Below are 67766 nucleotides of genomic sequence, written 5' to 3'. Positions count from 1 at the left end.
ATATTTTTTTGCACCATGCATGGCCTATCATCTTAACATTTTTGTTGATTCTGTGTATTATATATCGAAAACTGCTCATTCCTTCGTTCTGATGGGCTGATTTTGAGTTAGTCGTGATAAATAAAAAAAATGTAAAAAGGCATGACATCTCTCTAATTAATGTACAGTATAGTTATTGGTCCACTGAAATTGTCTGGGACCAATTAGTCTTAAATTTTTCATTGGTTTTATTTCGTTAATTTTAAGGTCAATGTGGTTTGAGTGTATTTTTCCATTTTCGTAATGTATGTCAGGTGTTAGATTTTAAGTCATACAAGTGTTGTGTATTTGTTGTAATTTATTACAGTTGATAGTTTATTATAATTACTTTTTATTTTGTTAGTAGTCATAATTGATTTAGTTATAGTTGTCATAATTGATGTAGTTATTGTTAAGGATTATATGAAAATGAAACCTAAATGGTGTGCTTCAATGTCAAATAAGATAGACACAGTAACAAAAGTAACAGAAATCATGCTTTATTGCATTCAGGTTTTAAACTCAAAAAGGAGGGGAAAAAAATTAAGCAAAAAAAACTGCGCATATCGTTCCCTGACAACCGTCCCCTCAGGGTTGTCAGGGTAACTGTGTGGGATGTCGTCCCAGTCTCTGTCCTCCACCACTATGGGAACCCTTATATGATGCCAGCAATGTTGTGGAGGACAGCGCATGCGACAATGATGTCGCAAGCCCTGTCTGGGGTGACTCGGAGGTGGCGCAGGCAGGTGAATCGTGCCTTAAGAACACCAAATGCCATCTCAATTCGGGCCCTTGTCCGGTTATGGCCATAATTGTAGTTGCGTTCTTCTTGGGTCTGGGGTTCTGGGAAGGGGGTGAGGAGGTAGGGCTCGCAGGGATACCCCTTGTCTCCCAGAAGCAGGCCTGGAAATTCACCCGAGAACAAAAACGCAATAGTTAGGGCTGCATAAATAGCAGGGTAAAACGTTGGAAACTATCATGATGAACAAAGAGGTGTGACTATACCTAGTTCCAGTCTCTGGCCAAGTGTGCAGGATCTAAATATCCTGGCATCATGCGCCGACCCTGGCCACATTGCCACTACATTGCTGAACAAGAGGTCGGCATCACAGATCATCTGAAACGGTCAAATAAGATGTGTTAAAGTCATTTAATGTACGTAATTAATGCATATATTTTACATTAACGATGAGTCATTCTTACTTGCACATTGATGCTGTGGAACCACTTTCTGTTCACAAAATCTGCCTCATGGTCACCTGCTTCTTAATTTTGATATGGGAACAGTCTACAGCACCAAGGACATTGGGAAAACCTGCAAAAAAGAATCCAATAAATAGTATAATTACTGTTCGAAAGTTACACATAAATATTCTATCTTGACTTAAATTCATGTTACCGCCAATTTGATAGAAGTCCTCCTTTATGTGGTTCAGTATTTTATGGCCAGGGAAGGTGATGAACGCTGGTGCCAATGATTTAAGGGAAAGGTACACTTTTCGGATTGTCCTGCACACAGTGGCTTTGCTGAGATGCTCAGCATCGCCAACTGTGTACACTACAGGAACGTAGCACTTGCAAAAAATCTCAGCGCAATACATACCATCTGTGGCACCGTCAAGGCTTGGCTCCTTGCGGTGGGGTTAGAGATTCGGGGGCCAAGCAGTGTACAAATGTAGCGTACGCCTGCCCCCGAAAATCTGTAGCGCTCATATAAGTAATCGTCATTGAAAGCAAAGGGGTCGTACCGGTCCCGAAACACCTTTTCCCTTCTCAGTGCCTTACGTAAGATCAGCGCCTCTTCATCCTCCACGTCTAGTAAAAAAGGGCATGCCATGGTGAAGCTAGAGAATAATCATTCCTACACAGGCCTTTATATATTACTATTATCACTAACGTGATTGAAAACACCCTTGCAACATTGTCAGCCTTTTTTAGAATCTAAATACAATCTGTTATATATTATCAAACATCTAACAACAATATGAAATATTAATATGAAAATAGTGTAAACAGAGTGACAATGACATATCACATGAGTCATTGTGAAACCATTATGATTCATGGTCACACTATTTCAGTAATATAATTAAATTGATTATATCTTATATTGTATTTAATTTATTGTATTTGAATGCAGGGTCATTAAAATGAGTCCATATACACACATAGGTGTTGAATTAACTGTGGAAAAAGTCATTGGTTTACGATTGGAGTCATTGGACTAGCAGCTATTTCACAAAAGTTGAAGAACAAGGCACTGGATTAATAAAGCTTGGCTGTTAGCCTGGTCCGGCTAACTTCACAGCTAAATTGCCATGGTAACTAAGGCAGGATTGCTTCAATTTTCTTTCGTGAAACCGGATCATGGATAAACATATACAGGTTTACTGGCTAAGTTAATCTGCCGAGCTAACTCAGCTTTCGTGAAACCGATTCCTGGATAATTTAAGCCAGGATAGCCGATTAAACCCGGTTTAAACCCGGTTTATCCCTAATCCAGGTTTCGTGAAATAGACCCCTGTAAGGGTCCATTTGGTTCCATGTGTATATGTCACAGGGAGATTGGAGAACCAGGGAGATTGAAGACAGAGCGCTCGTTTTTAGGCACGGGGCTTCGGGGCGAGGCGGGGCTTTGATGCAACGCGGACCTGTCTTTTGTTGTCCCCCCCCACGTATCAACCAGGAAGCTACGCTAGGGGAACGCTGAACACGCGTTCACACGCACACGTGATAATAGTCATTGTCGATGACGGAGGCGCGCCGACTCAGCAGAGCTTGAGGCCGAGGAGGCGCGAGTGCCCGCGCTGACCGGCCGATGCTCTGCTAGTCGAATCAGCGCCGTCCGAGTTGTGAACCGATAGGGACAGAATAGTTCTTTTCATGGATCACTGTGTGTGTGTGTGTGTGTGTGTCAGGGAGAAACTAAAACAATGCGTGTGTGTGCGGGCGCGTGCATGCGCGCGCATGTGTGCGCATGCGTGTGTGTGTACACACACACACACACACACACACCCTCCCTCTAGTCTGGCTTGCAGTGCCCTCTAGCGTTGGTTTTACAGAATTGCCTGAAAACAAGCGCTCGTTCAATCTCCCTGGTTCTCCAATCTCCCTGTAACGTATACACTCTCAGAGTTGTTCAGAGTTGTGAACTGTTTATTATTATTTTTTATGTTATTACTCATTTATCACACAACACATGGAAGTAAAAGTAAAAAAATCTTTTGTCATTTGTTTGAAAATGACTACTGTATATATGTCTGCATCACTGGAGACAAAAATAAAATGCTCAAGATTGATTTCTGCCTGAGAGTTGTCTCCTTCACAAAAATGCCTTTTACTCCGTTTCTATTCTCAGAGGGCTGTTTTTGATTAAAAATAGTTTTATTCAACTGCCTATAAATAAAGAACGGAACATGCTAGCAACTCACTTTTCAAAGAAGAGTCTCATCTTTCTTTTGATATATAGTACATCATTTTAGTCATAGCACAAAATATTCTGTGGGTCTTGAAAGAGTAGTACAAATGCTCATAAATTCTGGCACTGGGAGCACACTGCCAGAAAACACTGTGGCACTGAATGAGTTAATAAACAGAAAATAAATGTTCAAGTGGGTTGCCAATTTCAGCCAATCAGGAGAGTAAAAACAATTCACATTTTGTCTTCTCACTTTTGTACAATTACACTTTATTGGCCACTGAACTCCTGTATGAGTTCACTCTCCTGGCCTAATTGGATAATATTGATATCCTGACCTGAGAAAATGCATTTTCTATTTACTAAAGGGTTGGAGAGATGAGGAGACCCATTACTGGACAAACACTATAGCAATGATTGCTATCAGAATATTTATACACACTTCCATAATTTTTTACAAATAACTACATTTATTTCAACAAATAATACCTTTAACGCATTCACGTTTTGGGCAAATTTTTTATAAAATCCTTGTCAGAAAGCAATTGCCCAAAATAGGTATGCAGCAGGTAGTGTTTAAATGCACAGTAGCAGCCTCCTCCTCCTCCTCCTTCCTCTTCCGCCAATTGGTGATTGACATGGATATAAATATACAATACACATCTTTGCAAAATGAGCAATTGCACTTGTCAAGAAAGCTTACCACACATTCCATGTTTTCCAAGTAGGCAGGACAATAGCACCACCCTAGATAACATATTTCCAATTATTGTTTGGCAGCCTAAGTGACAACTGAAATACATTAAAGACAATCAATAGCATGTTCAGTTTACCTCAGAAGAAATGCCATGACTTTAGCCATAGCAGTGGCTAGCTGGAGTAAAAAAAAAGAAGACAAAAAAAGAAAGAAATATATCCAGCTCCAAACAACCCAGAATTGGAAATGTCTAATGATGAAGGCAAACAGCCTGGAGATCTATTTATGAACTTAGCCTCCAATCACCTTCATCTTTATGAAATCGACTAATTGGGAACAACCATGAATCAGAAAGGCGGTATGGTTAAGTACTGGACAGGTGCTCCATTGCATTTGTTCTGTGGAATGTTGATGGAAAATGAAATATTGTATAATATTGGGTATAATAATTCCTTTTTAACAGGTCGTTCATGAAAGTCCTTGTTACATTTGTGTCTTTATTAACCAAACAAAAGAAAAACATTTGAGAGAGAAAAAATATAAACAGAGCAAAGAATAGTTTTGAAAGAAAACGAATTAAAACAGCAAGCAAAAAATAATAATTTGTAAGCAAAGGAAATTATATAAACGGAACAAAAAATATTTTTAATTAAAACAAATTAAAAACGCAATCAAAAAAATATATTTGCAAGCAAAAAAATATAAGATTTGAAAGAAAATAAAAATAATTGAGAACAAAACTTTTAAAATTCAAGAGTAAAAAAATAAGGAAAAACGGTTTAAACTACATACAACAAAATACTTAGTAAAATGTTTGGGTAATAAAATGTGTTAAATATGTTTTTAATGTTTTTTTTCCTCATTTGCGAATGAAAGTTGTTTTTTCTGATTGCAAAATGCCTTCTCTCTCAAAACCTATGTCTTTGGTCTCGATTTTTTTTTTCTCTCTCTTGGATTTGTTTGTGTGAGGGGTTAAAGTTCAGAAGGCGGGTCCTACGCTGATAGATGTAAGACACCTCTCCATTGGTCACTTGGAGTCTGAGTGACAGCTCCCCCTTCCTTATGTAGCTTGTTGAATGCAGGGATGGAGGTGTGTTACGGCCAGCATGGTTTTTTGATTATTATTATTATTAGCAGTTTGCAAAAAAAACAAAAAAACATGAAAGTATAATGCAAGGTCAGCTAAGAGTATTTAAAACCTAAGAAAGATGACTTGTTTCCATTGGGGTCCTTTGTACTCAATTCATAGAGACATTTAATGACAGACAGTATATATGTTACAGTATGATTGGAGAACCAGTACGATTGAAGAAAGCGCACTCGTTTTTACCACCCACCCAGCACTAGAGGGAGCCACAAGCCAGGCTTGTGTGCAAACATATATGGCCACACACACACACACACACACACACACACACACACACACACACACTCACACACACAAGCGCACACACACGCGCACGCGCTCATGCTTTTTTTGGTTTATTGAAAGCAGGACTGTTTAGATACTTTTATTGTGTTCTGGCTTTTGTTTTACTTTCTCCCTGACACACACACACACACACACACACACACACACACACACACACACACACACACACACACACACACACAGTGATCCATGAAATGAACTATTCTGTCCCTATCGGTTTACAACTCAAACGGCGCTGAGTCGTCTAGTAGAGCATCGGCCGGTCAGCGCGGGCACTCGTGTTCAGCGTTCCCCTCATAGATATTATGGTTCCCCTAGCGTAGTGTCCTGGTTGCTATGTGGGGGGGAACAACAAAAGACAGGTCTGCGTCGGCGCATCAAAGCCCCGCCTCTCCGCGTTCTCCTTCTCCTCCTCCGAGGAGGAGAAGGAGAGAAGGAGGACGGTTTATTACGCGAGGAGGAGGAGGAGGAGGCTCCTCTTCCTCGCGAGCCTCGCGTAATAAACCCCCGCCTCGCAGCGCCGCGTCCTCCTTCTCCTCCTCGCGAGCCTCGCTAATAAACCCTGTCTCAAAAAGCCCCGCCTCGCCCCGAAGGAGCCCCGTGCCTAAAAACGAGCGCTCTGTCTTCAATCGTACTGGTTCTCCAAACGTACTGTGACATATACACTACTATGCAAAACATCATAAAAACAAAAACAAAAAAAATATGTACAGTAAACAGTTTGAGTAAACAGATTGATGGAATACTTTATTAACAGTAGGATACAGAGGTACAATTGTACAATGATTGTTATAAGGATAACACAAAAAGGCTTGTTTCCATTGTGGTCCTCTGGGACTGAGGTCAGAGCTCCATTCCAGCTCTGGACGCTACACTATTCGTTACAATATTGAGCATTTTAGGCTATTAGCAATTCAGATGATTCCCTAATGTTAGGTTTCTGTTCTACTTACAGTTTGTGATCTGTATTTAAAATTGTTGTTTTGTTGTTACTGTTATAGTAGGCCAGTGGTTCCCAAACTTGGGATCGGGACCCTCAGAGGGGGTCCCCAGATTAGCTTAATGGGCAACATTGTTTTCTCTCTCAACAGTAAACAAACCAACCTATACAGTATAAGTGTATACAGGGTAACACATTTCTAAAGTGACAATTTAATGACTTTTAAGACCTTTTTAAGGCATTGTGCGCTTGTAGTTCGGCTATTTTCACAATATTTATCTGTGGAACCGAGTCAAACTAAATCTAATGCCTACAATTTCAAGTGCTTGTCAGGGTGGGTGGTCCCCAGTTCAAGTATGATTATTTTGGGGGGTCCCCAGTTCAAATATGATTATTTTAGGGATTCACAGCCTGAAGCACACTATCAGACGAAACGTTTCCAAAGCAGTCTATCTGGAATGGGCCTGGCCAATAGGCCAGTCACTTCAGCCTTGCCTTAATTAGAATAACGAATATAACATAAAATAATGTAGCTTTATTTTATAATTTCAAAGGGTTCCGAGGCTGTGAATCCCTAAAATAATCATATTTGAACTGGGGACCCCCCAAAATAATCATACTTGAAGTGGGGACCACCCACCCTGACCCAGGCATTAGATTTAGTTTGACTCGGTTCCACAGATAAATATTGTGAAAATAGCCGAACTACAAGCGCACAATGCCTTAAAAAGGTCTTAAAAGTCATTAAATTGTCACTTTAGAAATGTGTTACCCTGTATACACTTATACTGTATAGGTTGGTTTGTTTACTGTTGAGAGAGAAAACAATGTTGCCCATTAAGCTAATCTGGGGACCCCCTCTGAGGGTCCCGATCCCAAGTTTGGGAACCACTGGCCTACTATAACAGTAACAACAATACAACAATTTTAAATACAGATCACAAACTGTAAGTAGAACAGAAACCTAACATTAGGGAATCATCTGAATTGCTAATAGCCTAAAATGCTCAATATTGTAACGAATAGTGTAGCGTCCAGAGCTGGAATGGAGCTCTGACCTCAGTCCCAGAGGACCACAATGGAAACAAGCCTTTTTGTGTTATCCTTATAACAATCATTGTACAATTGTACCTCTGTATCCTACTGTTAATAAAGTATTCCATCAATCTGTTTACTCAAACTGTTTACTGTACATATTTTTTGTTTTTTAGTTTTTATGATGTTTTGCATAGTAGTGTATATCTGTCTGTCATTAAATGTCTCTATGAATTGAGTACAAAGGATCCAAGTCATCTTTCTTAGGTTTTAAATACTCTTAGCTGACCTTGCATTATACTTTCATGTTTTTTTGTTTTTTTTGCAAACTGCTAATAATAATAATAATCAAAAAACCATGCTGGCCGTAACACACCTCCATCCCTGCATTCAACAAGCTACATAAGGAAGGGGGAGCTGTCACTCAGACTCCAAGTGACCAATGGAGAGGTGTCTTACATCTATCAGCGTAGGACCCGCCTTCTGAACTTTAACCCCTCACACAAACAAATCCAAGAGAGAGAAAAAAAAATCGAGACCAAAGACATAGGTTTTGAGAGAGAAGGCATTTTGCAATCAGAAAAACAACTTTCATTTGCAAATGAGGAAAAAAAACATTAAAAACATTTTATTTAGCACAACACATTTTATTACCCAAACATTTTACTAAGTATTTTGTTTTATGTAGTTTAAACCGTTTTTCCTTATTTTTTTACTCTTGAATTTTAAAGGTTTTGTTCTCAATTATTTTTTATTTTCTTTCAAATCTTATATTTTTTTCCTTGCAAATATATTTTTTTGATTGCGTTTTTAATTTGTTTTAATTAAAAATATTTTTTGTTCTGTTTATATAATTTCCTTTGCTTACAAATTATTATTTTTTGCTTGCTGTTTTAATTCGTTTTCTTTCAAAACTATTCTTTGCTCTGTTTATATTTTTTCTCTCTCAAATGTTTTTCTTTTGTTTGGTTAATAAAGACACAAATGTAACTCCATATCCTTGCGGTCTTGTTTCCAATGAGAACCTGTGAGCAATTGGGGTTAAAGGAGTAGTTCACCCAAAAATGTACTTATTCTCTATCAATTACACACCCCATAAAGCATTGAATTCATGGAGATTTTTTGTTTTTGTCGCATTTCTAAGCCAATAATTTGATTACAGGCGGAAAGATGCTAATGTATCCGGTAGGAGACTCAAAGTTGACTCTTTGTGTCTCCTACCGGAAAGACCGCTGGTCATCAAATTATTGGCTTAGGAATGCGACAAAAACTAAAAAATCTCCATGAATTCAAGGCTTCATGGGGTGTGTAATTGATAGAAAAAAAGTAATGTTTTGGGTGAACTACTCCTTTAAGAGTCTTGCTCAGGGACACATTTCATATCATCGGCGCATATGCTGGGATAGCCTGGAATCGAACCTGGGGCAACCAGGGCCTCTGGTTCCCTAAGCGGGCTCACTAACCACTCAGCTATGGCCGCCCACTTTAGGGATCGGGAACATCCATGAGCACCACCAGTCTGATGACGGGTCGGGTTCGGGACGGGTGCATCCATGGCCAACTTAATTTTACCCCGTCCCTGTCTGTGATTTTGTTGTGATTTATGTCAATAAATGAAAACCTGAGTTTGTGCGGATCACAACGAAAAGTCTGTGATCGTTTTGAGCGATTTTGATTCGATTTAGCCTACGACCCATAAGAACTTTTCATAAGCACTCTTTTTTATTTTTATTTTTTAAAATATATTTTTATTAGGGAATTCAGTTTAGGGTTCACAGACAGGTGCATAATATATGCATAAACAGTTATATTTATATCCCTCTTTTTCTTTTCTTTTTTACCCAGCATCGTCTCTTTTAACTAAAATAAAAAGAAGAGAAAAAATAAGTATATATGTATAATCATACAGGTAGGCTACTCACAGACTTGAAGTGTAGTAAAAATAGAAATAAAAAGTCAGGGGGCAGAAATAAAACATATGACTCAGGACAGGTGGTGAGGAGTGGCATCTTTCACATTGGTCTACTATGGATGGGACTTGGGACATTTTTGGATAGTCTAGTTTTGGAAAAGTGAACTCTGTGTAGTACCTTAAACTGTATAAGTTTAGCCTTGCGCACGTTGTGCTTGATCTTATTTTGTGTACTGCTTCGTCCCACCACTGGTCTCCAAAGTCTATTAGGTGTGCTCCCAGCTCCTCTTCCCAAGCTGTCAAGGTCATACGTTTGTCGTATATTTTAGAGCACTCTTATCTTCAACACTATATTGACATGTCACATTGCATATGACTAAATCATAGAGCAGTGGTTCTTGGTTCTCAACATGTGGGTCGGGACCCCCAGGGAGGTCCCCACATGATTCTGGGGGGGTCCCCAGGTGACAGTAAAGTGACAATTGAAGGACTTTTAAGACCTTTTTAATGCCTCAAAAAGAAAGAAAAGAAAAATACCATTACTGCATCAAAGTAATCAACAAACTATACTATAAAAACTGGTCAAACATTGGCCAAATTGTCAAATAACATAAGAAGGAGGCAAATATTGTGAAAATCTACAAGCTCACAACGCCTCACATCTGTGTTGTGAGCTTAATTGTAGATCTATTTTCACAATATTTATCTGTGGAACCGAAAATGAAATGCCTTAACTCTTCCAAGTGCTTATCATCAGGGTGGATAGGTCAGTCCCCAGTTCAAATATGATTATTTTGGGGGGTCCCCAGTTCAAATATGATTATTTTATTTTGGGGGGTCCTCACTCCTCAGTTCAAATATGATTATGGGGGGTCACCCACATACGTAATGCCCCACCCACCCACACACCCCCTACTCATTCCGTTCAGTCCATTCAAGCACGCTTATAAATAAAGCACACAAAGCTGTGCGTGCATGTGTTCGGCTTTGTTTTGTGTTTACATATTGGGGGGACTAGGTAAGTGGTGTTGTTGTTTTTATTGTTTTTTTTAACAGAAGAAGGCATATGTGATATGTCATTAAGCCTTAGTATCTTAGTTGTATTTTTTCAAAAGTCTGATCTAGGCTACGGTATTCATCTATTTTTGTTCAGGGAAAGGTGAACGGGTTCGAGCCTCAATCGGAACGAGCCGTGTGCCGTGGTGTGACGTAGCCAACACACACACACACACACACACACACACACACACACGCTGCGCCAGTTGGCCAGGAGGATAGTGTGTGGAAATGACCGCGAGTGACCTCGAAAGCAAATGGTTTATGGTCATGTTGATAGGTTAGACACATTTTCATTTGTCACACTATAGATCTAGATTTAGGTATAGGCTACAGTGTTTAATTTAGATTGGGTTGCAGTCGTTGGAGGAAAAAAAACGCCTTCCTTCAGGGATCAGATTACATACTAGGAGAGCTGGTCGCACACACTTGTCACACGACACACCGAGGAGGTAAAACGGGTTGGCAATAAGGCGAGGCTAACGTTAGCTACACACCCCGCTGCTTTGCAACAGAGACACACGGCTGTTTGGTAGCGGGTCTATAGGGGTCTCTCAGCTGCAGCAGCCATGGATAAAGCCAAGTCGATGATGGACAAGAACGGCGGATCCGCCGCTCCGTTCCATCACGTCAGCAACGGACAGTCACAACAGAGCCAGCGGGCTTCTTCCCTTCACAGCCACACCGTGATGAACGGCGGCTGCACCACCACCAACAACACTGGAACCAGCAGCAATTATAACGCCTTTGAAAATGTCCATGTTTTGCACCAGCAGCACCACAACAACCACCTCCTCCTCCACCACGACGATGCCGAGTGCAACGGCGGCTCCCCGGCCAAGAGATCCAGGCTGCGGAGAAGCCTGTCGACGCCGAAAAGGCACAACAGACCCCGTAAGTGTCACCCCCAATGCTGTTCAAATATAAACGTTAGCATCGGTGGTTGAATGACATAATGGTGTGGTGTGGTGTGTTTTACGGGAGAGGTCATGCGGCTGCAGCCGCCCCCCCCCCCAACCTTGCACAAGCAGGCAGTGTTGTGTAGTCAGTGTTGCAATGTGTGCTGTGCTGTAGTGTGGGATGATGAATGACATTAATTGATCTGTGAGCGTGCAAATGTATCCAATTTGTTAATATGCATTATTATTCATTAATTACATTGATTAGATAAACACAGGGTTTTGCTGTAGCGTGTATGCCATTGACCAGCTGCAGAGCTGAGCTGCTGTCAGATCTGACATATACCGTGTCTCCTTGCACTGTCCAATAAGACAGCTGGGGTCTTCAACGTTTTTCAGACCAAGGACCCCTTAGCTGAGAGAGATGTCGCAGGGATCCCCACAACATATTATATAAAATTGTGTTTCAGATTAAACTTTTCTTTTTTACTTGGTCTGCTCTTTTTTCCCTCTACACGAGGTGTTGTGATTGTAGATCAGCTATTTTTGTCTTATATTCCCCTCAGAATAGGGATTCAAGTAGTTAATGTAAAAAAAAATCATATCAGACAAAGATTTAACTAGTAGTAACATAGTAACTCTTAGGACCCTCTACCTCCAGTGGTCCGGGACCCCCTGTTGAAGACCCCCGCTGTAGTGTGTATGCCATTGACCAGCTGCTGTCAGATCTGACATACTGTATCTCCTTGCACTGTCCAATAAGACAAGTGCTGTGTGGTGTAGAGAGAGTCAGACCCCCTTTTGTTTATATGGAACCTCAGCCTGCACTTGGTCTGCTGTGATTGGTGGATTCCCGGTGGTGAAGAAGCTCCTGATAAGTGGGCTTGGCGTGCACCAGCCAATCAACGCGTGAGCTCTGTCCTCGGGAGGCAGGCAAGGGGTTAAAGGGCCAGGGCTCCGCCCCCAATATGTAGAGGACTTTATTGGATGCTGTGAGAGAGATATTTAGAACTTGGGGGTTTAAAAGAAAGAAGAATGTGTAAAATGGTGTGTGTCACCATATAGATTTTTTAAAGCAGCATTGTTGGAACGTGTCACATAGTTGTTGTTTTTTTAAAAGTAGCTTTTCTTGTAAAGAGTGTAGAGACCATCCTAGGCCTGCTAACTAACCTTCCCTTTGGAGACTTTTTGTTGGAGGTTGTACACCCACCTGTCTGTTGAGATTGCTCATCACCATGAAGTTGATAATTGAGCAGAAGCCTGGTAAGTTTGGCCAATGTCTTGGTCACTGAGAAATTGATGTTACTATAAGTTTCCTAATGTGTTGATTGTCATAAATGGGTAGTATCATGTTGTTGTTTTTTTGGTCTGTTGAAAAAACATTTATTTGTGGGCATGAGATGGCGTAAACAAAGGCTAAAGAACAAAAACTACTAATAACACATTGTGTTGCTGAGATTTTTAAGAAACCACAACAGGCATTAGTTGTTCAGCATTGTGGTGCTGAAGGCTGACACCAGTGTTCTGTTAGATGGCAAGGATTGCGTAATTCTTCCTCTTGTTGTAGTGGCTGTGATTCTGTGGTTATGGTCTGACTCTTTCTAGATGTTGTGGTGAACTTGAAATATCATGCTGTCACCTAGGCCTGTCACAAGTATTACATAATTGCCTACCTAATCGCAATTTATTAGATAGTTTCCATGTTGAATACATTTTCAAACATAAAAAAAGCTGAAATAGCAGATGCACAAGCTCACATTTGAGGCTACAGTATGTGTGGGCTATTTCCACTATCTTTCTTTTCAATACTTTGAAAGTAAGTATAAAGTTATTACATTTGTCATTTCTTTGTAAGTTATTTTTCATTTCCTGCCCTGTGCAACTTGTATTTACTAAGCCTAAAAGCCAAACAGAAAAACTGTATTTTTTATGTTCCAATGTTCAATAGAAAAATGTAATCATTAATCGCAATTATTTGTATGACAATTAATCGTCAAGTAAAATGTCACGATCGTAACAGCCCTAGGTGTTGTGGTGTGAAACCTCATGCTGTCTTTGGTGTTGTTAGTACAGAGAGCTGCCACACGTTCAGCGGTCTGGTTGCTAAGCCGGCTTGTTGGCATTCCTCACATCCATCTCCAATTGTGTTAAAGCCTGATATATACTTCGCTGTTCGCCCTATGACAGTGTTGTGCACCAAAATGGCAAATCTACAAGCTCACAACAACGCATGCGATGGAGCATGAATGATGCATTATAGGAGAGCGAGAGAAAGAGAGAAAATGTATAGGACGGTGAGAGAGAGAAAAGGGAGGGGGTCGGGAGAGAGAGAAATGGTGAGAAAAAGATCAGCCAGACAGGGAAATGAGAGCGAGAGAGAAAACGGGACACAAATTCTGTATTCCCAGAAATTCAACAAATATATTCCAGACAAATACCTGTTGGGGATGTGGTTTTTGTGAGGGAATTGTTATTTGACGTTACTACCTGATAGCTACCTGATTACTCCATATTTTGTGTTGGTGTAAAAACCGATTGATGACTAAATGTAACAGTATTTTCATACATGCAGTTCTTTAGGGAGGGACAGCAGGATCTGACACACTGTGCAAAAGGGACAGTGCAAGATGTTTTATATATTGTAGTCTATCTCTCTCACTCTCTGTTTGAGAGATATTCTGTGTGCAAGGGAACTGACAAGATAGCACTTTGATAAGTACAGTATTGGGCTATTATGACTAAAGCAACTATAACAAAAAACAACAACAACAACAGCAGATCAAAGTCTCAAAAATGGCATCTAATCTTAAGATAACCTACAGTTACCTCACTGCTCAGATATGGTGCGGGAATGGACAAATGACCTATAATTCATGCCCTGTACTGTACAGTCGCTGTTGTGGCGCAATATGGTCACAGAACAGGTTGTTCAATACTGGAATTGGAGTCAGGAGATACCAATCAGTAAACTTGACAGTTGTCCTGTCTAAAAAACATTCCCCTTTATTTACATTTAGCAGATACTCTTATCCAAAATTGACAGTGGGAAAAAGTATTGAGCCAAAATTAATACTCTAAAATCACCACTTTTAAAAGTAACAAAGAAAATATCAAATACAGTAGTTATAGCATGTACTAGTTAACTGTTCTACCAGGTAGTTAATTGCTATTCAACTGGTACCACAGTTCTAAATGATCCTCCCTGATTAGACTGGTAGAATGAAGAACAGTATTCTTGGACCCCAGGACCAAAGTTGAGAATCACTGATCCAACATGTAACTACCAATATTATTGGTGCTGCTGATGACCACAAAACTTGCTCTGTTATTATGTACAAACCCATGATAATGTTCCAGATTGCAAAAGTTCATTATAATTTAACTATAACAGCTGCCAAAGGACAATAGTGTTGAAACTTTGTTTTGGCACATTTCATGGGTGCAATGTAGTTCAAGTAGAGATGTGTTGAAAACAGAAGAATCTGAAGACATGCTGCAGATATCTTCCCATTTATTTTACGTCATTCCTCTTTAATCATCTCAGTTCAAAGCCACAGCAAATTGTTAACATGGACATGCAAAATGATGTTATCATAGTGTGGATTTAGCTTTGTGGACTTTTTTACAGGAATGTGGATGTGAAGATTATTGTGTAATGTGTACAATGTTGTGATTGCTATAATAATTTCCTGTTAGTACTGATACTGACTGACTGATAGAATAGTGACAAAGGAGTTGCTGATATAAGGAATGAAGTGAGTGAATTTACCTAGAATCTCTGAGTGGGAATTTTGCATGAATGTAATGTTTCAACTTATTTTATGGTGTAGAATCTAGATAAGCAGTACTGTGCACATTTAGGGTGAGGGTTAGGCAGTACCATCTTAACATCAAACAACAAAGTAAAAAATACATCGGTAGATACATTTCCTGGCCTAGTGCACTGTATGTGTCACTGTAGCATTAATCTCTCAAGAACAGATTCAGAAAAGTGAAAAGCGCTGGGGGCGCTGTTCTTCCTTTTTTTGACCTGGGATCCCAGATTGCTGTAGCATTGATCTAACGCAGTGTATATCAACCTTTTTTGTGCCAAGGCACACCTGGCATAGCCAAAAAATCCCAGGGCACACCTAGATATACGGTATATATATATATATATAATTATATATATATATACGGTATATCTATATACACACACTAGGGGTGTGCCGACTAATTTCACGAAACGATACGATACGCACTTTTTTTATCATGAAAATATATGGGGGAGAAAAAAAGCAAATGCAAACAAATATTTCTGTTTTTGCATTATTCAGACATGCAAACTTGTAGCTTTTCAGCTTCCACTAGCCGTTTTGAATCCAAATAGGGCAATAGTGTGACATCTGACCCGAAAAAAAACAGCATGTTGTCACCCTTTTCACCTCGGGCTGTTTGCATGCCTGATTATTATTATTGTTTAAAAAAAAAATTTTTTTCCAAAATGATATTTTTTCAAACCTTCTTCAAACGGCGCGGCACACCTCAGCAGTAGCCCCGGCCCAAAATTGGGACGTTTGCCAGGGTTGATATACACTGACTAACGAGTCCCCCTTTTTCCATCAGATTAGAGATGAAGTGTAAATAAAGCTGGTTGTTCTTTATTCACTTAGCCCAGTAATCTGTTTTTTTTTTTATCCTTATTCAAAATAAACCAATCTCGCATAACACGTTCATCTAAATTGGGTGATCTAATGCAGTGGTTCTCAAACTTTTTCATCTCAAAGGCCCCCAGACCATGAAATGACCTGTAACGGTCCATTTGGAATTGGAACCCTCTCAAGGGACCCTTAGGATCCCTGGACCTCACTTTGAGAACCACTGATCTAATGGAAAGAAAGATGTGTGTGTGTGTGTGTGTGTGTGTGTGTGTGTGTGTGTGTGTGTGTGTGTGTGTGTGTGTGTGTGTGTGTGTGTGTGTGTGTGTGTGTGTGTGTGTGTGTGTGTGTGTGTGTGTGTGTGTGTGTGTGTGTGTGTGAGAGAGTGAGTGTGAGTGTGTGTGCGTGCGTGTGTTGGGGGGGGGGGGGGGTTGATGGCCAATTAATGAAGTTCCACCCCATGGTATTGGGGTGTGCCCCCCAAAACCTCCCAGTATTGGGGGGCACACCCCAATACCATGGGGTGGGTGTGGAAAGTGTGTGCCAGCTAAGATGTAATATGAAAGCAAAAATGTTAATGGTGTGGCATACCCCAGTGCTGCCCTGGACGACTCCTCTACCTGAAACCATGTAGAAATTTGCATCTCTTTGCCATTTACTAAGCAGGCTGCTTTTCAGCATCTTAGTACAAATGGCAAAAGTAACGACATTTTGGTCAAGTTTGTTGAAATAAATTAAATGAAAAATATTGTAGAAGATAAAAACAGACAGGAACATTTTTCTTTTTGTTTTGGATTAGCGTTTCATGTGTAGTCAATATTAGATTAACTTGTGCTTTGGTGTATTTTGAATGGTGTATTTTGTTTTGTTCTGAGATAGGAGAACATGTTGCGATAGTGGATGTATTGTACAGTATTCACAATAACATGGTGTTCAGCCATTGTCTCTCATTTTGTGGTTATCTTATCAAACACGCTGTAGAAGTAATATTATATTATTATTATCCTTCTTGTTTTTGCCGTTCTGTCCGCTCAGCTGTTTTACACTCTCTTGTTCTCCCTTTTCTCTCTCTCTCATGTGAGATGAGTATCAAATCATAGCAAATCACTACAGGCTTCTCATAGCCTTTATTATTTTGTGCACAGCTGTAGCTTCATTAAATATTGACTATATTTTGCATTCAAGGAGGCGGAGCTGTCTATTGGGTCTGTTTGGAAGCCCTTTCCATAGGGCTGTCACGATTACAAATTTAAGTTGACAATTAATTATCACTCAAATAATTGTGATTAACGATTTAATTGTGTTTCTATCTTTGAAAATTAATGGAACATTATGAATACAAATTACATTTCTGAAGCGAAAATAAAGATTAGTAGTGGAAATAGCCGATCTATAAGCTCAAAACGTGTCGCATTGCGACGCATTTTGAGCTTATAGATCTGCTATTTCCACTATTTTTGTAATTTTAAAAAAATATACGATTTTTTTACATGGAATTGATTATGACGATTATGCAAAAAATAATTGCGATTATATAAAATAATTGCGATTAGACGATTATGTAATCATTGTGACAGGGCTACCTTTCCACCACTGTGCTCTCTCACTCTCTCTCTCTCTCGCTCACACACACCTGACACCTATTCACATTAACCATATTTCCCCTATCAACGTTACTATCAGATCACTATGACTTTGACCTTTGTAATATCAGTGATCTAGGAATTGAAAGTTAATCTGTTGTTGCATCACTATAAATCACTTTGGCTAAGAGCCTCATTTATATACTCAACTCAATATGTTACCCTACATCAGTGGTTCTCAAACGGTGTGCTGTGACAAGTCCAGGTGTGCCTTGGGATTTTGTGACAGCCACACATTATTACCGCAAAATATATGCTGTACAACAACTATACAACATTTTGAATTGTATCATTAATTTATTTATATATTTCCCCCTATCTATCAGTAGTATTTTGAGCCAATACATTTCACAATACAGAGGGAAATTGTATACGCTAAAAAACAAATATTTCAACCACTTTCAACCTAGCATCCCTATTTCTGGCATGTCAGTCATTATAGGTGAAGATTTAAAATTTCAAAAATAGCGACATGAATGCAGGTGTGCCTTGAGATTTTGACTTGCTCATCGGTGTGCCTTGGGAACAAAAAGTTTGCAAGGCCTACATAAATATAAAACACACGAATACTCAAACCGGCCCCTTAGTGGTGGTTGAGCAGCATGACCCATGGCATTATGCCAAAGACCTTTCACCTACATGGACCCTGTCTGTCCCTCTGTTTCTCTGTCACAGCTATTGGGTCACGTAGCAGCTCCTCTCAAAAGTAGGGAAGTACACCTTTAAACTTGTCCAAAGATGGATGGATGGCTGGTCTTGGTCAAACAAAATGTACATATTTTTTAAGTTTCTAATTTCACTATTGGCAAAATATATATATATATATATATATATATATATATATATATATATATATATATATATATATATATATATATATATATATATATATATATATATATATATATATATATATCAAACAGGCAGCCACAGCGAATGAACACAAATGTGTGTATTTCAGAAAAACAAGTTCCAAACTACAGTATAATATAATTGTTAGGATTACGTTTGTTTAAAAAGAATTGTTAACGCTGAGCGAACTCTCAGCTTTGGGGGTGTGTTTCCTGTCACTTGATCCTAAATATCCATGAATTGAGCTAAAGTACTCTAAGTTCACTGTTCAACATACCCTTTAAACTGCACACAGAACCATAAAAAACTTTGTCTAACTCTGGGTAAGAAAGAAAGTAAAGTTCCCATTAAAACAGAACTGCCCCTTTAAAATACTGTATGTGGAGGTTAGGGCAGGGTCACATGGACAGGTCAGGAAATGTACTTTATATAGGCCAATAGAATGTCCTTGGCACAGCACAGGTTGTGCATGTGCATGTAGGTTTGACTGAGAGAGAGAGTGTGTGGGGGGGTGGGTGTGTGCGCACGTGGGGGGGGGGGTCTGGCTATGTCTGTGGAGGAAAGTGTGACTGTCACTTGAGGCTGAAACATTTATATCGTACTACACTCGTCATCAGGAGTGTAGTAGTGCTGGAAGCACGTGCAGTGTTTCCAGCAGTGTTTCCAGCACAACAAGAAAACTAATGCTGAATCATGTCTAAAATCTGTAATCACAAATATAAACTATAGTTTTTGAAAATAGGGGTTTGTCATAAAGACTTGTTTGGGCTCAAAAGTGAGCAAACTATATGAACTAGCAAACAAACAATTCTTATGCATACTATTAACATTAACATTTAGCAAAATGTGATCCCTACTCTTGCTTTCTGGTATATTGGTGCGGGTCATAATCCTGGGCTAAATTTCCAGCAGGGCTCAACACGTTAGCTCTGGGCTACCTAACCTCTTGTCACCAGGCTTTCCACCACGTAGGAAAGCCTGGTATTCATTCTAAACTGAGCCATGTGATCCGGTTTAGAAAAAAAGGAAAAACAAACTATCATGTTCCGGTGGTGGGTTCCGGTTGGCGTCGCATTGTTTTTGTTCCCCAAATAATGCGAATCAATTAGTTTAGTCTTGCTAGTCGCACTACGAGTTAGAATAAAAGATGAACATACCAAACCATTATTATACCAAAACTAGAAAATGTGCTCCTCAGAGCACAGGTCTCCGCCAGGCGAGGTGGTAAAAGAAAGTACTGTTCCTGATTAATCCTGTCTTACCTATTTATATTACATATTGTGATGTGACGTGAAGCTTGACCAATGTTAGCTGTGAGCGGACGGACACACGGACGGACAGAGGGTAAAACATACTCTACACCATGCCTTCGGCCTGGTGGAGACAATAAACTAAACTATAGTATTATACCAATTTAAACCAATTTTAAACTTCAAATCATTGTAGAGGTGCACGGCAACGGAGGTTCCGGTCGAGGGTTCCGGCTGCCTGATGACGTAAAGTTATTTCCCTCCAGACCGGATCAGAAACCAGAAAATGGTATTGATGCCAGGCTAGGGCTACCTGAGGATGTGTGTTATCATGGGATAAGAGGTTAGAACTGGGTTAGTGTAGTAGGTGAAAGTTTGGGCTAACACAACAAAGGATCAGCAGACAAATAACAAGGTGATGGGTGACTGCTACCAAAGGTCATTAATCCTGATTGATCCCCAACAGTTACACAAAAGGCACCATCATTTATGTAGCCGCCTTGGTTTATCCTGAAGTGCTGTACAAGAGGCTGCATTAGCTAGTCTATGATCAAGCTTGTCAACATGCTCACTGCTCTACGCTCTACCATTTGGACCGCAGCAATGCCACCATGGAACATGGAGATCTGCACCACCTGGGGTGATATGCCTGAAAACAATATCATGATAATCATACGGATAGTTTTACTGTAGCTATCGATGCGTATCACATTATGGAGTATGTCTGCAAAGTCACATAGTGAACAAATACAATTGATGTCCAACGAATTGCATGGTAATGTTATGTGTTTTCTTAAAATAATCAATGTAAGCGTCCGGGTGGTGCAGGGGCAAAGTTCCTGCCCAACACCGTTGGAGACTGGGGTTAGATTGGTGCACTATTTTTTGTTTGTTTGTTACATTTTCTTCCATGGCATGCATATTCATGAGCTTCTCCTCATGATTAGAATCATCTTTATTGTCACATCTTCACGGGTTTACTGGTGCGAAGAAGTGGGTGAAAATCTTTTTTTTTGTGTGCGCTCCATAATTTAGTTTTCTGTGAGAAGAGAGAGGTAGGGTAGAGCAGGAGAGGTAGGACGAAAAGAAAACTCTGCTTTATATTTAATCTCCTTTTTCTCTTCTCTTTATCTACCTCTCTTTTCCTGCCTCTGCCTTTCCTAATTTCTCTTTTTTTTTCTTTCCACCTTCCTCCCTCTCTCTCTCCATCTCTGCCTCTTCCCTCTCTCTCCCTCCAGCCTTCCCTTGGTTTGGGATGGACATCGGTGGTACCCTGGTGAAGCTGGTGTATTTTGAGCCTGTGGACATCACAGCAGAGGAGGAGCAGGAGGAGGTGGAGAACCTCAAATCCATCCGCAAATACCTTACCTCCAACGTGGCTTATGGTACACACACACACACACACACACACACACACACACACACACACACACACACACACACACACACACACACACACACACACACACACACACACACACACACACACACACACACACACACACACACACACACACACGCAACATACTGTCAAGTACACACACCCCATGGACGCAAGCAATTTTATTCCCTTCTTCCACTCTCATCCTTTCTCGCACTCCTTCCCTCCTCTCTCTCCTCCCTCCTCCACTCAACATTATTTTCCTTCTCTCCTGACTGCCTCTCTCCATCCTTACTCTCTTCCTCACTTCCCTCCCTTTACCCATTTCTTCTCTCATCATCTCTCTTTGTCTGTCTTCCCTCCCTATTGCCCTTCCCTCCCTCGCTCCTTTATGCTTTCCTCCTTTCCTTTCCCCTCCCCTCTCCCCTTCCCTCTCCCAGGTAAGACAGGGATCCGCGACGTTCACCTGGAGCTGAGGAACCTGACCATGTGCGGTCGGACGGGGAACCTCCACTTCATCCGGTTCCCCACACAGGCCATGCACCGCTTTATCCAGATGGGACGCGACAAGAACTTCTCCTCCCTCCACACCACGCTCTGCGCCACCGGAGGAGGGGCCTACAAGTTCGAGAACGACTTCATGACGGTGAGGGATGGGTGGATGGGTGTGGGATTGTGTGCGTGGTATAGGGGAGAAGCGATTGATGAAATAATCCCTTCATCGAACAGCAGACAATTATGAAAGTGATTGATTAATACTCTTTAGTATCGTGACAAATTGTACCATTGCAACCAATGGCTTTTGACGGCAGGGTGACTATTGAGACGTCTAAAGACATTTCTTGGAGATGCAGTCGTGAGCAAGGAGAAATAAGGCTTAATACCTTGAAAGCCATGCATGGAATGTCACATGTACTGTCCTGAGAACTGGATTTAAACTGAGCACACCCTGTCTCTGATTGCCTGTCTACCTTCCTTTATTTTTGTCTCTCTTTCTCTGCCTGCAGGCCTGTCTGTCTTAACTCTCAGTCAGTCCCTCTTTCTCTCTGGCAGTTTGCCTGACTCTCTGTCTACCAGAGTTTATTGCAGTTCCTAGAGCACTGTCCGCAGGGGACATTGGCACACTTTATTGAACCATCCAGTTGTTACATCATTTTAAACACATGCTGTGAGTGGGAATAGAGCCAAAACTCAAACCCACGCATCCAGGGATGTCCTGGTAGACAGTGACCCTGAGGCATGTGTGGCATTGTAAGTGTTCAAATCCAACTAAAGACAGGAAAGAGAAGGGAGACTGAGAGGAGCTTACATACCTATGTATATTATATGCATGCGAATTTGTTAAGCGACCATGACGGTCTTCAGAACGTGATTTGAGGCCAGTTTGTGTTATCCGCCTTCCGTATTCTGAACAGTGGAATTGTCCTCCAAGTGTGACACCACAGAAGGTCATTACACATAGCCAGGTTTTTGTTGCATAAATGATGTCAAAGATCAGACTATGTGAATTAATCATTCAGCCAGATTGTATTTCGACATTCGTTTTTGCCTCGTCTGCAACATTTGTACATACATACTAGTACCAATAGTAGTGTGGAAATACCTTCACGTGAATTCTGAACTGGGAACGGATCTGTCTGTCTGTCTGTCTGTCTGTGAATCTGAGTTCACCGACCTTCCACTACCTCTCACTGTGTGTCTGTCTCTTGATACAGCAAACCTGCCTTTCTAGTTACTATGTCATTATGTCAAGTTGTATTAAACCAAAGACACAGAAAATGTCTTAAGTATGATGTCTTTTGCTTGCATTTACAATTTTAATAAGAAACAATATTTCAGTGCAGGAGGTAGCATAGCATGAATATAATACTATAATACTTTTCTTGGGGCCCCCAACACTTACATGAACATCTATGACACCTTTGTAAAACGTGCTTATTGTGACTGTCGGCTCCCATCCTGTAAACAATAACCAGCCGTAATAGCACCACAGACAGCAGACGATTTATCAAACCTAATGTAATTGCCTGCACTGGCCTCAATCGACCACAGCCTGATTTCTTCAGATTTATGGCTTTAACCAGCCACACTACTAACACTGATAATGACCCACACAGCAGTAGGCCTAAACAATATGAAAGATGAGTAGATATGATCTCAGTATAAGTTATATTTACATTTATTATTCATCATCATTGGCACTGCAGCCAAATAAATGGTTGATTGTAATACTCAATCCCACTTGACCATGTCTTTTCACCTGAGAAAAAGTGTAGATGCGATACTTAGGCACTTTTTTAAATATAGTCTACATTACTGTTTCAACAAGAAAACGAATGCTGAATCATTCTAGAATCCTGCTCAACTGTAATCACAAATATAAACTATAGTTTTTGAAAATAAGGGTTTGTCATAAAGACTTGTTAGGGCTCAAAAGTGAGCAAAACTATATGAACTAGCAAACAAACAATTCTTATGCATACTATGGGTACAGTACAGTAAGAGCCAGAATTTTTTTTTTGTCAGATGACTCGCATGCATGCATGTTATTACATCCATATGCTATTGGCTAATTGTAGCCACTGTAAATCTTGTCATCCAAGATGGCTGACCTGGAGCTGTTGAAGCTGGATGAATTGGACTGCCTGATCCACGGACTGCTGTTCATCGACCGCATCGGCTTCAATGGACATCCCGAGTGCTACTACTTTGAGAACCCCTCTGACACCCAGGCCTGTGTGAAGAGGCCCTGCAGTCTGGACAACCCTTTCCCCATGCTGCTGGTCAACATAGGGTCCGGGGTCTCCATACTGGCGGTCTACTCCCAGGACAACTATAAACGAGTCACAGGGACCAGGTAAGGAAAGAGAGAGATGGTGTGTGTGTGTGTGGAGGTTCTTGGCTGAGATAACGAGGGAGTGAAATTGTGACGTGGCACTAATTTATAAGATAAACATGATGGGGTCTAGTACCGATCTGAGACCCTTTACAAAATGTGAGAAATATTCACACACCAAAATAAATATTCACAATATGTGAAAAATATCACAGGGATTTACATCCTTGGCCTACTGGAAATTGGGTGCATATCATCCAATGGTTTGTGAGATTAGCCCCCCCTCCCACACACACTCAAACACACAGACCCTCTTCCAGACATTTACATTTCATTTCTTAATTTTGCTTGCTTAGCATCATCTACAGTAAATACTTGTGATGTCAATGTAAACGTTTACATGAAGAGTACAGCTAACTGTCCTTGAGAGTTAATTTGATTCTGAAATCTTACACTTTTGCACTAAAATGTACTCTTTCAGAGTCCATTTCAGAGTTAAATTAATTCTCAGGATTTCCACGTGTCCCCCTGAATGACTGCGTGAATGTACAATAGTTGTGTATGTTTGTATGTCTTGAGCTGAACCAGGACCAAAGATCGCACAAGTGGGAATGTAAGCTGTGCACTGTTGAAAACAAAACGGCCACATACGGCACCATAATGATGGTATTTGATTTACACATTAAAACAGTTCCTGAGGGACATATAGAAGACAGTTGGAAGTCCATTCCTGAAAAAGCTTGACCACTTAAACCCTAAATAGCAAAAATAGCCTATCTACCTATGTTGTGAGCTTGTAGATGAGCTGTTTTCACAGAATGTTTGTCTATTATGACATGCCCAGAAGAGGATTCATTCAGGAACCTCGGCCAATCAGTTAAGCCGCTCCGCCAATACGTGAAGCCGACGGTTTGGGTTGGCCAATCAGGGAAGCCGATGCATGCAATCTCCAGAACACACTGAGAATCCTCATTCTCAGACCCGCGAGCTGACATACAGCTTTTGGTGTTTTTTTCGGTTCTCGCAAACCGTTGGTCCGTCCGAATTGCCATTAGGCACTGCACACCTTGGGGTCATATGAGACCAAGTTTGAGACCGAATGGTCAGACGCTTTCCGAGTAATACCAAGGACAAATTTCTGTGTGACAGACAAGCAGAGATTAAGTGAATTATAGTATATATAGATAGATGACAGATTTCTGTTTAGACTGTCGGCTTACCAGTCTGTCCGTCAGCCAGTCTCCTTTGCCTGGTTTGTATTGCTTAGTAATACCGGTTAGTTTAGTAAGTAATCATGCCAGTCAGGTAGTCAGTTATTAAACCCAGTTTGAAGTTAATGACCCTTTATTATCTTGGATTACCCCCGTGTCCTCTATCTTATCATTAATATTCTGACAGACAGACAGGAGAGAGAGACAGACACTACTGAAGACAGACGGACAACCAGAAAGACAGGCAGTCAGAGCAACACAGTGCAGACAGGCTGACAAACAGAGCGACAAACAGAGAGACAGTATGTGCTGGCTTGTAAACAGCTGAATTCCAAGGTGGCGTGATCCCTTGTGCGCATGGCCAAAGTGACAAAACCTGTTGGTTATATTTAGAGAGTGTGTGTGTGTGTGTGTGTGTGCGTGTGCATGCGCGCGCGTCGGTATCATTGCAAAACTAGTATTCACTTTTAACCTCTATTGTAAACAGACAACGTGACTGAGGCTATGAGATTCTCACTCAGTACCTGCCTCTTCTTTCAACCTCTCTCTCACTCTTTGCCGATGGGTTCCCAGATTGCTCTTTGAGTGAAACTGGCTTTCAAGTCACTCTACCTTTGGGAGAAGTAAACAAGAGCATAATAATTTTATGCTCGTGTGCGTGCTGTCAGGTCACATCAAGGTGATATTTGCTTAAGGTGTACAAGTAACTTTGGTCCACCAACAGTCCTTGTGGCAATAGTGTTTCAGAGAGAGAGAGAGAGAGAGAGAGAGATGAAACAGTCATTGTTTGTGTTACAGTTATCAAATTAATTAAAATAGTAGCACAATACTGACTTGTACATTGTTTCCCCCATTCAGTCTGGGTGGTGCTACGTTCCTGGGCCTGTGCTGCCTGCTGACTGGCTGCGAAACATTTGAGGAGGCGTTGGAGATGGCCAGCAAGGGGGACTCCACCAACGTTGACAAGCTGGTCAAGGACATCTACGGTGGCGATTACGAACGTTTTGGCCTGCAGGGCTCAGCAGTAGCATCCAGGTTAGCAACAATAACACTCAACAATCCTTGAATGGCTTTTCAGCCGGGGGGACAGAAAAGGAGAGATGAGTTTCCTTCCGCAATGAGGCATGAAACGTCACCTACCCTTAGTAGTAAAGGGTGGAATAGAATTTCATGTGAGGTAATTCATCTGTCTTGAATGCAGTCATTCTCCCTGTAATCGATGTTACAGGGACAACCACACAAATTCAATTTGGTATGCTTTTTTTGGAGTTAACCATATTTCCAAAGCATCAGTATAAAGGTCATTACACACCGGCGATTATGCGAATATACGCAAAATTCGGACTCGTTCTTGTTGTATATAATATGAATCATGTGAGTGTCTTGTAAGCCTGTGTGGGCTGGGCATCTTGTGGTGCTCGACTCTATAATAAAAATATCAATCAATCAATCAATAATATAGTAGCAGATATGTACATGAGGTTTAAAATAGCTGCAGATGTGTGTAGCAATAGAACAGTAAGAGATATAGAACATAGATAGACCTTTGTGCAAATAGAAAAAGAAAAGAAAAGAAAGAGAGAATCCACAGTTAATGTGGCCAAACACACACACACACTCTGACCGCTAATCCGATCGCATGTTGCAGTGTATACCGTAAATATGCAATGGCCTCAGTGCTCTGTCCAAAGGTTTGCCAGTAAAATGAACACAACAACATTGTTGCGATGATAATCACTGTGCCATTCAGTAGAATAACAGGGTGTGTGCATGAACGCAACACACTTATTATTGTCACCTTTGTGCCTCACACAGTGCTTCATTACAATAGTTTCACACTTGTGCTTTACCTAGAGGGGTGCATAGTTAAGCCGCAGGGCTCATGTCCTTTCATTCCGTGTGGGCATTTTCAGTACCCCCTTGTGGTATGTGCGAATTTATTTATTTATTCATTTAATTATCATATTTATAATTTATATGATTTGATCATTTACAATACTTGAATCATTGGCATATGGGAACACGCAAGAACGTTTTGATGTTATATACGTTTTGCTGTATATATATGCACAATTAATACATTAGTTGCATAAATATAGTGATATACAGTATAAGATCAGACACACACATGCATTTAGAAACGGGCATAATACTTTAATGATAGTATAAAAACAAATCATCTTATATCAAAATTAAGTTGGAATGACTCTGGGCACCGCTGGCCTAGTGGTTAAGGCGCATATCGGCTCTCAAGCCCGACAACCTCTGCTGCGTGTCACTCCCTGTATCTCCCTGTTTCCCGTCTCTCTACTGTGTACTATCAATAAAGGCAGAAAAGCCCCAAAAATATATTTAAAAAAAAGAAAGTTGACTCCATTCCATTCAGCACTCCGAAGATGCTGCTTTTAGGAAAAGGCGAGCGATAAATCGTCTCCACCTTTTGTGGACACCTTGGTTCTGACATTGATATTGTGTTTTTTGTTTTACAGCTTTGGTCACATGATGAGTAAGGAGAAAAGAGACAGCATCAGCAAAGAGGACCTGGCCAGAGCGATGCTAGTCACCATCACCAATAACATAGGATCTATAGCACGCATGTGTGCTGTCAATGAGGTAAACACACATATAGGTGCAGACAATTGCTGTCAAATGTAATCACCGCTAATTTAATAGGTTGAATAGGCATAGCTGTTATTGAGGTAAACACATTGACACACAAGCTACAAGGTTTATCGTCACTAATGATGTGGGATCTATAGCACACTCACAGGCCAAATGCTTGGCTTGTCAGCATGACTAATATAGGATTTACTATACTCATGTGCAATCAGTGTGGCCCACACATACTGTACCATAGAGCTTTGCTAGTCAGCATGACTAACAGCATAGACATACAGCAAGCCTGTATGTTTATATTGTTCACATACTGGCTGACACATGAATAAACACACACACACACACACACACACACACACACACACACACACACACACACACACACACACACACACACACACACACACACACACACACACACACACACACACACACACACACACACACACACACACACACATGATTATGGTCTGTCTCATTTCTCTTTTATTTCTATATTTCGACATTCTTACCTATTGTCTAACAATGATTTAAATGAAAGACAACCCACATTATCTCTGTTAGATGTTTAAAAAAACCCAAAACAACCTTTCTTCATTACTTCATTTTATGCATTATCAAATACAAAATCGATATGTTATTAAGAAACTCAGTAATTCAGGAACTTGTAACATTTTCCATTATAATAATCAGTTCATGCAAATCATGAAGAATTTGAGTTGAAAACAAAGAAGCAACTCCTCCTTCGTTCGTTTCAACTCAATTTGTTTTGCTTGTCCTTGATGACGGAAGCCAAACTGGAACCCTGCACGTTGCTGGCTTTGTTAAAAGGTACATAAACAGCCTGGAGGAAGGGGAGGTGTCCTCCTGTCGACCAAGCTTCTTATGCTGTGAGCTTCTTACCTGCATTTTTAGTCATAGTCCCTGCAGTTACTTGATGTTAAGTTGACACTTGTTAAAAAGCTGTGGTGTTAATTTAACTCTGATAGTGTAGAAATGTAACCAAATGGACTCGGTACGGGCCCATTGGTTACAGTTGTGCAGTCTCAGAGTTACAAATGGTCAAAATATCACTGAGGATTTGACTGTGAAGGAGGTTATTTGAAGTAAAGCCGGGATTCTCTCCATTACAGGATTGTCTCTGTCACAGCGGAATTCTGAATTAAATTAGCAATCCGAATGATACTGTGCCCTAGACCACCTTGTCCCCATTTAGATTTGATCCTGTGAAGTCACACACAGATCTGTGCCCATGTGGTACCTTCTTTTCAGTGTTAGATGGGAGTCATTTCTATGTTCGACGGATGGTAGTCTATCTGCATGTTGCTGATGTCTCCCCAGGGTTAGCTTATAGTCCCGGGAATCTTTCTGTGTGCTGTGAGCTTCTTTACAGTGTTGCCTTGTGGCATGGCGATCAAGCAGCATTGTACAGGGCTATCACAGCATGCAGAGTTGCACCGTGGATGAGTACAACCTTCCACGCACACACACACTTAAGTTCTCCCACTCACTTTCTCGCCTTCTCTGTTAACACCTCTCCTACTCTCACAACCAACTAAACAGACGTCTCTTGTTGAACAAGAAATATATTTACATGTAGCAATCAAAGTTTGTGGTAACAACTGTGCTTCTTTATTTTCTAACTGTGTATACAGTACAACTGTGCTCTCTAATGGCTGTGCATGTTACTACAAGCTATAACATGTCCCTAGCTAACATGCTTCCTGCTATATGATCTTTGTCTATTGTCCCCTATATGTTTGTTTAACAGGGAAGAAAATTACGTCTCTTTTTGTTGGTCCTGTGTACCAAGTAGTTCATACAACATTCTACAGCTACTCTGATTATTCCATCAGCCAAGTAGTTTTTTGGAATACAATAGAGACTATCCGAAAGATAACTAAAACTTGTCAGCTAGTCAAGCTCTAAAGTTACACCAGAAATTGTTCAGAACCACCCCACCAGCTAGTGATATTGTATATAGATCTCAAAGCCGTTTTGAAATGAAATGGATAGTTAAAAATATCATTCCTACTAAATTGTGAAGGACATTGTGACCCTGGACTGTATGTCTCACAGTGGTCACCTTTTCGGTGGCAATCCACTGCCTCCCTGTGGTCTGATTAGGTATTACATCAACTCCATGATGGCGTGATCAGCACAGGCTCAGATCTCTGTTTCACCCAGTATCTGCCATTCGGAGGATCGTTTTATTCAAATTGCCTCTGCAGCACCAAAGAGTTCATACATTTTAACATAAATGGTCATAGTGGTCATGAGTGTCCTTACCAAATTTGTATGTGTTTATTTATTTTATTTAATCCTAATTTACACACTGCCGTTAAGTGTCCTACACTACCCATTAAGCCCTATAGAGACTTTTCATTCAATTTCCTTTTATCTTTCAGTTTATCTTAATTGTGTTGTGGATGTATCCCAATCTCTAAGCTCCATCCAAACAGTATATGCAGGTCATAGAATTGGAGAGGATGGAAGCAAAATAGTAAATACACCAGTAAGACAGGCCTGTGTTGATAGTTTCCAAACCTAAGCATTTTATTGAGCCTTGTGTTACGACATCGCTCTATGAAAACTCAACTGGCGACCTGGAGCTGATCCCAGCGGAGCATTCCTCTGTGCAAGTTCACTTTTGTTTTCATTCAAGTTGATTTTGCGGGGCTTAGCTTTCAGAAACAGTGGTGGAAGAAGTATTCAGATTGTTTATTTAACCACATTTCCTTGTTCTGGGGGAACATTCGGCGAAAATAGCAGATCTGCCAGCTTGTAGATTGGCTATTTTCGTAGATCGTGTTTGTGTGTGTGTTCTGAATATTTCCCATAGAAATATATGTGTAGAATTGAAATTTCAATTTTTTTCTTCCCTGAAAAAAAGAAAGAAAGCGTGAATTATGTGTGTGACATGTTTTTCTGTCTCTGTTTCAACCAGAAAATCGAACGGGTGGTGTTTGTGGGGAACTTCCTGCGTATCAACACAGTGTCCACCAAGCTACTGGCCTATGCCATGGACTTCTGGTCCAGAGGACAGCTCAGAGCCCTCTTCCTAGAACATGAGGTTAGTATTAGATTTAAATTTTGAAAGAAAGCTATAGGCCATACAAATGTAACTCAGAGATAAATTGACACTCGGTGTAGACTACACTAAATCTTGACTACTATTCAAAAGGATATGATCCATGTACTTAGGATACACCTTTAGAATTGGAGTAGGCTGGATTATACTAGACCAGACTAGATTAAAACCTTCTCCTGGACTGGTCTGAACGACAGCACAAAACCTCATTCCTAATATGGGACTATATTATACTCTGCTGAACTGTAGTAGATTGATTAGACAAAATTGAACTGGACTAAACCAGTTATTGGAACTTGACATCAATACAGCACTCGACTACATTAAAGACCATACTATCTATAGGCTGAATTATATACAGCACCGTACATTTTCTCTCATCAGCTGAATGACATGAAAACACTTTCACTGAATCGGATTTGAAAAGTGTGTGTGTTCTCTTCAGGGTTATTTTGGGGCGGTGGGGGCGTTGATGGAGCTGCTGAAGACATCGGAGGAGCCATGAAGGAAACACAACTCGATGACGTCATCAATCCTTGACGAGCTGTGATGTCATCGACCATCAAAACCGCTGTGCCGCTGGGCTCTTGCCACTGTAACGTTATCGACCCTCGATCCTGCTGCCTGGTCCCTCTCAGGACAGTTGCTAGAGGAACACCGGGGGGCTGGGGGGTCACATAGGAGAAAGACACTGAAACTGGGAAAAGCCATTTTAATAATTTAAGAATTGTAAATAATAGGATTCTCTAATATACTACGTTCCCATGATTTCCCCACTGTCCCTAAAATAGAGTTTTTAATATAGTTATGACTAATTTATGGCGTTCTGTAATCAACTTGAATGGTTCTTTAATCGACTCAATGTCTCGGGCAGAGAGACATAGTGTCTTAGTTTATAGGTACTGTGTGTACTGTAGGTGTGAGTGCGCGCGAGTGTTTGTGTAAATAACTACTGTAGCATCAGGTCCTTAAGTCTATGGCCTGCTGGAACACTGTTCTTCCAAACTGTATCCAGGCAATGTTTCTGGCAGTGAGAGATAACGTGAGGACGGCACGTTCACTGTCTCTGAATGAATTGCTACAAGGATTGTATTAAAAGTAACTACAGCGTTGTGTTAAAAGTCGGCCAGTATGGCCACGTCTTTTAGGTGTGCACTGAAGCCAAATCATCAAGAGATTCCTGATACCTGCCTCCTTCAACACAGTTAGGAAGAAAAACTTGTGTCTTTCTCGCTATCCCTCCTCCTAACATGGCCTTCTCTTTGTTTGCCTCCCCTCCCTGATATGTAAAATACAACAAACAGCCAAACGGTGCTCTCTCTCACACAGGCTGCTAAATATTACATTAAGTGATGGGACCAATTCATTGTCTTCCAACAGCTGGTGCTATGACCATGTTATTGAGACTAGACCAGTAAACTACTGACCCTAAATAGCTCCAGGCACTGTGGCTAGATGAAGAAGGAAAAAAACAACAACTGTGATCTGAGTCAAACGCACGAGTACCATCATGTTTTCATGAGCTTAGATACGAGAAGGATTATTTGGCCCTAGTTCTGTTCTAATTGGTTCAGTAAGTTTAAACCCCTTATTTTATATACAAACAGTGTAATGGCACCTCCTGTTGGAAGACGATGGGGACCACAGAGGGTTTAGGTGAAAAACGCAACCCCTGTAAGAGACATTAATTCAACATCTAAATGCAGCTTTCAGTTAAACCGCTATTGGGTTTGTACTGGTGCTGATCCCGTGAAAGCCAATGGGCTTTGGGCAATGGCGGGATTTGCTTTCATTAGACAGAGGGGATCATTGGATTACAAATCTTTTTATTTCTCATATATATATATATATATATATATATATTTTTTTTTTTTTCTTTCTTCTTTTTTTTTACCTCTGCACTGTGGTGGTGTACACTGTCCCCCAACAGTTGAACTATAATGCTTATTTTATAATCTGTCGTACATCAGTGTCACACACTGAAAATAGCCTACAGAAAAATAAATAGCCTAAAAGTTTGTGAGCTTATAGATGAGCTATTTTCAGCGTGTAACGCTGTCATACGACAAAGTATAATTCCCTGTACAAAGTGCTCACTCCCCCATGTACCACTGCCTAGTTGTCTTTACTCTCACGTTTTGATAGTGTGTCCCATTTTCTCTTTGGTAGCAGGTTTAAAATGCTCTGGATTTATTAATTCCCCTCATGAATTTCTCAATTTGTTGCATTTGTTGGTTCATTTGACATCTTAGGCATGATGTAGTTGATGCTCATTACTCAGAGCAGCTTACAGTGAGTGCAGAGGTGTTGGGTCCAGCATCTTGCCCAAGGAAACTTTGGCAGGAGGTGAAGCTGTATATTTTGGCTACATATTTGAGTGCTGCAGGGTTCAAACCTGCAATCTTTTGGTTACTGCACGGTTTCTCTTGACGGTAGGCCCTCCCTGTTGTTTTAATATATCAATTACATTTTAATTTGTCTGACATGTCATAGTCCACTAGCCTGGTAAACCCTCCCTCCGGAAATCTCATTTCCATTTGATTTCAGGAGTGAATCAAATAGAAATGAGATTTCCGGAGGGAGGGTTTACCAGGCTAATAGTCCACTTCTGCAATGTCCAACATATATAGTACAAAATCGAATACAATTGAGTTATAAAAGATGACAGTATATACTGTGTAGGCTTAAATGGCAGGCCTTAAGGACCATTGCACAGTAACGTACACTATGAACCATTTTCTTGTTGTTTTTGTCTTCTTAGTTCATTCACACTTTTACATGTGTTACCTATTGGGTTAGTTAGTGTAGGTTGTCCAGATGCCAACTACAGACCAGCGTGCATGTGTTCACTGTAAACCTGTGGTGAAACGCTATTAGAAATTAATTTGTTCTGCTATGGGAATGAGGAGTTTTCCCAATAACATGGCCTCAACCTATCAGGTGCCACGTATATTTGAAGCCAGGATATAATTGGTGATCTTGTGCCACCTCACTCTTTGTAATCTGAAAGTGAAAACCCCCATTGGTTGCCTTTAACCCTGGTTTATACTTCATCATACGATGGTGTCGTGCGACTAATATAGCAGACATACTAGCTCACAACGTAGATCTGCTATATTCGGCGCACTACATCATCACACAACTGGGTATACATTTTGGATTTACTGCCTACTCAAATGTTTATTTTTTTCCTTACCTGCGGAATCCATGATGTGCTTTTGTAAAATGCTGTTTATATGTACAATTTTATTTGTTTTTTTATGTTTTCTCTCTGTAACTGTAGAGAATGCTTGTCTATGGATCACACCTACCTTGTCTATGGATCACACCTACCGGGGACAGAGTACTGTAGCTGTGATGCGATGCAAAGGAAGGCAGCCCTAATATTTTGTATACACTCTAATTGTTAAAACTTGGATATTGGTATGGGCATTAATAAGCTACAGTCCTGATCGCTCATTATGCTCAACAAACATTGAGCTTAAGCTAGATCTGCCTTAAAAAAAAAGAAGAAGCAATTGCAACACCAAAACCAGTTTTCCCATTTTTATTTTTGTTTAATGTTTGAGTCTTTTATGTTTTTTTGTGTGTGGATGTTTTCTTGTACTGTTTTTCTTTTCTTTTTGTTCTTTTCAAAGGCCAGTAATCTTCCCATAGTCATTGCTGTAGTTCACATTACCCCATCTTGGGTAGTGGGTACAACTGTTGGCTGAGATGGATTTTGATCATTTTTATGGGTTACGCTGATCTTGTTTGACACCACTGAACCAATTAGATTGCCCCAAAAGTGATCAAGATGCATGATCTTGCACTTCAGGCAGTCTAAAGTAATTGATTAACCAATTTAGAGCTGAGGCCGATTCTAAAAATGTTTTCTGAAAAACGTATGTTGCTGTATACAGTATAAATCATGACACAGATGCTTTCCCGGATTGAATGGGTTAATTGATTCATGGCTTGTGGCATTTATGAAACTGGTCAGCAGAACCTTCTGTCTCTGGTGACTTGTAACACAAATGAGGACCTTGAAAAAACTATTATCTGTGTTCTGCAGAACCTCTGTATTACTGAAAGGCCAACCATGAAGGCATTGAGAAACTAATAATAGGATTTCCCCTCGCAGTCACCAGTATTTTTAAAAGATTGATTTGTTGTGATCTTAAGTCAACTGTAAAATCACAAATTAGTTATTTATGCTTTTAAATGGACCCCATTAGCCTGTTATACAAGACAAACAGGATGTTGACCAGTTTAAAATTGATGCCAGCCTATTTCCTAATTGGCCCCAAAAAAAAATTTATCTCGTCTTCTACTCCACTTATCTAAGAAGAATCTTTGACATACAGGTTTGGTGTCTTAGTATCTTTGACTTTTAGTCTGTACAGTTACTAAGTGCCAGAGTTGAGGGTTTTATTTCCTCAAGAGATATTCCACATTGGAAATGTATGCCCTGTGAAGCTCTGTTGATAAAAGCATGCATCGAGAGGCATGTTTTCTCACCCAGAATAACCCCCACATTTTAATCAGTCTATGCAGTACTTTTAATTCCATTGACTATTTTGTTGATGTTTCACCACCTCAGCAACCTCCCCCAAACAAAACTGACAAAGCTCATGTAGGATGCTAATTATTTACTGTGTTGTGAAGTTTTTTTAAACAAATATGCAGAGAAAGTTGCTTTTCTTAAACTGGCTGAGTCAATATGTAAACAGGATGTACACTCACGATATGATTTATTGATCAAGCATTGAAAATAGGCATCCCATCCAGATGTTTAAGAATTCCATTTGTGGTTCTGTGTAGCTCAGTTGGCTTTCTGGCCGTTTACCCTGAAGTTCTAAATTGTTTGTGGGATTGCCTTGCACATGCCAAAACTGGTCAAAATCATTTAGTGAACACGCATCCTCCATGAAACTATTCTGGAATGCTTAAGTGGCAGACAGAGTCATTCATCTCTATGTGTATTTGATTGTACAGAGATTTTGTAAATAAGATGATATATTCTACACCAGCAACCTGTCTGTTGATGAAACTGTAAAACCATTCACGGCCAGGTTTCCCAAAGACAACTTGTCCTTACAAGTACATGGTAAATCTGTAGTGTTAAGTAATCTCAGTTCAATTAAAACTTGTTTTGCAACAATGAAAATGGATCTCGGTAGTGTAAACACCACATTGGAAAACAGGCGCAACTCCAGCAAACCTGCACTTGAGACACAAACCTGAAAATGACAATGCAAATAAAAAAGGTTGATTGAATTATAAATCTAAGAATCGAACTGACATTTGCATTTGCAGATGTTTTAGGAAAATGTATTTCTAATGTAATGTATACACTGGTATTCAAATGATTTTTGTTCTTCTCTATAATATATCTAGATCCATGTATTTATGCTTGTAGATTTTATAGGCTTAACTTGTTGGCTCCATTGCCAGCTGCTGGAATAGATTGCATCCTACTCTGAAAGTTACTTTTGGGAACCCCATGCTGGTATGACTGTCAGTGCTGCTACAGCTTAACTCTGGCTTGAAAAAGAATGGATTATTAAAGGCTTTCTGGCTAGTGCAATTTGTATGTACAGTAGGCTACTGAAGTGACAAGGTTTTGTTTTGTTTTTCTAAAAAGGAATAAAACCAAATGTTCAAATGAGCGTATGAATGGATTTTGTTGTGTATGTATTAAGTCATTTAGGGGAGCAATAAGGTAACGTCTGGGAAATAGTTTGAGGCTAATATACATAATTAGGGCTATTATTATGTCTCACTGAGACCAAGCACCTCTGGAGGCCCGGCCATGCCAAAAGCATCAAGATAAACGACAGCTGCAGACAACAATACTCAACTCAAAAGTATTTGTATAGCCCTCTTAATCACGGCACAGTCTCAAAGGGCTTGACAGGCCCGGAGGAAACAAACGACATTACAAATGGAATTTGTTTTCATTAGTAGACGGCCTACCATAGGCCTACACCTACAGGCAGTAGATAGAAAATAGCCTGAAGAAGTGTTTGGAAGAGAAGAGAGTAGGTGGAGAAGAGTAGACGATGGTATGAGAAGAATGTCTTTCATGAGCTTGTTTGGACGATTTGAAGCACTGTTCCGTTTTCAACTGTTGAAAGACATTTTATCGATACATAGTATCTCTATAGTCATGTGATCAAGACGGATCAGTCCGATTTTTCTAATTCCATCCTGATTGGCTAAGATTGGCTTCCAAAGTTTGCAGGATTGGTCAGTTTTGAACAAAATGCCGCAAATCATAAACACAGCGTCCGATTGCGTTTTTTAAAATAAGCCTCATGGTGGCGCTATAACAGGCCGATTCGTGTTTTTACCTATAACTGCACTGATCTGCATGAAACTTTGCACCAGACACTCCCTAGAGACAAAGGAAAAACCTCTGCCCTGCATTTTTCCTGTCTTTTATAGCGCCGCTAGGAGGCCGAGTTATGTAAAACATTTTTTTTGATATTACTCCTTCAGATTTGATCAAAATTTCACACAAATTGCTATACATGATCTCTAAGTCATGTGATCAAGACGGATCTGTTTGATTTTTGAGCGGTGCAACCGCTCCTATAAGAGGGTTTAGGACCCATCCGTGGTGAAAAATTGTCTTTCCGTCGTGAAAATGTGTCTTTCGCTGTGACGCCATATTGTGGAGAACACGCCCATAGGCTAAGCTTTGCAGGATGTGCTGTGATTGGCTAGCGAGACACATGATGAAATTAACTTCAAACTTCGCAGACGAGCTGTGATTGGCTAGCGAGACTCATGATGAAATTAATAATAATGTAAAAAATGTAAGCACATCACTTCGCAGGACGTGCTGTGATTGGCTACCGAGATGCATAATGAAATTAATAACTCATAAATAGCACCGCTCACTTCACACTGGGTGTGATTTTTATTCATATTCCACCCTGATTGGCTAAGATTGACATCTAAAGTCTGCAGGAGTGGCCGTTTTGAACAATATGCCGCAAATCATGAACGCAGCGTCCGATTGTGGTGAAACTTTGCACGCATATTCGCACTATGTTGAGGAACAAATGCCACCCTTTTAACATTGCCCTATTATAGCGCCACCAGGAGGCCAATTTTTGCAATTTTTTTTTTTTATATTACTCCACATTTTGTACAAACATCACGCAAATCGGTACACATTATATCTCTATAGTCAAGTGGTCAAGACGGATCTGTCTGATTTTTCATATTCCATCCTGATTTTGGTGAATTCTGAACATTGCTTGATTGATTGATTACTTTATTAGCTTGCAAAAAAAAGCACAGGAAAGTACAGTTCAATACAAGGTGCTAAGATGATTTTAAACCCAAGAAAGCCACATTTAATGACAGACAAATACAATACTATGCAAAACATAAACTGTTATTGTGCTGGCCCACAATAACCTACCTGACCTGGCGAAGACCTGTGCTCCGAGGAGCACTTTTTCTAGTTACACCTGTTATTAACACGTTTCCGAAATATGACAGGTTGATGATGTGATCATGCAGCCAGGCGTGGAAACGCCAAGTTATGTTGTCAACAGTCAGGCTCGGGTCACCAGGTGCACTTTAACTGTACGCAAACCTGGCGCCCACCCCCATTACCTCTCGTCATCCTTCCGATTCACTTATCTCTCTCCTCCTCCACTTCACCCCCCCCTCTCTCTCTCTCTCTCTCTCTCTCTCTCTCTCTCTCTCTCTCTCTCTCTCCTCTCTCTCTGTCTCTCTCTCTCTCTCTCTCTCTCTCTCTCTCTCTCTCTCTCTCTCTCTCTCTCTCTCCCTGTCTCTCTCTCTCTCTCTCTCTCTCTCTCTCTCTCTCTCTCTCTCTCTCTCTCTCTCTCTCTCTCTCTCCCCTCTCTCTCTCTCTCTCTCCCTGTCTCTCTCTCTCTCTCTCTCTCTCTCTCTCTCTCTCTCTCTGTTCCCGGAGGCTGTGGCCGAGTGGCAGCTCCGTGGAGTTCCCTTCTTTCCCTTCACAGTAAGGATGGGGCCAGTGAGGACAACAGCGTCGTCAACAACAACAACAACAACAACAACAACAACAACAACAACAACAACAACAACAACAGAACTACTTTAACGTCCTGAATGTTTAACTGCGAGCTGCTGAGAAGGACGTGGAGATCGCCGTTGGAAGCTGATGTGAGTCAATAGATACAGTATTTTGTTTGATCCCATCCATCCCTATACTTCTTTTTTAACTCCCTATCTTGTAGTCTCCAATGTCTTGTCTGTCATTCCTTTGTTATCATCCGCGTTTTCACTTTTTCCCTTTCAGCAGTGGGTCTGCTCTGATAGGCTAACAGAGGCAGAGGCTGCAAACCATGCAGGGGCCCCTAGAATTAGGAGATTTCTTAGAATGGTCTTAAAAGGAACAGTGGCTAAGGAGATCAGACATAGCCTACTGAATGTAGATCTGAAATCTATCTCGAACAGTGACAACATATTGACCCCCTGGCTAAAATAGAGTTTGTGAGTTATTTTGTGCAGTTACTGTCAGCATGTAGCACTCTGAGATTCCTTGTGAATGAGAAGTGCAATACAAATAAAATATATTATGATTAGGATATTATGATATTTAGCTAATGCAAATCCCCTGGCTAAAGCAGGGTCTTAAGTGCACTACATACAGTCCCAGTAGTTTTTTTTTTAAGAGAGAAAAAGAAAGAAAGAAATTCTGCAGACAACAGTGATGATCAGATTAGAGGACCACAATGGAAATAAGCCTTAGGGCTTTATTGTTGTGTTTTTATCCTCGGTGATATTGTGTCTGCTGCTGTATGTGTGGAAGTGCTGATATGCTCTGTCTTTCCTTTTATCACTAAACAAATCCATTCATTCATTCATTCATCAGCAAATAGGTATAGGTCTCTATACCAAAACAGGTCCCTGCTGGCTATGCTTGTTGTTTTCATGGATGAGCCCACTTACAGTATGTGCCGGAGGGGTTTACTTTAGAATAGGATCCTACGCAACAGGTCACTCAAAACACGAACCATAGACTCAAAAGGCCTCTCACACCAATTGATGATCTTTATGACAGCACTGATTAATTTTATGAGTACACTGATAAACTTGACTGTACTTTTGTACATGATGTATACAGTACATTATGTATTTTATTGTTTTATACCTATCAATTTCTTTATTAGATTTTGTGTCATGTGGCTGTGCTAGGACTATGTGGTACTGTGTTTTAATGCACCAATCAGGAGTGTCACTTTTCTAATTATATATAGATTCTTATGTAGTTTTTGTTTTTGGAGGGTGGCATTTTGAAGCCTTTATGTGATAGAGACAGGGGAGAGGAACAGCAAATGTCAGGAGAGATGCAGAAGGCTAGCAAAGGGCCCCGGGTCGGATTCGAACTTGGGCCGGCTGCTCAAGGACTAAGCGTTAATGGTAATGGCTCTACCAGATGAGCCACCAGGATTCCCCCATATATTCATTGTTGATGTCATTGTCTGTACATATATCCATTAAATATCCATCCATATACTCAGTGTTGGTAGACTGTTAATAGACCATGCATATATGCACCAATATACTCACTGTTGAAAATGTATTCATTCATATACTATTCACTGCCTATAAATGGGATAGATGTGTATTCATTCACTGTACATATATATATTTATAGATACTGAGAGAGAGAGAGAGAGAGAGAGAGAGAGAGAGAGAGAGAGAGAGAGAGAGAGAGAGAGAGAGAGAGAGAGAGAGAGAGAGAGAGAGCGAGAGAGAGAGAGAGAGAGTGGGAGCACAACTTAAACTTTATAACATATTTGTTGGCCTAGACAAACAAATATGTTTTATGGGTGCCAATGTATGTTGACAGACCATAAAAATATATTTAAAAAAACTACTAAGCTATGCATCAGGTCACTCAAAATACAAGCCAATATACTCGCAAACAGATATTTCCGGCCTTCTTTCTCACTTTAAACTCTGCCAAAAATTAATTGATGATCTTTATGACTGCACTGATTACCTTTATGAGTACACTGATGAACTTGATTGTACTTTTGTACATGATGTACGGTACACAATGTATTTTATTGTTTTATATCTATCTAATTATTCATATTAAGATTTCTGTTATGTGGCTGTGATAGGACTATGCGGCACTGTGTTTTTAAGCCTTTATGTGATAGAGATAGTGGAGAGGAATAGGCAGGGACGCAGTTTTGTGTTTTCAAGCCTTTATGTGATATAGATAGTGAAGAGGAACAGGAAACAGCAGGAAGGACATGCAGAAGGATGCAGCAAGGGCCTCAGGTTGAATTTGAACACAAGGACTGGGCTCTACCAGATGAGCCACTGGGGCATCCCCAGATATTCATTGTTGATAGAGTCTGTACATAATATCCATCCAGCGTTGGTAGACTGATGCATAAATCCACCCATATACTCACTGTTGATAGTGTATATTCATTCATGATATACTATTCACTGCAGATAGATGTGATAGATATTCATTCATATTTTCACTGTACATTTATATTTATAGATAGACTGTTGTACATTAAGAAATCCAGTGCATATATTTAGTGCCAGCAGCTCAATATTCTTTCATTTAATTAATTAATTAATTAATTAATTGTTATTTATCTTGGTTTCGTCCTTGACTCTTACCTGTACCTTTCCTGTGTTTTATTCTCACTGCTCTTGCTGCTGTGACTCCTGAATTTCCCTCCTGCGATCAATAAAGGTTTATCTTATCTTATCTTAACTCTATTGAACCTTTGGCCTAATGAAAGACGTGTTTAGAAGAACAGATGTACAATAAACGTAGCAACCTTGTATGAACAATTTCATAAACACAAAGGCGTTTATGAAAATGTCTTTGTGGCACTTTTTTATGTTTGCTTTAATATTGTCCATATACCTTTTCTTTTGACCTCCCCGGGGCACACTGTCCTATGAGAAGCCAGAACTATGGGACTTGTTTTGGAAGGTGAGAGTCAGGCATACCACGGTTGACATGGCCACAGTCCATTTGACCTGGTGTTGGGCAATGGTGGCAGTGATGGTAGGGATGTTAACCTCCAGGACGCTGGTGTTGCTGCGTCTATCTTCCCAGCTGAACTTGGGGGTTTTCAGAGGCACCTCTGATGATGTGCTTCCAGTGCCTGCTGTATGTGGTACTCAGTGGTAGTGGAGATTAAACGGCTAAAAGCCGACCCACCATATCCATATATGGGGACAATGCCCTTGTGGCCCTAGAAGAGGACCTACCATGGATTCTGGATGCCTTCACTAAGGCATACAAGCAGCTTCATCAACATGAAAAATATAGTCAATTGTGTCATGTCATATGACTTAACTTTTCCAAACCTTAAAGTTTTGTGAATAGACATACCAGATCTGATTTCTGCGTATATGTATCCACTATCATGTAGGCCTATGTTTTATAATTTAGGCATTTAGATTACCCTCTCTCATTCAGCTTACAAGTGCAAGGAAATAATACATTTTACTTTAAAATAAAAGCTCTGTGGTGAGGTGTATTAGGGGTCCTTATGCATTGTTATGGTTACAGAGTTCAGATCGTGAACCCATTTGAACCAATTCTCTGACACTGCCTTGACCTCTCAGTCCCAATGGTGTTCATTTGAAGCTAAAGTTGCTCTGCTTCTCAAACTTTTGGTATTACAGTGAACAACTTTGATTAGCCTTTGTTAGAAGTCCCTCACACTCTGATTCTGCTGATTGCTCCGCTGAGCTTAGCTATTAGACAAGTTGCTGAAACGCAAACATTGCACAGCTGGTGTGAAAGGTGAGCTTTAGCTAATCAAGCATATCCACAGCGCTTTCGAACGGAAACAAACACAATTTCAGCAGTATGGCTTAAATCACATGAGTGTTAGGGATACTATGATGGGGGACAAGACAAGGAGATGGGCCTTGCTTGTAAAAAAATATTATGATAGTCCGGTGGATTGAGACGAAAATCGTTCACTTTTTCATAAAATCGTGAAACTTGGTAGACTTTGGGGCCCTGAACATTTTCAGATATGGAGCCATTGCAAAAACGCCCCCCATGGTGGCCATTTTACTTTCCACCATTACCAAATAATGTATTTTTCATCATAACTCCCAAACCAAACATGATAATACAGAATAGGTGATGTCTACACCTATGTTTTGATGGTCAATGATTACAATTATATCATGTACAACATCATAAACTGTTCAGGTGAATAGGTAATGGTCAATTCAATAACGTTGTTTATGTCCAGGTAGCTCAGTTAGTAGAGCACTCGCCTTAGGACCACAAGGTTCTGGGTTCGATCCCAAGGACCCTCGGTGTAGCATGGCTTGGGTAACTAAGACATGCATCAAGTACTGAGAGATGATGGTAGTGTTGTGTCACATGAGGGCATGTTGATTCATTAGGTCAGATGAGGAGCTGGGTGACAGTGGCTACTGTTTAGAACAGTGCTAAAGTCTGTGTTTCCACAGTGTTTCACATGATTAATCAACAGAAGGTACATGGGTAGACCAAACCGATATAAATGGAGTGGATGCTCACTATTAGGACAAAGTGTTCTACGCATGCACCAGTGTTACTAGTTACCAGGGTGCTGCATTCGTAATTTTCCATTTCGAGCTCCGAGAGACTGACGGTAAGAATTGAGAGCGTGTTTACACGACGATAATATATTTCTGATATGGTTTATAGTTTTGTGTGTATATTTCATGTCAGTAATTTTTTGTTACGTTGTTGTTTGTGTTTACTTTTTCAGTTTTATAACTTGACTCTTTACTTGACTAATGGCCTACTGGCTTACTGGCCATACTGGCCTAAAAGTATTAGAGTGTGTTGGTATTGTGTGTCAGTATAATAAAACCATCAAAGACACAGGTCTGAGTTGTGTCCGCTAACTCGGTTGCTTAAATACCCTCTACAAGGGGAGATCTGTTTAGTTGCATTGCTTGTGTGACTGGCTAGATAATTGTACAATCACAATGTATTCATTTCTGTATTTTTCCATTGTAATTTCGGTGTTGATAAATTATTCTATATACTGTTTTTATTAGGGCTGGGACTAAAATTATCTAATTAATTAGAGGCTTTGTAATTAATTAATCGCATTTTAATTTTGGCATACGTCTTTAAGTACATGTACTCAAGAACTGTACTTAAGTACAATTTTGAGGTATTTGCTCTTGACTCTCGAGTATTTCCAATCTCTAATACTTTTACTTCTACTCCAGTAACTCCACTATATCTCAGAGGCAAATATTTTACTTTTACTCTACAATTATTTGAAAACTTTTGTTACAAGTTACTTTGTAGATTTCGATTGTTATTATAAAACATACAGTAACCATGTGAAAATAGCAGATCTACAAGCGCAAGGCATTGTGAGCTTGTAGATCTGCTATTTTCCACCACTGGAGGCTGGTAGAGTGTGTTGTTGTTACTGTTGTTTTATAGTCGCTTAATTAATTATTAATAAAAATCGCGCGCATGTGACCCGCACCGCATCGTGCACCCCCCCCCTCCCCCCAGCGCACCGCCGCATCGTGCACCCCCTCCCTAAACGGGACAAACGTGTGCGTGGGGGGGGGGCATCCATTGCAGTGAGAACCACGTCGTTCTCACTACACATTAAATGGTATCACTGTAATCCTTAACCATCAAAACATAGATGTAGACATCACCTATTCTGTATTATCATGTTTTGTTTAGGAGATGTACATAATTTGGTTATGGCGGAAAGTAAAATGGCTGCCAAGGCCACTGGGGAGTTTTTTGCGATGGCTCCATGTCCAAAATTGTTCAGGGCCCCAAACTGTACAAGTGTACCAAGGTTCATACTTTTATGAAAAAGTGACAGATCTTCGGACAAAACCACACAGGACTACCTCACAACATCACTGAATTGACCATTAACTATTCACCTGAACAGTGTATGATGTTGTACATGATATTATTGTAATCATTGACCATCAAGACATAGGTGTAGACACCTATTCTGTATTATCATGTCTGGTTTGGGAGTTATGACACAAAATACATGATTTGGTAATGCGGAAAGTAAAATGGGGCCACCAGGGGGCGTTTTTACGATGGCTCCATATCTTAAAATGTTCAGGGCCCCAAACTGTACAAGTCTACCAAGTTTCACGCTTTTATGAAAAAGTGAACGATTCACCTAAAATTTTGTACCAATCCACCGGACTATAAGTTTAAAATTCTATAAGCCAAATATCAGCAATGTCCAAACATTGACTTTCTTTGACCATACGTGCTACCTAAATGTATATCAGACTGCTGCTGCATTTGTTGCTACACCACAACAAGAACTTGCTTGCTTTGTACTAATGTTAGAGACGTGCAGTGGATGGTGGACCACTGCAATGACTACCACACTATACTGTAATGATCCAGGAACAAGGAGATCAATTGGAGAAATACAGTATATGGGATAAAATAATTGTAAAAAAGACAAAATAATAAATGAATAGCCATGTCAGCGGTTGTTGATTGAAATGTAATTTAGCTGGTTCAATTCATGAATTAATAAATAAATGAACAGAAAAACACAACACATTATAACTGGTGCATGTTTTGATGGAAATAGGTGGGTGGGGCCTAAGCAGTTTGAACATGCTGAGTGGCCACATCCGCTGTCTCACCAGAACTCTCTTGTGTGCTGATTGGTGAATCCCAGCCATTGTTTGATTTCTGTACATAGTGTATCTGTGGTGATAGGATCCAGACACACATAGGCATAGGCATGTGTAGGAGCACGCACATACACACACACACACACACACACACACACACACACACACACACACACACACACACACTCTCACGCACGCATACACACACACACACACACACGCGCGTGCACACACACACACACACACACACACACACACACACACACACACACACACACACACACACACACACACACACACACACACACACACACACACACACACACACACACACACACACACACACACACACACACACTTGTTCCCACCACCAACAAGAAGTCTTTTCTTTACCCAGTGCTATCATAGCAGATGGTCCAAGGGCCATGCTCTATTGTTACTTAGAAGGCTGTCTGCCCTCCGTTGGCTCAGGCTATTGACACTACAGAGGAAACGCAACAGTGCCACATGGGTAGGCCTGTCACAATTATTACATAATCGCCTAACCTAATCATTTCCATTCATTTGTATAAATTAATCTGTTGACAAATGTTAATATGAATTAAAAAAACTTCAAGTACTGAGCAGAGCTGCTGTAGATCAGCTATTTTTGCTATTTGTGAACATTTTGTCTGTTTTGGCCATAGTACATTGCCCTGTGCAATTTGTGTTTACAAAGCGTAAAATATATTTTTTCTGTTCCAATCAATCTGTTCAATGCCAAAAGCACTATTGAATCGTTAATCACAATTATTTCACAGGGCACAATTATATCGTCAAGTAAAATGTCATTATCGTGACAGCCCTACACTACACTTGGGGCAATAGCCATTGAACTTGAACTGGATGAGACCATTATGGATTGACTTTACAATGCTGTTTTTGTGTCAAAATACGCATGTCTAAACATGCAACACAGGTCATGAGACCTGTGTTGCCTTGGTTATGTGATGAGTGCTAACCAGCATGTGCCACTTTTTTTTTTAAAACTATATATTTATTGGCATTTTCAATTATATGACATACATAACAATATGACTTTTGTATTAAATGTCTATAAATAATCAAATAAAAACAGAGCAAAAGACATCACATAGAAATCATACACATACATAATAACAACATGACAACCAAAAACAGAAAAATACATTACAAAAACATCAGAAAAACAAAAACAAAAACAAACAAAAAAGTATTTCTTCCCACAGTATGAAGTAGCAGAATTATTTGCAGAAATATTTACACAGGTCCCAAAGGATTACCTTCCATAAACTGTATGAACTGTCCCCAAATTTCTTGAAAGATGGCAGATTTCTTTTTAATGGCAAAGGTGAGCTTCTCAAGTGCAAGACAATTTGATAATTCTCTATACCATTGTCTGATGTCTGGTTTATCTGGGTTTTTCCAAAAGAGCGCAATTGTATGTTTAGCCTGGAGAAGAGAGTATATAATCATACTCTTTTTTTTACTGTTAATTTTGAGATTATCAGGAAATATGCCCAGAATGCACAGCTGTGGGCAGATAGGAATATTTTCTGAGACTATCTGGGATAGTATACCAAGTACTTCTTTCCAAAACTTCATGATCTCTGGGCATTGCCATAAACAGTGAAATAATGTACCCTTTTCCACATTGCACTTTACACATTCGTCTGGTGTTTTAGGATCAAAATGATGAAGTAGAGAAGGAGTAATATACGTTTGCATCAGCCATTTGTACTGTAATAACTTGTATCTGGTATTGATTGTCTGCGTTTGAGCTTTATAGCAAACCCTCTGCCAATCTTCAACGCTTATTTCTACATTTAAATCACTGCACCAGGCCAATCTTCTATCCTCCGAGGATTCCCCAGACATCCTAACAAACGCATTATAAATCAAAGATACTTGACCATGACCACCAGAATAATCTACTATCATTTTTTCCAAAACTGATAGAGATGGCAGTTGAGTTGAGTTATTTTGGGTTTTTAAGATAAAACTTCTTATCTGTAAGTACTTAAAAAAATGATTTAATGGGATATCATATTATATTTCCTGCAAAGTCCTTCAAAAGACAGAAGCACATCAACTTCATACATATCTGAGATCTTGGCAACACCCTTGTCTGCCCATGATTTAAACCCCCTGTCATGGCTCCCTGGTTTAAACTTCTGGTTGCCCCACAGGGGGGAAAAACGTGAGAGTTTAGAATCTGAACCAAAGTATTTCTGTGCCTTAAAGGACAACTTTGTTTTTTTTACAACCAAGGCTTATGTTTTAGCTTGTAATTAAAGTAAATAAAAGATGTGTGTTAAAAAAACAACGTTTACTGCTTTCTTTAGTTTTAGCCATTTTAGCGTTGTTTTTTTTACAGTGGGCGGGGGCATTCGGTCCGGTGGCTGGGGCATTCGGTCCGGTGGCTAAATATGCATTTTTTTTACACAATAACCCGGCGATTTCTTTTTTATTACTTACAGTAGCCCTTCTAGCCCCAAATAACCCACATCTGGCCAGCAAAGACCACAGGAGCCATTGAATGGAAGGGGGAGGCAACCTTTGACCGGACCGAATGCCCCCGCCCACTGTAAAAAAAAAACGCTAAAATGGCTAAAACTAAAACATTTTTTTTAACACTCATCTTTTATTTACTTTAATTACAAGCTAAAACATAAGCCTTGGTTGTAAAAAACCAAAGTTGTCCTTTAAACCAAATCTCAATCGTGTTCTTATTAACAAAGGGGTTCTTTGTCTTACTTTTTAAATTCTTAAGAGAGTCAGAATATAAATAAAGGTTCAAAGGCAGGGAGGATGTTGTGTTACGCTCCATCTGTACCCAAGATGTGCCTGCTTCGTCAGAAAACCAGAACATTGCTGCTCTTATTTGAGTGGCCATATAATACCAGTAGAGATTGGGGAGCTTTAACCCCCCTCTTTCATATGGCAAGAAAAGTAGGGACAATCGTAATCTGGGTTTCTTTTCGTTCCAAATGAAGTTAGTTATGAGTTTTTTCATTTTAGTAAATAATGAGGAGGGTGGACTCAGCGGTAATGATTGAAATAAATATAAAAATTTGGGTAGAATATTCATTTTAATTATGTTAATACGGCCAATTAATGACAAGGGAAGGAGTGTCCATCTATTAATAGATGCTGTAACTGAGGTCATAATAGTATCCCCGGGCCATTGATAGTTTGTGTTTTCTTTTATGCCTTTCTCCTGGCAAATTTGATTGTGTGGTGGTATACTCCACTAAAAGGTTACACTGTATGTTTGATGGGCAGGTTCCTTTCCTTGCTACTGTAGCTTTCTCATTGTACAGTTGTTCTTTCTCCTGCCACACATTTTTACTGCACTAACAGAAACATCCCAAACTAAGTAACAACAGGATTATGTGTCAGCTCCGCAGGAGCGGAACCATGATCAAAATGACAAATGGCTTCCTCAATATAGCAACATTATGTGATCTACACACACATTTACACACTTCAAAGCAGGATCATGTGAGGATACTGTCAAGTGGTATGGTAATAAAGTAGAACTTAAAGAGGTGGTGCCATGGTTTTGCACTTTTTCTGTTTTTCATGTGTCTGTGAGGTTGATAGAACTTAATTAAGCCCCCTGGTGGTGTTTTTATGGTGTTTTATGTCTTCTCTGACTATTTTGAGTTTCTACCTGGAGGCTGAAACCTTGAGGGTCAAACGTGCCAATAGAAAAACAGCCCTTTAGTGACATAGTAAAAATATACCCTCCCCCTCATTATCATAACACAACAGGTGTGAGGAGGAGGGACTAGGACAGGTGGGTGGTGCTAAGGTGAGAACCAGGTATACTTAATGAACTGGAGGCGTGTCCACATAAAAACATAATTTTAACAATTTCTGTACACTTTTTAGAAAAACCTCTTCCTCCTAGTATAACCATAATACCTGATGATTATGTTTTAGGGGGGGAAAGAATCACTGAAAATCACGGCACCCCGTCTTTAACTTATGGTAACAAATAATAGGAACAGTCTATCATAGATAAACATACTAAATAAACCTAGAGAGATATACTTGTCATGATGCTCAGGTTATAAAAAGTTTATGAAATTGTATTTTTACTGTATTAACATGGGAGAAATGCTGTTATGGACCACTCATAACAGCGCAAAATCCATACACACTGGCACACATTAGGTCGAAATGGCCATTTCATGTTTGACAGAACATCATTAAGGAAAAATATTATAGATGATCTATGAGATGCATTTAATGTTGAATCTTCCTGTTAGAGTTAAAACTATGTATTTTGTCGAAAATATTGATATATATGCCATCATATCCTATTTTAGTGTGCCATCTTGGCATAACTCAAGTTTGTCTACTAATCTTATGATTTTATTAAGTTCGAGGTTGGACAAAACTAATCCTAGTATCAGGTCTCTCCTTTACTCTATAGACTGCATGCGTTTTGAGCTGTACAGAGTGCAGGCCCTCCAAGGTCACTGATTATCTCTGGAGGAATACAATAACAGCTCATTTGAGTTAACTTGACCATCTATGACAAAGCAACAACACCTCCAGCGACGCCGGTCTGAGTTGAGGTCAACGTGTTGTTTGAGACATTTGGACGCTGTTGGTCCAAGATAAACTGTCACACCATCTGCTTGCCATCTTCTCTCTCAACCTACGAGCGAGGCTCCTCATGGCCAGAGGTCATCGTCAGAGCTGATAACAACTTCATTTGTGTATAACTGTTGTGATCACTGACTGTTTAGTCAGAGAGATATTTTTGCTGTACGGCGCCTCGTGGATTGATCTTAATACAATGTCAACCTTTTAATTTGAGAACCGGCCTGTGTCTGTCTTTGATTTAGTCTCATCCTTTTTACACTGGGGTTTCAGCTGTTTAACTACATATAGTTTTAATTAACATAGAGTAGGATTTACGACCCTTTTATCAACTATTACTTCCCATCACTCCCTGATAAATGTAAAACAAACCAGGCGAGCAGGGAGTGATCAATTTCCAAACCTCCCAGGGAACTAAATTGAAAACAGAGCCAACAGGTGGATCAACTGCAGCTAAATGTGCTGCAGGTAAATAGCAGGAGCTAGAGTGAGTTTGCATAGCACATTCTTAGACCTGTTACTATCAAGGAACGTCTGGTCTGACACCGGGAATGAAGGAAGTGCTTGAGTCCCTGACCTGATGTTTCTATTTATTAGGGGTTTAGCTACTGATGCTGATCTGCCCTGTGGTCGGTCGGTGTGATGGCAGTTACCATGGAGCAGAAGACGAAGGGAGACAAAGGGTCCTCGAGGAGTGTGGCCCCACCAGACGGAGGGTGGGGCTGGATGATTGTAGCCGGCTGCTTCCTTGTCACCATCTGCACACGGGCCGTTACCAGGTGAGTGGACAATCGTATGTTTGTAGCAATGTGACTTCCAATGTAAAATTTCTCTGCCTCTTAAGTAGGTATAGTCACATCTGGGAGCTATCAAACCCACTGTCTTGTTACTGCACCTCCGAGCACCTCTTTTGGAGATTTGCTCAAGGGTACTTTGAACAGTAGCATACAAGGAACAAGCTTCAATTGTCCTGCACTTCCACATTAGAATTCCCCCCTGGTCTGGGGATTTGCTCCACCAACCGTTCAAACTTCAAGCTACCCCAAATATCACACTCTGTACCTGCTAGCAAACAGCCTCTGCTGGCAATTACACATTGTTCTTCCCAAACAAAGCCTGATTTCTCTGGAGATGATACTGAGTAAAGGCAACATGAATGTATAAATCCTAGCCTGACACAGTTGGTCCCTTTAGTGGAATCCATACTAGTGATAATGCAACAAACATCCAACACTAGCTTCAACAGTCAGTTCAGTATTGGTTCCTCCTTGACAAAATAATCATTTAGCTCTCTCTCTCACCCTGGGTTGGCTTAAGTGAAAGAATTAGCATTCCTAAGCATCAACATGTGCTTTGGTCACAAGCCATAAGCCTTAGCAGTGTTAAATCTTCTAGTGTTACATAATTGGTCATGAAATACTTGGTCAAGGGCATAACGGTAATTATCATGCCCCATCTGGGTAACAGAGTACATAGATTGGTATCATGTGCAAGTCCAAGGTTTCTGTTTCAGTTGGATATGCAGATTCTCAGACACCATAAATTGATAAAGCACCGGCTGATTTACTGGTATTTCACAGGTCTGCAGTATATTAATCTTCCAGGAAGCCACTTAAAAATTAAGTGACACAGTGGTAGATGGAGACAGTATTACAGTATCATTTATCCATCTATAACTCTTGAGAGTGTAGAGATGTAACCAAATGGACCCTTATCGGTCCAAATTAACTGGCAACGACTGATTGACTTTGGACACACATACTGTATGTGTCCAAAGTCAGTGGGTCTCAGCTGTGGTCCAGGGGGACCCATACTGCTATGTCTACTAACTAGATAATTATTCTCTAGTGCCCTAGGTTTTAATTAATTCCAGATGAGCTAGAATGAAAACTAGCAGCCTTCTCTGGGTCACCAGACCTTGCATAGAACCACTGACTTAGAATCCCTTTGTCCCCACAAGTGTGGGACTTTTGAACAAATATCTCCCGCACATGAGCATGAGTGATTATGCCTCTCCTTAACCATGACTGGTAGCCTGTGTTTTCTCTGTAGGGGATGTGTTGTGTAAATGTGTTGTCGTATTCTCTATATTGTGTGATTTCTGTGTCTGAATGGCTACCTGGAGCAAAAGGAATGTCTGCATGGACTAATAAAGAATATCTATCTATCTATCTATTCACACGGTCCATTCATAAAGCCAGTGTTGATGGGATGTCCGCCAGGCCTTTAGGAATGAGAAAATGTTTAATGATGCTAAGGTTTCTCTCATTTCACCGGCCCTGTCTCTGTTTCCCAATCAGCAGTTGACCCCAGCACTGCATACTGCAGGCACACACACTCTTTCTCTCTCTGTTGTACTGTACAGAAACAGGCTGTACTGTATGTAAAAAAAAAAAAAAAAAAAACATTAATAGCAAGAAACGTTTGCTATGAATTTCTCAATTCAAATACATTGAAAATGCATCCACCATGCCTGCAAATTATCTACCAAAACAAATAAAGCATAGTCTCAAAATAAGTTAGTTAACCCATTGCACTTTGAGGGCCTATTGGTCACTGGTGGAAAAGAAGTGGGCTCAGATGTTGTGACTTTAAAATAATGAATGGCACAGTACCTGCATATCCGCTCCTTTAGTCAGTGAGACTATTCTGTTGAATTCAAATCCATCACACTATTTACTAATTGTAGTTAATTTCAATTTACCTACAGCTGTATGTTTTAGTTAATGAATCCACCAATTCATCATATCCTTTCTAGCTGTTATGTGCAGCAAATAGAGCCAGAAGCTAACCATCATTTGAAAAGCCAACTAGAACGCTCTTTCTGTGGCTTGTGCTTTGAGGTAGGAAGTAGTACATACTGTAAGATCCAAGCCATACCAAAACATAATTTTGCCCCATAAAACTATTAAGCCTGATCAGTCTGGCTGCCTCTAGTGGAGTATGCTCTTTGGTGTGGTTTGGTTTCTATGTCATATCAAGAGAGCAGAGTGATCACACACACGTAGCTGGTTGTAGCTTTGTGGGTTGTGAAGCCGTCTGGTAATCTGAAGGTCACAATCCCGGCCTGCTCGGGTGCTCACAGCAGCCATCACCTGAGGTGAAGCTGAAACTGAATTTCCAATGGGATTAATCAAGGTCTTAACCACACTCTCTCTCCATCCTTCTAGATGTGTGTCCATTTTCTTTGTGGAGTTCCAGCTGCACTTTGACAGAGACTACTCTACGACTGCCTGGATCTACAGTCTGGTAGACTGTACCACCATGCTCTGTGGTAGGACACTGTGTTACAGTTCCGTTTAATTTTGAATGAGGCCAACATATGAAGCTGTAGATTCATTCAACTGAGGGTAGTTGAAAAATCCAGTGTAGGGGAGTTACTTACAGTATTCAGCCCACAGCTTTTTCAGTTGATCCGAAAGTTTAGTTTTTTTTACTATTACACTCTATGGACACTCTTGTTGCCATTTGTGTAAACAAACTATCTACCATTGCATCCGGGGTGAGTTATGGTCCAGCCTGGAAACATTGATAAATAAAGATTGAGTCTAGGTGTGTAAATTAATAATAACTATAACGATAACTATAAATAAGCATTTGAATATAATTCTAACTCAAGTGGATGGTGGAGTCAACACCACAACTATAATGATGACAGTGGTGTGAAAAATATGATTGTGATCACTGTCAGATGAATGAAAGAAACACTGATCCACTATCCAACCAAAATCCATTCGAATTTACACAGCATCATGTTAAACACGTCATGGTTCAAGGTTCAAGGTTTCTTTATTGTTACGATTTGTGTACAGGTAGGCCTTTATAGAGTAAAATTCATTTGTTATGGTTCCTCAGACATACAGCATATTGTGACAGCAGATATAAACAATAACAACAAATTAATAAAGGGAAAAAAATGAATATAGAATAGCAGCAATATTAAGATATTGTATGCTGGTCCTAGCACACTTAAGGTGCTTAAGTAATTTATTAACAGCTTGTTCATGAGCTATTAACTATTTACAAGGATAAAGTGTTCCCCAATAGAGACAGAGTATAAAGACACAGGTTTATTGTGTCTTATGAGGGTAAATTTGGAACAGCTGTCTTGAAAGTAAAATAAAGTCCTTTTGGTGAGGTTATGGACCTTGTTTGAAGTTATTTGGGGATTTGTGCTTTAACTGTATAGCATTAAGTCATTTAAAGTTGCTGTAAGGGGTATTTTAAAACAAAACATTTTTTAATTTTTATTTTTTGTTAAAATGAACGATGAAAGCTCTACATTCTGTTAGTAATCATTGCATGTTTGTTCAGAAACGGGGATCTATACCCGTCTCTCCAGCTCTTTAGAAAACAGAAAATAATTAAATATAATGTGGGAGAGAGAGCCCATTTATCAGCTTTAATTTTATAATGATAAAAAAAAAGGATGAACAGGTCTTAAGTATACTAAAAACTCCACCAAAGACCCCTAGAGGTCACCCCAGGTACTGCTTGCAAGGCTAAATGGTTTTGGATGCTAGGCTAGCTAGCTAACTAGCTAACAGCTGTTTCTCTGATAGTTTATGTCGTTTCCCATGAGCAACAGTTGCAAACCAGATGTTCACAAAGGTTGGAATGTTGAGGGAAACTGTGTTGTTGTTTGCTGTCTGTAACCATCTATACTTACTGTGATTCCAGCTCCGCTGGGCGGCATGATTGGAAACCGTCTGTCCTGCAGAGCCACGGTGATCCTGGGAGGGCTTTTGTCTTCAACTGGCCTGGTCCTCAGCTCATTTGCAAACAGCCTAGAATACCTTTACGTTTCCCTGGGTGTCCTCACAGGTACACATAACACTTGACCGTATACATTTCAGTTGAGCCACCAGGGCCCCCCACCTTTGGGATCACCACTGTGTCTGTCTAGAGTAGACCTTCTTTTATACAGTCTATGGTCTAGACCTGTCACAATTGTTACATAATCGTCTAATCGCAATTACATGAGACAATCGCAATTATCTTTTGCATAATCGTCATAACTCATAATCGTTTCCATGTTGAATTTTTTTCAAACATTTTCAAATATTAAAAAAGCAGAAATAGCAGATCAGCTATTTCTGCTATTTTTACATGATAAAGATAAAGATAATTCCTTTTAACAGGACGTTCATGAAAGTCCTTGCGGCCTTGTTTTCAATGAGGGCCTGTGAGCAATTAGGGGTTAACACATTCCATGCCAGAGTTTAATATCATAATGTACTCACCAGTGCCAGCGTTTTATTGTTGTTTTTTTGTTTTTTTCATGTCGCCACAGACCTCGCTAAATAAGTTAAAAGTGCGCGTTCATTTGGTTCTAAACACTCAGCGGATCTGTGAGAAACGGCCAGCCAAAACAGTTTCCAAATCCGAGCCGCCATCTTGAAGATACAGCGGATCAACGCTAAACAGTGATCAGCGAGGAGAAAAACAACAACCGAGAAAATCGAGTTTTAAACAGGATCCCAGACAGGAAGCGGATACGATCGAAAAAAACGGAACCCGAATAATTCTGTTTCCGACCGGAAACCGGAAATGGATCAAAAAAATTCGGAAAGTGCACCTGGGGAAATTTCAATGGGAATCGGCGGTTCGCGTAGATCTATTCTACGCGATTGGCACGCTGTGGCTTTAAATAGGTTTGCGTAGATCTACGCGATTGGCATTCAATGTGTTGAGTCTTGCTCAGGGACAAACTTCATTTCATCGACACATATGCTGGCCTTAAATATTTCAATCATTTCTTTGCATATTTCAGTGATTTATCATATCTGCCCTGTGCAATTTTTGATTATGACGCCCAAAAGCCTTCTTAATGTTCCAATGTTCAATGCCAAACACACAATTAAATCGTTAATGGCAATTATTTGAGTGACCATTAATCGTCAACTTAAATTTGTAATCGTGACAGCTCTGTGTCTGTCCTACATTTACAGGTGTGGGCTTTGCCCTCTGCTACACCCCAGCTATAGCCATGGTAGGAAGGTACTTCAGTGAGAGGAAAGCAGTGGCATATGGCATTGCCATGTCAGGTACTGATGCTTCTATTGGCATTTTCTTCTGGGTTGTTTCCTGTATAATTATATACGTACGTACGTCCATCCTTTGTTATGTTTTCTCAAAATTTTCTCCTCTCATATCTCCTACCCAGGGAGTGGCATTGGGACTTTTATTTTGGCCCCTGCCGTTCAGCTGCTGATAGAGCAGTACTCCTGGAGGGGTGCACTCCTCATCCTGGGGGGCTTCGTCTCCAACCTGTGTGTCTGTGGGGCTCTGATGAGGCCCCCGAGTCCTGGAGGAGGAGAGAGGTAAATCCCACAGGCTCTAATAACAAAGAATTGAACAGCAATATGGCAGCCTCAAAATATATATCTTATGGCAGTGTCTGTTTCACACATTTATACATGCAGTACAATGCAATACTGCAGAACATTGCTAACATTTTCCCCCAAAATCCATGATTTGGACTTACCTACTCTGCTCTGCTCTGCTCTGCTCTATTCTATTCTATTCTATTCTATTCTATTCTACTCTAAAAGGAAACAAGAGGAGACTGTTGGAGACGTAGAGAAGGGGGGCTACATGGCTGCACTGCTGGATCCCAAAGTACCTGCTGGTTGTAAGCAGCCAGAACCTAAACAGACGGATACTAACAACTCAGGGATTACAAAACTCCATGTATCTAACGGGAAGCTTAATGATCCAAAGCTAACGGAGGTTTTCTTAGCAGATAATGAGGTTTTTACCAACAACAAGCTAACTGAGAACATTTTAGCGGAGATCAAACTCTCAGAACCTAAACTGGGAGACAGCGGTTTGCATGACGATATGAAACTCGTTGAACGCATGAATGAGAACAATATGCAAGCAGACAACATCAACACTAAGCTATCTGACTCAAGAGTTCCTGAAGCCAAACTAATGAATGTCAAACAATTAACCTCGGATGCTCCTCCAGTGCCCTCAGTGAACACACAAACTCTGTGCAGAAGAAACTGTTTTAGTCAACGGTCCATGGAAGAGTTTGGTTTTCTGCTAATGCCCGACTTCCTGCTTCTGTCGGTGTCCTTCCTGTTCCTGGCGTACGGCTGCAGTGTTCCAATCGTCTACCTGGTTCCTTATGCCATGAGCGTAGGGGTAGAGTACCAGCAAGCTGCTTTCCTCATGTCCATATTTGGAGTCAGTGGCATTGTCGGAAATATCACCTTTGGATGGATCACAGACAGGAAGTATGTAGACGGGGGTGTTTGTGCGTGTAGTTCTCATTACACTTAATGTCAGGACTGGAAGTATGTGTTTGCATATGTTAGTGCTTTGTGTGTGTGTGTGTGTGTGTGTGTGTGTGTGTGTGTGTGTGTGTGTGTGTGTGTGTGTGTGTGTGTGTGTGTGTGTGTGTGTGTGTGTGTGTGTGTGTGTGTGTGTGTGTGTGTGTGTGTGTGTGTGTGCGTGCGTGTTTCAATGTGTGTGTGTTACTGTTGCACTCACTATAACACACATTTCAGCACCTTAAGCTGAACAGAACATTGGTCAGCACTGACTATGAGGTCAGAGGTAATGCTATGTACAATAGCCCTTTCTTATTATGGAAAATGTAATATCTTCTCGCAGCTTGTTAACATGCATTCTTGAGGTTATTATGATCTCCTGGTGCTGTGGGGTCCCATATAACAGAGCTGTCTAAACCAGTGGTTAGCATTGTCTAAGGAGGTGTGTTGAGTTTACACATAGGGGAAGTTATAGACAATATGCAGATAGTTCCAGTTATACAGACATACATACTGTAGTGTACTGTAATATACTGTAGCAATCAATTTCTTGCCTAAAATACAATTTTAGGCATTTAGCTGATACTTTTACCATCAGCAGATTGGGTGTAGACTAGAGGGAAATACTAGCGGACCTAGTATAGAGCCCTGGGGAACCCCAATCAACTAAGTATATCCACCTGTTTCCGCGGGAATTTACTGGAGCAAAAATCCTGTGTGGGAAACATCCTGTGGGGGGACCGGAAGTAGGAAATAGCGGCTCAGTGTGTTTACATTTGCCAGCAGAACGTAGCTCGTTCGCAGCTGGCTAACGGGCCTTTTGCATGTAGTTGAAGCGCAAGGGGGCGGGGTGTCGGTGCATGGGGAGAGAGTCAGCGCACTGAAGTCAAGGCACACTACAGACTACTGTGTTGTTGACAGACAACGGATGCACGCTTATTATGAGAAACAACACAAATAAAACATGGCAAAACAGTTGCGTGCATTAGTGCAAGATGAGGGTAAAGGACACATTCAGTCTAAATGTCCAGTAATTCGCACGCGAAAAGGAAACATTAATGTCCAGTTTGCTAATCCACAACTACTGTGCCAGATAATCACCAAGAGAGTTAAAAAAGAAAAAACGTTTCAGTCATTCAGTCCGACTTCACTGTAGCCTATAGTAGCCTTTTCATAAATTATATTTGTATTAGGCTGTCCTAAGAGTTTATAATATTTAGAGAAATGTAAGGTTTCAAATACAAAAGTATTGGTAGTAGTTGCTGGACATTTAGACTGAATGTTTCATTTATCCTCATCTTGCGCTAATGCACGCAACTGTTTTGCCAGGTTTTATTAGTGTGGTTGCCCGAATGGGCAACCAGACTATTGTTTTACAGAAACTTTATTCTTTCGGTGTTTCTAGATAAACAATATTTCAAACCACTACTCCTCCCACAGTTTAATTTTCCCAATTTTGTGCCATATGTCAAAATGACCGGCCTCACCGGGAATCGTGCGCTTGTATAAGGCTAAGAGATTGGTTGCATAGTTTTATTGATATTGATTTATTAGTGCATTAAATGTCCCCATCCACTTTAATGGAAAAGTGAAAAAACTCAAATTCAAGTATTTTTTGCTCTGAAACCGTAAGAGCTATAGTTACCAGATTTGGTGGGGAGGTTCATGATTTAGTCCGAAATTATTTTTTTTAAAAACATTACACCAGTCGGCCTCATGGTGGCGCTATAACAGCCCACTTTACGTTTTGGCCTATAACTCTTGAACCGTAGGTCCTAGAATAAAAATCTTTTTTCCCCTAGATTCCTTGGGTCATGACGCAACTCCCCATATAGGCCACGCCCATTTGCGTCAGGATAGATTTTCCGCCATTTTGAATTATCTTCAAAACACACTTTTAGCTCCTCCTCCCACATATTTTCTCCAAATTTCACAAAAATCAGTACACATTATCTCTGGACCCATGCGATAATCTGGAGTGAAACAGAATTTTGATAGTCCATACCGTTCGTCCGTAAATGGCTTCCAAAGTTAGCGGAAGGGGCCCGTTTTACAAAAAAGGCCACAAATCACTAACGAAACGTCCAGTCAAACCACCCTCACATGTTGAGGGTGGTTTACTCAACGAATCCTCAAAAGTATTTCCACTTTGACCCATAGGGGGCGCCACAAATGCACAAAACGTAACCGTTTGATGCAAAAATATGATTTTTGGGGGGATCAATCCTCTCAAAATGAAATAAAAGTGATATCAGGAGTGACGTGACAATATGATTGGCCCGTTACATTTGTGGGAGGGGCCTATTTCCTAAAATCAAAACGGCATGTATTCGAATGGCACGTCACGCGGCCTCCGACGGTATTCCTCCCAGCGTATTCCCCGAGTCCCGGCGGCAGCGACCCGCGACTCGCGTCGGCGCAACCACACTTTGCAATTGCCCTGAATTGCGACGCGTCTAGTTTGTGTTGTTTCTCATAAGCGTGCATCCGTTGTCCGTCAACAACACAGTAGTCTGTGCCTTGACTTCAGTGCGCTGACTCTCTCCCCCCCCGCCCCCTGCCCCCTTGCGCTTCAACTACATGCAAAAGGCCCGTTCGTACAGCTACGTTCTGCTGGCAAATGTAAACACACTGAGCCGCTATTTCCTACTTCCCGTCCCCCCGCAGGATGTTTCCCACACAGGATTTTTGCTCCAGTAAATTCCCGCGGAAACAGGTGGATAGGGTTTAAGTGGTTAAAGGGATATTTCACTTTCAAAACAAATTTGGATCATTTTATCGGGTGTTTTTGATTAATCTAACATGTTAAAAATGGAGTTTGAAGTTACAATGGTTTTGTCTGATAAAATTAATATCAAATATCTAAATAATGAATCAAGCAACTTAAAGACTGTCTGGGCAGCTCACAAAAGCCTGACTAGACGATAAAATGACCCAATTTTTTGGGGAAAGTGAAATATCCCTTTAAGCACCGTCAAAACGGTCTTGCTTGCTGTCAATGTTACATAATAAAAAGAACACTGTCTTCACTTGCTCAATAAAGAAAAACGTTTAATAGCTTGCAATGTTTCGGTCAAGCTCTTTCTACAGGCATCAATCATCCTTGACCGAAACGTTGCAAGCGATTAAAGGTTTTTCGTTATTGAGCAAGTGAAGACGGCGTGCAGCTGTTTTTATTTTATTTTATCTGTATGTGTTTATACTCCACAAATGCAAAATACTTAAGACTACCTACACGTGTAAAAAGAAAATAATCTCACAATCTCACTGTGAAAGTTTTGCCAACACAGTAGTCATATTCCTTCATCTCCTCAGTCTCAGACTATAATAGAGCAATCACGTTTTGTCATGTCTTTTATCTTGATTGCCAACTTTAAATACCGCAGTGATCATTGCCATTAGAAAATAATCCATTTCTGAAACCATACTTCTAAAACATTCCTCTCACTCTGAATCATTCCATGTAGGTGTCTGCAGAAGTATCGGTTGATGAGCTACATGGTGGCAGTGGGCATGGAGGGAATATCATGCCTGTTCATCCCTCTGCTCTGCTCTTTCTCTCTCCTGGTCCCTTTCTCTGTCCTCTATGGCTACTTCGACGGGGCCTACGTGGCCCTCATCCCCGTGGTAACCTCAGATGTGGTGGGTCCGACATACCTGACCTCCGCTCTGGGTGTGGTCTATTTCCTACATGCCATCCCCTACTTGCTCAGCCCTCCGATTGCAGGTATGGTTTTGACTGGTCAGTCCTGCAGAGTTGCTGTTTTTGTCTGTGCTGAAATGTGAAAACATTGATTTAAAAATGAAATTCAAACGTCCATGACTTCTCATTTGGCAGTGAGGTTTAGCCAACATTGACTAAATTGTTCCGGAAGTTCAACAACCTTTTAATGACTTTGGAGAAAATGCCGAATCTAAAAATAACGGCATTATGAGAAAGATTTCCCCATTTATGTACGTCCGAGTTAATGATGTTTGAGGTCAGTTCTGTGCATTTGTGAATGACTACCCTCACTTTTAGTCAAAAAGCAATTTTAAAAAAAAATGTTTAAGAAAAAAAAATAACTAAAAAGATCTCGGGTTTGGCTCCTCCAGGTGCTCCTGTTTACATACCTAATAACAACATCACATTTAAGGCAGTAGCGCCGATAGATTCCGCTGTTTGCAGAATCTGTCTTGAGAGATTAGTCAAAAAGCTACAAAGTGCAGCGTTGATGATGCTTGGGAGGGTGTTGTGCAGTGACAGAACACTGCAGAGAATTCTCACTTCTTTCTGCTTCTCTTTCTTAATTTGTTTATTCTCACCCTAACCTCTGTCTCTCTCTTCTCTCCATCTCCTCTCTGCCCACACCCTTCTTCCCTCTTCCAGGTTGGTTAGTGGACAGGACAGGTAACTACACGGCAGCTTTCTTGCTGAGCAGTGTGTCTCTCATGCTCAGCGCTTTCATCCTGGCCTCATGCATGCTGGTCAGAAACTGTTGTAGGGCTAAGTCCTACTCAGCCAAGGACTCATGACTCATGTCCTTGAAGAACAACCAGACAGACAAGTACAGAGTGTCGTTGGAGGGACTAAAACTCAGGGAAAATGTGCCTTCCTGACAGATTCAATGCTGGGACTTGCTGGGAGCTGTGTATTAGCTTTTGTAATTCTTTATTTTTCTGTGGAGTTGTATACTCTTCCAAAACTTCCATGTGCCATATAAGGGTGAATCATTTTGAGGATCCTGGGTTGTTAGCGGCCTTCAAACATATCACGGTTTATAGATTGTATCGTTTAATATTGCAGGCCCAGAGTTGCAGGAGGCATCTCTGTCCATGTGTTTGTTTTAAGCCTTGTGCTGTTTTTGAATACAGCATGATAATAACAACACATACAGTTTTTTGTTATTGTTAACAGGTTTTTATTGAAAAACATACAAAGGTGTTACTTTTAATGTAATAAGTGCCACATGACATATGATTGTATGAAGCAAGACTACTAGTCTACAAGCCCCGCTAGCAGCCCCTAGAGGTTGAGCTGCTCCTTACACCCTATGTGACCTACACAGTAAGTTGGTTTGAACCGATAAATATCGCCCTCCTTAGAGCGCTGCCAGTAAATGGACTTGAAACCGTTGTGTGCCTTGTTGGGCTGCTAAGCTTCAAAAACATAATAATATAGCAAGGGGTCATTTTGGTCAAATGGTGCAAAGGCCATGGGTTCACCAATATCCATAGGTTTCATCCTCCAGGGTACTTGTGCCCAGGAAGTTTCATGGCAATCCACCCATTACATTTTGAGATATCTTGTGTTCAATTGAACACTTTGGCCTATGGGTGGCACTCATAGATGGCACTAGAGGAGAGGCCATGGGGTCACCAAATCAAGAGGGTCACCCTTCAGCAGTTTTTGAAGGTGCACAGCAAACTCTATAGCAATCCAGACATTAGTTTTTCAGATAACTTGAAACCGACAGCAATAACCTGAAACCGACTGACTGCAATCCAGACAGTCGTTTTTCATATAACTAGATGTGATGACCACGAAGAGTGTGGTGACATCTGGAGAGTCAGAGGACGGCCAAAAGATACAGACTACAAAAAAACCTGCAAGGAGGGTTTAATCCATGAAGACAGAATGAGATGTTTGCTGTTCAGCGGCAACGACGACACAATGCACATAATTCACTTCTGGTCAGACGAAGGAGGAGCCAGGCCCGGAGGCAACCCACAGTGCCTAAAGCCTCCTAGTGTCGCCAACACCTGCTGCAACATCTCACCTGCCACCCTAAGCCCCCAAGAGACAGGGGGGCAGTAGCATGCCACTTGGACACACTCGGTCGGGTCGCCTGGAGGATGGTGTCTGTTGCAAAGGGTGTCTGTTGCAAACACCCAGTGACTCCAGTAAACAACACTGATGATGTGTCCAAGTTTGTGCATCAGTAGATGTATTGTATTAACTGAAACCGACTGACAGACCTTGCCATTCAAAGAGCCTGGCACCCTTTTTTGTATTGAATGTGTTTGTAATACCAAAGTACAGCATTCTTTCTAAATAGAAGAAAAACTGTTTTATTTGAAGGGTGATAATGTTTGGAAAACTTGAGAGAGCATGCACTAAATAATAGACTCTTTTCAAGGAAGAATTCCCACTAAAATATTTTTTTCTTATTTTTGATTAATTACCTTCGAGAAAAACTCATTTAATTTCAGACATGTAATTGACTCCATGTAAGTATCCGTATTGCTCTCCTCCATGGAAGACTTTTGCTTCTATGAAAAGTGCTATGCTATTGCTACTAATAATATGCAGTATTATTATGTAAGGTTATATCATGAAATCATGTTTAAACTGTGAAAACGAAACTACTGGAACACCAAAGTTGTCAGTGATTGTTTTAAGATGTTTGTAGGCTTAATTTTGCTGTATATGGTGTACTGTTAAAGGGATAGTTTGTTTTGTGGGAAATTTGACTATATTTCCTCTTGACTCAGAGTCGGACAAACTCTGCTAGCACTAGTTCAATTCCTGGTTGTCTATTGACTGCATGTAGCAGTTCCTCTCAAAAGGAAATTCCGGTATGACATCTAAAAGGAAATAGGCTTTTAAACTGCTCCAAAAACTGCCCATTGTAGGCTTTTAAACTACTCCAAAAACTGCCCATTGTAATGTACGTATTTATAAAAAATATAATTAGAATACATTATAATATTTACTGTATAAAACATTCAGCCTGCTACAGTACAGATATGTGTATTTTGGAAAAAGCACTTTCAAAGTGTCATGTAATTATTATGATTTTGTGTGTACTGTACCTTTGTTATATATATATATAAAATAAAAGTGAATACTAGGCTAATGAGTATAAAGCATAACCCTCAGCTTTGGATAAGGTACTTTTCCTCACTTTTGAGAGAAGCTGCTACTTGATCCCATAGAGCCTATGGGATCACAGATATTCTACAAATCTGTGCTACATTTTTACATGGCACTGGTCATGGCTTTTACCTTGTCTATGGCATAGACAAGGTAAAAGCCATGACCAGTGCATTTTAAAAATGTAGCACAGATTTGTAGAATATCTGTGTGGATTTTCTGCATGCTCCATTCCACCCCGACAAGATAAAACATTTGCATTTATCATCTACATTTCACCAGTGCTTTGCCTCACCTGCTGGCAGCTTCCTCCATGGCCACCAGGTGTCTGTTCATTGATTCATGTTACCAATCTATGCCTATTTATTTGTTGTTTATTCCATTTACATTTTAGATGAACACTTTTCACATTGTACTGTAATCCTGAACAATAACTGGGCACAGAGCTTGAGTTTGTAGCATGAGTGCCCACTGCCTACCGTAAATCTTATACATATCAAAACAGCAGCAGCAGCGGCAAACAGTAGTGTTTAGCAGAAACTTGGCATATTAATAACAAAATGAAATTGGAAAGGTCTAAATATTTAGTAAATCCATATTGCACCTACAGTCTACACTACAGCCATCTTTTTACAATTAAAGAATACATTTGCTCTTAAGAAAGTGATCACGCCTCTTCCCTTTTGTTGCATTCCATCTTTGCAGTTTAGGCTTAACAATATGCAAATTAATATTTTAATATATCTATCTCTTGGTAAAAGGTCTACTGACTGTTCAGCTGTGCACTGCCTTGAATATCTCTAACATTTTAAAAGGCTAATCCAACCTATCCGATGCTGAATTTACAAATTAAATAAATGATATTCTACAGGACTGTCTAGATTGTTGGTCACACTGACATTTGACACTTATGTATGACTGTTGTTGCAAAACCTCAAAGCACAGATTCAAATGATTCTTTATACATAAATAATGTTAAATGGACACATATTTGTATCTATTCATTATAACTTATGTGAAGAACATTATAGTCAAGGAACACATTGCATATTTAACAGTATATTTTGAAGTCCGATTTTGATCGAGTGGGAAGTGTTGCCTTGATATGCTTGATTTATACTTGGTTGTGTGCCATGTCGTGCACTGAAAATGACATCACATGATCACATTGTGAGCTTGTAGATCAGCACAAATCAGATTATAGGGAAGATGAGGTTGTTGAGTTCAACATCATTGTAGTCTCCATCACCACTGATTTGGTGAAGGAAATTGAGGTGGTCAAGATGCATAACCCGGTCAGTCCAGACCTTCCACAGAGATTCCCCAAAGTTGTTGGACAGGTCGGCTGAAATTAAATGATACTACTTTAACTTCAATGCAACTTCAATGCAAAACTTAAAGTTTTAAGATGGCCATTCTTTAATCTCAGGGACAAATGTGTCATTGATGTTAGTTATTCTCCTTTGGCTTCCATACAGTATATGTTTGTCTTTGCCTTTTAGTTTATTTTGCCTGTGTTAGGTATGATATGTTCTCCTGAGTTTTGTGCTCTTTAGTCTGTGATGTGTATTGACTGTGTGTACGCTCACCCTCCCACTATGGCAGTTCCCCATTGGCCCTGTACTGGTGAAGGGCGTGCCCTTCATAGATAGGACCAGTCATGTCATGTCCCTGGATCTTAGAAGCCCCCACCAGACACCTCATTGCAACCCCCGGCTAAATCCCCAAACACTCTGTTGAGGAAGCACGCTATTTTTAAGGCTGGTTGAAGATAAAGAATGCTATTTGAAGATACTGTCTGTATGGACTGATTTGACATTGTCCTGAAGGGACCTGACTCTCTAATCATGCAGCATGCTCTTTTAGTCCATTGATATTCCTTTACAACTTAATATCCAAAAGTTGATCAAGGTATTGCATTAACATGCATTTTTTAAATATATATGGAATACTGTATGTGTCTCTCTACCCTTCTCTTTTCCTTCAATGCAGCTGTTCAAATGTGTCCTTAGTGGTTATAATTGTATTCTTGCCGACACAACTGGTCACCTTTCCACTTTGTGCTACTGTATTGATGTATGTATGAATATTATGTTTGTATTTGGTGTGTTGTAGCCTCGATCTCCAGGCTTTTATTGTTTAGTGTTGCTAAAAAATAGGTGTGTTGGGAATCAACTTCAGTTAAGATAAAAGGGGGTATTTTTTCTTTAACTCTTTACTCTCTAGGAATGGGGGCTTTACATGTAAGAATGTTGGAGCATTACATTTATAAAATCTTGAAAAGTAGGACCTTTGAATTGAATTGATTTGTAATTTTGTATTTGTCCCACCTTTCCCTCTGTCATGTACTCCTAGACACATTATACACAGATATACTGTACATGTGTGTGTACACACTAACACAATACCAGAAGATTATAGCACATGGTCAGCTTGTCAAAGCATCAGATATATTTAACTGATTTTAATGTTTCAAATATGATATCATTGCCATTTCCATGACAAAACTGATACTGAACAAAACATAAGGCATGTGTATTAATATAATATTCTTTCTAATAAATGTCCTGCATTTCTATAACTTACAGTTCTAAACCACTCTAACAGCTGATCAGATAGCAGAATTTGTCCATAACTCCATGACTTCAGGGTAAGAGGTCCACCTAGAGTTTGTCAACCATTTAGCAACTTTTTACCAATAAGTGTTGTGAAATATAAAAACATCAACGTTCTCTTCAGTGCAGTGACACAGATCGTACGACACACTTACACAACGGAACAATATTTGCTTTTACTTAAAAGGAATGGTAATAGCACATACAGTACAAAGGAACAGTGTCTTGTATAAGTATAATTAATAGAAATTGTAATTGCACATAATTATACATGATTCTGATCACTGGGTTTATGTGTGAGGTAGTAAAACAATCTCTTCTATCTGTATGACTATTTGATAGTGAGGTAGCAGTGACACTCCCTGTCTATGTGTTTCAGAACCTCTCATTACAGCACCAGCTTCTAATCGATTGAACATTCCTGACAGTGCTGAAAACATGTTAAAGCACTGAGGATTAGAAGCAAAAAATAGAATAAAATCACTTTTAGCAAAAGAGCACCAAACATCAAATATGTTTCCCATGATGTAATATCAACATAATGTCTGTCAATCTGTCTGTCTGTCTGTCTGTCTGTCTGTCTGTCTGTCTGTCTGTCTGTCTGTCTGTCTGTCTGTCTGTCTGTCTGTCTGTCTGTCTGTCTGTCTGTCTGTCTCTCTGTCTGTCTGTCCACCCATCTACCAAGCCAGTTCAGTTGCATCCCAGTTGTAGGCCTTGCCAGTCTTCTCTATGTTCAGTGTGTCAATGATGCCCATCAGAAAGTTGACAGAGTCTTCAGTGCTAAAGAGCTTGTCCTTGGGAACGTTCTTGTGG

The 67766-nt window shown here is 40.3% G+C and overlaps 3 protein-coding genes across 5 annotated transcripts in view; 2 read left to right on the top strand and 1 right to left on the bottom strand.

Annotated features, from left to right (window-relative positions):
• The first annotated feature begins 10839 nt into the window (after positions 1-10839).
• pank1a (pantothenate kinase 1a) lies at positions 10840-33751 on the top strand. Of its 2 annotated transcripts, none has more exons than XM_080448912.1 (8): positions 10840-11402; positions 21028-21174; positions 21611-21816; positions 23774-24027; positions 26076-26252; positions 27707-27830; positions 30781-30906; positions 31370-33751. In XM_080448912.1, exons 1-8 carry the CDS (start codon positions 11078-11080, stop codon positions 31427-31429), a joined length of 1419 nt encoding a protein of 472 aa, XP_080305038.1. In that variant the 5' UTR covers positions 10840-11077; the 3' UTR covers positions 31430-33751. The 2 variants fall into 2 exon arrangements, with proteins under 2 accessions (XP_080305038.1, XP_080305039.1); XM_080448913.1 differs by lacking the exon at positions 10840-11402 and adding an exon at positions 12395-12670.
• A 17093-nt stretch (positions 33752-50844) lies between these two features.
• LOC308100557 (monocarboxylate transporter 12-B-like) lies at positions 50845-61997 on the top strand (the record flags this gene model as incomplete). The annotated part of the gene is made up of 8 exons (XM_080449624.1): positions 50845-50981; positions 53373-53476; positions 54883-55026; positions 56154-56249; positions 56369-56525; positions 57120-57446; positions 60950-61209; positions 61852-61997. 8 exons carry the CDS (start codon positions 50845-50847, stop codon positions 61995-61997), a joined length of 1371 nt encoding a protein of 456 aa, XP_080305750.1.
• Positions 61998-67083: 5086 nt separating this feature from the next.
• LOC308100425 (C-signal) overlaps positions 67084-67766 on the bottom strand; it is a 2943-nt gene continuing 2260 nt past the window's right edge. Inside the window, exons 4-5 of one of the 2 annotated variants that reach the window (XM_080449472.1) lie at positions 67627-67766; positions 67084-67534 (exon numbers count right to left, since the gene is read on the bottom strand). The exon at positions 67627-67766 is cut by the window's right edge and continues 56 nt beyond it. In XM_080449472.1, the coding sequence (XP_080305598.1) occupies positions 67631-67766 (136 nt within the window). In that variant the 3' untranslated portion in view covers positions 67084-67534; positions 67627-67630. The other variant, XM_080449471.1, reaches the window with a different exon arrangement.

The sequence above is a fragment of the Gymnoscopelus braueri genome (genome assembly GCF_963280865.1).
Source record: "Gymnoscopelus braueri genome assembly, chromosome: 14".
NCBI lineage: Eukaryota > Metazoa > Chordata > Actinopteri > Myctophiformes > Myctophidae > Gymnoscopelus > Gymnoscopelus braueri.
Note: the sequence above shows the minus strand (reverse complement) of the source record. Positions and strands in the feature narration are given on the sequence as shown.

Coding starts and splice junctions, on each gene's coding strand:
- pank1a (XM_080448912.1), top strand. CDS start 11,078: ATGGATAAAGCCAAGTCGATGATGGACAAGAACGGCGGATCCGCCGCT. Junction 21,817..23,773: donor TCGAGAACGACTTCATGACG/GTGAGGGATGGG, acceptor TTGTCATCCAAG/ATGGCTGACCTGGAGCTGTT. Junction 30,907..31,369: donor CCCTCTTCCTAGAACATGAG/GTTAGTATTAGA, acceptor TGTTCTCTTCAG/GGTTATTTTGGGGCGGTGGG.